General features: G+C 41.2%; 2 protein-coding genes across 5 annotated transcripts; both read left to right on the top strand.

Moving 5' to 3' along the window:
* The first annotated feature begins 42,814 nt into the window (after positions 1–42,814).
* On the top strand, positions 42,815–50,181 carry snapc5 (small nuclear RNA activating complex, polypeptide 5). Of its 3 annotated transcripts, none has more exons than XM_060923881.1 (4): positions 42,815–42,900; positions 45,416–45,531; positions 49,138–49,212; positions 49,413–50,181. In XM_060923881.1, the coding sequence occupies exons 2-4, from the start codon at positions 45,442–45,444 to the stop codon at positions 49,584–49,586; spliced, it is 339 nt and encodes a 112-aa protein (XP_060779864.1). In that variant the 5' UTR covers positions 42,815–42,900; positions 45,416–45,441; the 3' UTR covers positions 49,587–50,181. The 3 variants fall into 3 exon arrangements, with proteins under 3 accessions (XP_060779864.1, XP_060779865.1, XP_060779866.1); XM_060923882.1 differs by having other exon boundaries at positions 42,821–42,900; positions 45,404–45,531; XM_060923883.1 differs by having other exon boundaries at positions 42,828–42,917.
* Positions 50,182–57,518: 7,337 nt separating this feature from the next.
* On the top strand, positions 57,519–69,385 carry lctlb (lactase-like b). Of its 2 annotated transcripts, XM_060923879.1 has the most exons (7): positions 57,519–57,608; positions 57,705–57,800; positions 57,927–57,981; positions 58,079–58,240; positions 58,425–58,699; positions 61,525–61,651; positions 69,270–69,385. In XM_060923879.1, the coding sequence occupies exons 1-7, from the start codon at positions 57,519–57,521 to the stop codon at positions 69,383–69,385; spliced, it is 921 nt and encodes a 306-aa protein (XP_060779862.1). The 2 variants fall into 2 exon arrangements, with proteins under 2 accessions (XP_060779862.1, XP_060779863.1); XM_060923880.1 differs by lacking the exon at positions 57,705–57,800.
* The last annotated feature ends 2,704 nt before the right edge of the window (positions 69,386–72,089 follow it).

The following is a 72,089-nucleotide window of genomic DNA, read 5'->3' as shown; positions in this document are numbered from 1 at the left end:
GAGTTTGGACTCCACCAATACACAGTCAGACAGACTGTGAACAAATGGAGGAAATTCAAGACCATTGTTACGCTCCCCAGGAGTGGTCGACCAACAAAGATCACTCCAAGAGCAAGGCATCTAATAGTCGGCAAGGTCACAAAGGACTCCAGGGTAACTTCTAAGCAACTGAAGGCCTCTCTCACATTGGCTAATGTTAATGTTCATGAGTCCACCATCAGGAGAACACTGAACAACAATGGTGTGCATGGCAGGGTTGCAAGAAGAAACCCACTGCTCTCCAAAAAGAACATTGCTGCTCATCTGCAGTTTGCTAAAGATCACATGGACAAGCCAGAAGGCTATTGGAAAAATATTTTGTGGACGGATGAGACGAAAATAGATCTTTTTGGTTTAAATGAGAAGCGTTATGTTTGGAGAAAGGAAAACACTGCATTCCAGCATAAGAACCTTATCCCATCTGTGAAACATGGTGGTGGTAGTATCATGGTTTGGACTTATTTTGCTGCATCTGGGTCAGGACGGTTTGCCATCATTGATGGAACAATGAATTCTGAATTATACCAGCAAATTCTAAAGGAAACTGTCAGGACATCTACCCATGAACTGAATCTCAAGAGAAGGTGGGTCATGCAGCAAGACAACGACCCTAAGCACACAAGTCGTTCTACCAAAGAATGGTTAAAGAAGAATAAAGTTAATGTTTTGGAATGGCCAAGTCAAAGTCCTGACCTTAATCCATCCGAAATGTTGTGGAAAGACCTGAAGCGAGCGGTTCATGTGAGGAAACCCACCAACAGAAGCTGTTCTGTATGGAGGAATGGGCTAAAATTCCTCCAAGCCGGTGTGCAGGACTGATCAACAGTTACCGGAAACGTTTAGTTGCAGTTATTGCTGCACAAGGGGGTCACACCAGATACTGAAAGCAAAGGTTCACATACTTTTGCCACTCACAGATATGTAATATTGGATCATTTTCCTCAATAAATAAATGACCATGTATAATATTTTTGTCTCATTTGTTTAACAGGGTTCTCTTTATCTACTTTTTGGACTTGTGTGAAAATCTGATGTTGTTTTAGATCATATTTATGCAGAAATATAGAAAATTCTAAAGGGTTCACAAACTTTCAAGCACCACTGTAAGTGAGCGGGAATACAAAATAATTTTAAAGTAGTTCTTTATGGGACAACCTGGCGACTTGTCCAGGGTTTACCCCGCCTTTCGCCCGTAGTCAGCTGGGATAGGCTCCAGCTTGCCTGCGACCCTGTAGAACAGGATAAGCGGCAACAGATAATGGATGGATGGATGGATGCTTTGTGGGACACAGTGTGACAATACAGGGTAGTCAAAATGCATTTGTGCAAAATTTCTATCGTATGTTTATTTTTTGCTGTGGGTACCCTATAACTGGAGGAGGTGGGGGAACCAGAGTGCTGAGAAGAAACCCATACAGGTATGAGGAAATCATGCAAACTCCACACAGAAAGGCTCCAGTTGGCCACAAGGTTCAAACCCAGAACCTTCTTGCTGAGAAGCAACAGTGCTAACCACTGTACCACCATGCTACCCTAAACTCTGAATCACCAATCAATATAGTTCTGAAGGAATCTTAGAGGCAGAATGAAAGTGGTTCACAACACGTAGGCAGAACTTGTCAAACAGTGCCTCAGAAACAGCTTATCATTCTACTAATTGGGTCTTCACATTTCATTGAAATATTAGCTTTCTGACACTTTTCTACTTTGTTGTATTTCAAACCACTGGGGCATTTTTTATATCTTGCTCTGGTGTCCGCTCTGCTTGTAACCTAATAGATTCATTAACCACCTATAAAACACCACCCAATGATGGTGATTTAATGTGATTACAAGATGAGTATTGAGAAATAATAAAGCAGAATACAAATGGTTTTAAGTTTACTGAGTATGATTTTCTCAATAATTCTACAGTTAGAGTTGGCTAATGTTAGAATGTTGATGATTTGCCTCCAACACTTAGCTAATAGTTAAATTGCTAAGTTCTATGCTAATAACTTGGTGTCTAGTGAGAGAAGGGGTGGGTCTAACCAACATCGTGAAATTGGAGATATGGTGCTGCCCTTGACCGTGGATAATTTCATTTTCAAATAAAATTATCTTAAAGATGTTCTGACAGTGGTATTCTGTGAACAAAGCAATCTCATCTCGAGTATCAACTTTTTTTTTTGCAGACTTGTGTGAGATCATTTGCAAGCTACATGCGCATGTGCAAACCTTTGCGCATGTGAGTTTAAGTTTAATGCATCAACTTTTTACAGCATCAACTATTTTTGTTACACCGCTGACCCCGGCCTTCATTTGCCTTCCCCTTTAGAACTGTAAACATGCTAACCTTGTCAAAGCTGCCATGCCTCATTCACAACAAGCGGATGACTCTCGTAATGCCAACACCTGTTATAAATAGTCTTCATTGAGGCCCAGAGAGGTAAATGGGGTAGATATTGTAAACACCAATCACATTTGGAAGCATTTAAGTCTGAAAGGGAGGTTAAAACAATCCAGAAAAGGCATGGGGCTGGGGGGTGGGGAGTGGTGGGTATTTGCAGCCATAATAAAGCACAAATGTGACAGTTTATGACATCTGCACAGCCACCTTTAGATTAAATGTCAGTAACTATTAGCACATGTAAACTGCTTGCGCTAAGAGCCTTGCTCTGGCCTGTAAAACAAACAAATTCTCATTTTACAGAAAGACATAAACACTGGCTGAGTCAGCAGGCCCAGGTTATCAGCATCCAGAGGACAGGCTTGATTCGTTACTCATTAATTCAGCTTACTAACATTGATTTACAAGTAGGCTATGCCCTACACCCAGTCTGGCATAGATTTAAAGGTCTGGCATGAAAATCATGTCTTCCCCCCTGAGCAGGAAAAAACATCCAATATAAATAAAAAGAATTGTTCAGCAGCTGTCACGTCATCCCAAGACCACAACACATAGCTGTGTGAAGTCTTAATATATTTTTTCCTCTCCTGAAGATAAATTCAATTATTTTTTTCTTTGGTACTGCTTAGATGAATGTAAACCTTACAAATTTGGTTTGACTATGCTTAAAAATAAAACCTGCATTACTGTAAGCTTCCCTGGATATATGATGAGTTTTTCCCCCCAACAAGCAGAATGTGCATCTTGTTTCCCTGTGTGTGAGTAAATGGACCCATCAGCCTCATAATTAATGTTTTTCCTCTCTTGTAGATGGAGCATCATGCTTCGAAATAACATGATGAATCTCTTATATAGACTGAGAGACAGATGACAGGACCAAATCAGAGAGTCTATTGAACTATTGGCCTATTGATTGGAGCCTATAGTGGTACCCAACCTTAAAGGAGATACGCAGAACTTTTATTTTTAAATACATTTCTGAGTGGATAGTATATCTATCCTTGACTCTTGTATGCTGCATAAATGGGAATTAAAAAATATATATTTTTTGAGAGTTAAAATTGACCGCAAAGTTAGCATTCGAGCTGCCCTGCTGAGCCAGCCAGCCCTGAGTGCGTAACGTCACAGCAGGAACCGGTTTTAAAGCTGAGGCCTTTGACAGCTATAGACCAAAGCCAGACTTGGCAGGCCTCTTCGTTTGGATTTATTGGAGATTCTTTGGATTCCTCAGATAGTAGTACATCTGACTGTGATAGTCCTGAAATTGGAGTGTGTGTACATGCTACTGCTATACACATAGAACCGTATCAGTTCGAACCATCAGAAAGTAAATCTGATAGTAACACGTCAGCCACGGAGGCCCCCACCTTACGAAATAAAGCCAGAGAACAAAGCTGTCTAGAGAATTGGATGGAATTGAACTGACAGTCTCATGTGACTCTCATTAAAACAGGATAGGCGTTATAACTTATGCAACGTACATGCATGCATTTTCACTGATAAAACGTAAAAGGCTAATTAAATAATCAGATGAACTGAGACAATCACATTCTGAAGCAAATTAAATAATCCTATACCAGTAACTTAAATACACAATACAAGTTACATGTATTAATTTAAATGCAGGTAAACAACGAGTGTTGTTGTTGCTGTTATGTAACCAAATGAGAGTTGCATCTTGCCCGTCTGTGTTCTCGCTTCTTGAAGGCCGATCTTGTGGCCGATTGTTCTGAAACAATCTGACTTTCAGTTCTTTGTTTATTCGCTTCTTCCACGTGAGGACGAGATATTGCTGCTGAGGCAAGCATATCAAGCGGGAAAAAAAAGCAAATCCAGCGGAGAAATCTGATGACTGGTCCACTCATTCTCCATTTTCTCCATACTGAGTACTCCGCCATTACTGCTCGGCTCACACTCCGGGAGAACTGGTGCAACTGAACTTACTTTCCTTTTCTTGTAGTTTTCTTTTCCTTTAATTGTTGGTACTGTACTCTCTTTCAATACAGGCTTACAGTATAGCCAACGCTCCTCAACAGATCAGAGGTTTCGTACGAGTCTTCAGTAAAATGTGCCAGTGAATTTCTCGCAAAATGCGTTCAAATCTTTGCAGTTTGAACATTCTTGGGCCATGAATGCAACATAAATCCACCTTCTGTCATGTTGCTGCACCTGCCAGCAACACATCTACGTGGCATGGCGATAAATTAGCTCAAAATGGAGGACTGAAGTTGCAGTTAGCTCTGTGTTTTAGTATAGCGTAAATGGTGATGAGACTGATAGCTTTCCTACGGTGACATCACAGATGTCAAGGTCATTCACTCAGACCGCTACCTATATGAATCACTTTAATTGTAAAAATTACTATAGTAGATTGATTGTTAATACTTAAAACTATTCCTATGCCATTCTTGAGGTCTCAAGGCATTTATAAACAAAAAGTGAGGCCATGGTTCTGCATATGTCCTTTAAGTGTAACTAAATCTCTATATCTTTTATATGTGCTCCCTTCTTATTAATCTGTTACACTTTTTTACAAGCTTATACCTTAGGATTTACAGTATATCAAGTAATAAATGGAAATTTATTTTGAATGATAAATCTGATTTTATTTTATGAGGGTATGGAACCATCTCCAATGTCTCCCCGGCTGACATGAACCATTATTAAAATGGTCAGTACATATTGAAAAGGTTGTAAGAAGGTTAGGTGTAATCTTCAAAAAAGAATTTATCTATTCATCTTCAGTATGTGGTTGTTGTTTTTTTCCAGACCCTATCCTAGCAACACTGAAACAAAGCATGAAGCAGGAATAAACCCTAGATGGAATGCCAGCCCATCACAGGGCACCATGCAATTTAGACACACATAAGAGTAGCCAGTCAACCTACCAGCATGTTTTTGGAAGGGGCAGAAATGAAGAATCCAAAATAAACCCATGTGGACATGAAGAGAACAAGCAAGCAGTGGTGGCTATTCCATAGAATTAGATGGGGAAGACCCCAATCATATATATTAGCCATTCAACAAATATCAATCTTCAAGTCTTTAAGGAACATCATTTTAATGAAACCTCTTCAAAACCCATACATTTGAAATATTAATTATTCTTATGAGCGACCAGTGATTTTTAAAAATGTTGCTATTTGTTATAAGCTAATGTTCTGCTCATTTGGTCACCATTCCAGGAGCAGTGTGCTCAGTGCCTCATTGAACTCCACAGAGTTGTTATTACACTTAGTGTAAAAAAAAAAAAAAAAAGGGAACTGCAACAAGAGCTAAGAGAGGCCCATTGGGGCAAGAATCACTCTGCCCCATGCTTGCACTATGAACATTTTGTTTATAAGTGGGATAACAGCAGCAGACAGGACAGTTAATAATATTACCCTTTCTCTGTTCATCTCATACACTGTGACACTTTTGATGGGAACCACACCTGCTCTATTGAGCATAGTTAAACTTTTTTTAAATCCTTTCAAACACAAAATTAACACTGCCATTTTAGTACATAGTTTTCAGTCATTTCCCTGATTAGAAAGAATGTGACAAACAAGTTTAATCTACATTGTTATCTAACTAGCGATGTAACTAGCTAGGTTGTTAATGTAGAGTGCAATTATCAGCAACCAGAACCTATGGAACCCATATAATTGCACCAATTGCTTATAAGAATTATAACATTTGATTTCAATAAAGCTGAATTTTGTTAGGCCATTCATTTGTGGTGGGAGCACTGACTTTTAGATCAGACTACATCCTTCTGTTCTTTCATTGAAAACTGGTATATGTTTTGTAGCAGGCTTGTAGTACTCGAGTCCAGGACTCGGACTCGAGTCCAACTCGTGCCCTAATTTTAAGGACTCGTGACTTGACTTGGACTTGAGCACTGATGACTCAGACTTGGAATCGGACTCGTACATTAACTGCATTTGGACTCGTAAATTGGAGATGAGGACTTCGATTTTTTCTTTATTTTTTTAACATGCCAGAATAATTTGGCATAAGATATTTATATCTACATTAATTTTAAAACTAATTTCATGCAAGAGAACGCACATTCACCTGTTCATACGTCATGTTCAGGAACAAACTAACGTTAATGGTGCTAAAATGCCTGGAGAGAACGCCCCTAGGATTGTCCACTTTGCTTATACAAACTTCTCGTGCAGTGGGAAGAACTATATAGAAGAACTATCGAGGAGACAACGTGGACAACCTCGAACTTCAATCGTCATTTGGCAAGACTCCACCCAGAGAAGTAAGAGACACGCTATGTTCATTGCCCTGTTGATAGTGGGGCTTGCTTGCTGACCGAGGAACTAGCAAGTGTTAACCCTCTCTCATGCTATTTGCCCTGTTGATAGTGGGCGGGGCTTGCTGAGCAATGAAAAAGCTTTTTATCTGTAGCCTATTAACTGAAATGTGGCAGTCAAGCAGTAATGTTAGTCCAACACAGTAGGAGACACGGTTGCACATAAAGGCAGCAACAGCCACCGTCAAATGGTACATTTGGAGTCTTGTTTTCGGACTCATCTTGGATCAATAGTGGACTCGACTCAAAATTTTCTTTAATGACTTGGACTTGACTCAGACTTGAACACTGGGGACTCGAGACTGGACTCGGACTCGAGGTTTAGTGACTTGACTACAACACTGGCTTATAGTATAAGTATGATAGTCTCTCAGTTTTGTTTGAGATGATGTCATTATTCATGCCATCCTGCATCACCAAAATCTATGGTCACAAGCCATTCTTGCATGCAAAACACTTGAGCATTTGCTTCAAAATGTTATTAGAATGTTGTTCACATTATTAACATTAAGGAACACCCACACATTTCAGATGCTAGGTAGTACACATTTAAAGTATTAAACAGTTTGGAATAAAATAGTTGCAGTAAAATGCACAACATTAAGGGGTACAGACTGGCTCTTTCAGCAAGTGGCAGAAAAACAAGGAGGTGCTTCAGGCCTGAAGGCCGTGATACCTGATCATCAAACCACCACCAATTAGAGCATTAGGAGAAGTCATTTATTTTGCCTATGTTAAAAAAGGTGCTAAACTCTGTGAACCATTCCCTCATACCCTGCTGAAATTTCATCCAGACTGAGAGCAGCCCCACAGAGTAAGAGACAGAAGGATATTGAGGTGCCTCTGTATGTGTGTGTGTGTGTGTGTGTGTGTGAGAGAGAGAGAGAGAGAGAGCATCTCTGGCAATTTGACCTTTCACTCTCTCCCTTACTCACTCTTGCTCTTTCTCTTTTTATGCTGCTTCCACACACCTTTCTTCACCACAATGATTGGCACAGAGAAGTACCGATTCACCTTAAAATATGCTCACTGAAAGAGCATCAAGAAGCATATCGCTAGTTAAAAGTTCTAGTCTCAAACTGCTGAAGAAATGTTTTGGCCCTAAGACTTATTTTCAATTTGTCAACAATGAGTACAGAAAACACATTATATGCAGCATGCAACAGAAAACTAAAACTATGCTATATGTACTATTGACTAGAGGTCTAGAAGTCTTGTGGCTGTTTAATGGTATTACTGTATTGTGAAGAGAGAAAAAAAGACTAGCGCCATTCTTAAACAATTCCTTAACTTAACCGGATGATGAATTGTATGATTGAATGTAACTGTGTTCATTCAGTATTATTCCAGATCAGCAGAACCTAAACAGCTCTATGTTCCCTCATCCATCATCTTGTCTCAAATACAATCTGAGCAATGTGTTAGGCTCCATACAAGAACAGTGTTGAAAGTGTAACTCAACCAGCCAGTGCGTGCCTTTGTCCCAAACCACTCTGCAGAGAACACTCATCATAAGTCATAAACAGTAGAAGTCTTAGTTGAAAACAACTGCAAACATTCAGGACATTCGTGAGATGATCCAGCGTACTTTGGTTCCATCAGTCATTTCTAAGAAAGCACACAATGAAATTGTGCAAGGATCATTATATGCATATCGACACAATCACAATACGAGTTATTATACTCAAGCACAAAGTGGTAACAAGTGAACATACTTGCCTATTTGCTGCAGAGTTAAAGAGAGAGAGAGAGAGAGAGAGAGAGAGAGAGAGAGAGAGATACCAAGCCTTCTTCTCATGTACTTAGAATATATTAAAGGTCAGACAGTCCAAAGACTGGCAGGTTCTGAACATTTAGACAAACTTTGTTCTGGTATTATGGTACAGTACATATATGATTTAATATAACCCCATGCCAGAGCATGTTAGTAATTCAGGGAAGTATAATAGACCTCCAAATTATTCCAAATTGTAATGATGTACAATGGATGGCAATAAGAGCTTCAACTAGTCTGTCCACAACTGTCTTAAATCTTACGCATACTTGCAAAATGCAGTTGGAAAAGCATGTAAGCCTACAGACCACAGCAATGCTGAAAGTCACTCACAAATCTGTTTGCATGGTCCCTGTGTTTTTCACACTATTTGCTGGTCTTTGCCCTGTGCCTGCCAATGTCTTGCTTAAATAAATACTCCAGCATTACCTGGCAGTAAATCAGTTGGCGCATGAAACCTAAGGCCCAAGCCCATTTGACAATGATTGCCATCTACTGGTCATATTGTGGATAAAATAAATAAATAAATACATACATTTTTAAAAGTGGTGTCTGCTGGGGTTTACTTTATGTCATGGTTACGTACTGGCGACTTTTTGAGGTATTTTATCGTGCCTTTCTTAGCATTAAAAATGGGAGCATTACTGAACCCTAAAATGTGCAATCTGATTGCATTTAGAGCAGAACTCATTGTAAAATCTACCTTACAACCCTGTTTCTGAATTACTGCTGCTAATGAGAGTTGTTCTTCAGAAAATAACACAGCAGTAGGACAAATAGAGAATCTCAAATATTTGGTGAGCAGTTTACATAAGAAGTAAGGAAGCTGGGAAATAACTTACCAGTTGGCAAACCCCATCTTAACCTGTGTCTGCTCAGCCTGTGTTTTGGCAGTTGGGCAGACCAAGCTGGATTTTTCAGTAGGGAAGGGAGTTTTGTTTCAATTCAAACCTGATTCATCAAGGACATCTTTAGAAGGCTAAGTACAAATCATGCAAGTACTTTGGTTATTTAGAAGACGAGCTGTGAATCCTTTAAAACCAAACTTTAATTTGAAGATATAGCCCTTAAACCCGCTCCTTCATGACTGCCATTTTAATGAACATGGAATAGATTTTTTAAATAATTATAATGATTAATAATTTATTCTGATATAGAAATAGAAAAAATGGTCATCTGATACAACAAATGTTTCAGAGTTGCTGAATAGTATGTGCGAGTTTACTACAATCATCATCTTAAATTTTGTGCTAATCCCATGTGATCATATAATGTAAAGTAAAGTAATGGTGTTATATTCTATGAGATTGGCAATGTTACTCCAAAATAAGTTGTACAATCGTATGCGCCTTCTCTAGATTATACTATACCTCTTAGTTTAGACACTTTAATTCTTTCAAAATTTTTGTTTTTTAATGATTCATTACATATTGAATGGTCAGCTCTATTGTTTCAACACAAGTTGTACAAAATTTTGCACCTTCTCTTGAATATATGACCACTTTCTCACCAAATTTACTTTGTGTTGTGGTTACTTGGTGAAAGAAAAATCCCTGACAAAGTAAGATAAGCAAGAAGGGAGATAGAAAACAACTTACTAGTTGGCAAAAATGGTGTACCAGCTTAACAAGCTTAGCCTGTTCTGACACTTGGGCAGACAAAGCTGGATTTTTCAGCAGAGTATAGATTTCAGTTCAAAACTGATTCAACAAGGACTTCTTCCAGAAGGCAGAATACAATATGTAGAAGTCCTTTGGCTATTTAGAAGACAAGCTCTGAGGCCTTTAACACCAGTCTTTAATTAGAAGATTAAACTCTTTTTAAACCCACTCCTTAATGACTGCCTCTGCAGCAACCCAGACAGTTCTTATTTGTATTAGAAAAGCAGTATACATTAACTCAGCACCTGAAATACTACAAAGATTCTAAACTGTATTTATTGTCATTTACTAAAGTAAAAGGACAGTGGCAACAATCATGATTTGTCATTACCTTGTAAGAAATTAAATTATAAGGACAAGAGGTAGTATGTCATACTTTGATGCAGTCACGTTTCTATGGTAGATAAATAAGACCCTTGGTTCCAAAACTGACATGGTCCAAAACTGTAGCCAGTCCCAGGACCTGGAGCAGGATTGGCATAGTAGGCAAGTGGAAAGAGGATATTTCATATGACAGCTGTTACCTGGCTCCAAAAACAACACCTCAGAGCAAGGAGGAAATTCCTCCACCTTCGCTGCTCTCTGCTGGGACACACCAATTACTTAATACAGCACATGTAATGAGCTCATTTCACAATGTCATAAGCAGCTTTTTTTCTTCTTCTTTTTTTTACACTCCTCAGTTTTGACTTGTTGAACTCTTCTATGGCAATAAAAACCACCGTGATGATTCTATTGCTGCTAAAGGTCTCTTGCATTGAGTTTTGTCTATTATTTTAATGTACATTAATTTTCATGAACAAGAACTCAATGGGTAATTTCTTACATTATTTTATGTTTCAAAAGTTGATTGCAAATTTGCTATGAACCAGATCAAAAATGAGTTCCTGTCCAAGACTGACCATGATCTCATCTGCCAAAGAGAAGGGGCCCCAGGGCCCCATGCTTTAATTGAAGGTGACAGCATGTCTGACAGACACATCATAAGTCCAAGGAAATTGGAGATACAGATAAAAGACTGCATTCTTTGCACAGGGGTGTTCACAGGACAGGAAATAAAACTGTATTTAAGCTGATTACCCACCCAGAGGCCGAACCCTCTAAGCAGCTCCACAGCAGCCTGTCTCCAACGCAAGCACTTGCTCTGGGAAAAAGAGAGGCAGCACTATCACCCTAGCATAAGTATTAGTAATGGCCGGATGGAGATGGAGACAGACGTACAGGGGCTCTTAATTGGACCTGTGTGCTGTATCGGTGGCTGGACCAAGTGCTGCTGCTGATTGCTGTGAGCAGGTGGCAGTCCCAGGCCAGCCTGTCCATTTTCATCAGGTCCTGGAACACTGAGCACATGGCTTTCGACAAACTGCCCCCCCCCACACACACACACACCACCACCACCATTAGCAACTCACTCATTACCCACAATTCTGCCCACTTCTTGTCACCTAGCAACACAGTCTGTTTGCAACACTTCCTCTGGCAGGGCCACTATGGAGGCCTCAGTGCCCATGGATGCTTTCCAGAGCTGTCTGCTTTTATATGAAGTGGAATTGCACAGCCTCTTTACTGTAACACCCATTTGCTATGCCCTCACAGAGAAACTAGCAAACATAATAAACCTCTCTGCACATAATGAACATACTAACTATAGCACTTATTCATAGGTTAAACACAAATTCTTCACCCTAGCATGCAGAGACAAGTCACACTTCTTAGAATAAATTACAACACACAGAAGAACCACTGCAAAAGACACTTGCCGAAAAATTATTTCGGGTCAGTGAGAAGAAGGCTGTAACCTTCCTGCATCCTACTTTTCCTTGCTGCACGCATGTGCAGGTAATTTTCTGTGTGTGTGTGTGTGTGTGTAAATAATCTGCTTTTTCTCCTTGAAGCTTGTGTGCCTCCAGGCATGCCAGAACTGGAAGCCCTACTCCAAGACTTATGTGATTGTGATCTGGCTGATAACAGCATGTCAAACACATACACGGGAGTTGTTAAAGATCTTGAAAGCATTTTTATAAAATCTGGAGCCATCTTTTCTGGCAGTCTATGACTGCAAACAAAAAGAAAGAAAGAACTCTCACGACTTTGCACCACTGTTCTGACTACGACAATGAGAAAACTCTACAGGGTATGCAGTTAGTTCCAAAGCAGTAAGACACAAAGAGCCATTGCAAAAGACATTGTTTAAAAAAGACATCAGGCCATGTGACCAAACAGAAAGGACCACAAAACATTCTTCCAGTAACTGCAACAATGCAGCTGGGATGAACTAAAATGAAAACAAAAAGAACAAGCCCTGAAGGTCTGGAAGCACACCCATGTCCATATTCACTGAGGCAGAGATATTAGTCTTAATGATTTTCTAATGTCCAATTTTAAAACTATTTTCCATCTTTCATCATGGCACAAGGATTTCATTTTTTCATATTTTAAGTCAAACAAAACTGTAAGTCCTACCAGATGCAGGTGGCATGAGCTAAAGTATAGACAGTGGTACAACATTTGTACAATATACTATGAGGTACAGTATGTTGAATTTGCAGCTACTTAAACACAAGCGAATTTATAGTCTGTTGTCAGCTGATACCATTCAAGTCAAACCAGTGAGAGCAGATGAATGAACTGCTGCTTGATGAGCACTAGAAATGAAGTGAAAAAGACTCAGTTCCTTCATTTAATTTTAACATGGTTCAGGAGAACAGTATTTGGTGGCATTAAGCCCAGGAAAAGAAATGACAGGAAACAGTGGAATGACATCAGCCACTGAGCTTTTTTAATGGGCTGCAGACTTAAATGAGCTTTTCCGCACTGCGAGAAAACACAGAGCTCACCTTGAAAGTGCACTCATGAATTTTTAGAAAGAACATACTGTATTTCACCAAACGGCTGCATTTGTGGCTGGCACCAAATCAAATTTAATATCCACTGGCTCTGTGATTGAGCTATTGCTGATCTATAATGTGATATTCTCTTTCTCCTCTTCACAGAAACCCACAGCTTGTGCCCCAACTTGTTTTGTTCTTGCCAGGCCTTAAGTTTCCATGTCATGGCCTGATTTGATGCAGTCAGCAAGCCAGTGGATGACAAACAATCCCTGAAGCCTTGGCAGCAGCTTTAGTGAGAGATGGAGCGAGCCCTGTCCTGGGCCCACTAAAGGTCAGCTTTAAATCAGCTCCCCACTCTGCAGGCTTAGCAGTAATGTAATAATCTGCCCTAGATTCCTGCAGACTCCAAACCGAGCACTATCCTGAACCAGCGTGCGGGGGGTGGGGTGGGGTGGGGGTATCACACGGAACCCAAAACGGACTCGTGGCATCCCACATGCCAGCAACCCTGGAAGCCTGGAAGTCATGGCCAAGCCCACAGACAGTTTTCCAGGTTATCATTTCTCATGGGTCAGGTCTTTGCACGGCTGGAATTTCTCAGTTTGTACACGCAGAATATCAGACAAGATGTGCAATGTTCCTGCAGATCAGGGGCTGATGGTGCATCATGCCGATCAAAGGCTGTTGCTGCGAGGCTGCAGTGTTCATAACAACGCTTCAGCTTGCACTTGGGTTGTGGGTGCTAGACCTCAGTGTGGAAGTGCCTGTAAATGTAAGGTTTTGTCACTGTGTTCACACATTCCACCCAGCACCCAATGCAAACCTTCAGACCCCAGTTGCACAGTCACAATCCCTCCGCATGCTGCACGCTGTTGATGTAATTTTGAGATGACCCACACTGCTGCTTTACCCACTGTGTGTGTGTGTGTACACGCAGATGGGTGGATGGATTGATGGTAGGGGGTGCATGCTTTTAAAAGTACCATCAACATTCTTCTTCAATAAGGTCCATTCATTTAAAAATCACTCTGCACTATAGAATTTATGTTACTGTGTCCACTACAAGCTTGAATTTCACCATTTTATGACACGGCTGTAGCTTTCATCGATATAGTCTTGACTCTCGGAGCTGGAATGTACTAAAATGTTAAAAGTCAGCCAGGGTTTTATTGTGTATGTGTGGGTGGGTGGATTTGGTGGATGGGCAGGGGGTACGATTAGATAGGGGAGAGAAGTCATGGTTCAAGGAGATTTAATGAATAAGGGGGATTCAGAGAGAAGGGAAAGAGATGAAATTAGGAAAAAGGGAGTAAGATACCTGTCCAGCAGTCTACATATGTGGAATGTATGGAATGGTCCCCCCTTCTCTCAGTAAACATTTGATTTGATTAAATGATAGAATCTTGGCCTCCTTTCTGTGTTGCTTCTTGCCCTGCAGCTCTGAACCAGTCCATAATTGCTAAATGCACTTTAATCTTGTAAAATTTAAGACTCAAAAGTTGGCAGCTCTATCGATTTTTAAATTAGTAGACCATTTTCTCAATGTTATGGTTCATGGAACTTTTACAAAAACATTGTGTCAAGTTTTCTGAGTGCACTGAGAATGTTTTGGTGTAATGTTTGTACAACATTCCTGCAACATTTTTATTCGTCAGAACGTCAATTCAAATGTTTCTATAATGTTATTTAAAATTGGGAATGTGGTGTGAAAAACGTTTAAGGCGATTATGAAGCAAACCATTAATACAACACTTGTTTTTAGCACATTGCAAGAATATGCTTGCCCAGTGTTCTGGCCAGTAAACTGAGAACATAATCAGAACATTCAGCGATGTGTTTAACAAGTTGAATAGGTTAATAGGTTAACTTTATTTGATGAAATATGCACTGTGGAAGTCACTTTTGTCATATTGGTTTTATTTTTAGATCTAATCTTGGAGTAATCACATTATTCTAAATAGTTCCTCCTCACCTTACATGATTGTTTGGGTTTTTCCTCTAAAATGTTGCCGTTAAAACGGAGCTCTCTTTACAGAGAGTGTTCATTCAAACTGCTGTAAGGAAACCTAACATTAAAAAAATGACATCTGTTTGCCTTCTGACACTTGACACTTGACAAAATGTCCCGTTCTTGAACTTAATTTGTCCAGGTGTAAAATATGTTTTATAGTCCCTCTACACTCTACTTTTATAGTTCAACAAAAATGAGACTGAATATTCTTCCCCTCCAAAAATCTTTCAGCGCAATTCAGAGCCATGAAGTGTATTGTCTATGATTAAAAAGGCAGTCACACAAAACAGGGAGGAAAAAAAAAACTTGAATTTTATTTGATTTTTAGAGAGATGGAGAAAAGAGAGATGGGAGAATTGTAGACAAAGAAGGGGGAATAAAAATGTGTAGTCCCATGTTTGTGCCATTAGCTGAATAGCCCTGACACTATAGCAGCCTGTCTAACATAAAGTGCCAGCAAAGGTGAACTGGTCTGGGTCATATAAACCTTTGGGAAAGGGAGGGGTGACACAGGGCCTGAGCATGTAATAATCATAACAGTGCCAGAAAGGCAGCCTGAGAACCGCTGCAACTCCCCTTCTCTCCCCTCACTGCTCCCCTGAGATGAGCCTGGAGGAGCCGGAATGCTGCATATGGGTGGTCAATTAGCTTAAAAGTCTCAGCTGTGACAAAGCACCACTACATGGGTTGGAAAGGGGCATGGAGACTCCTTCTCTCTTTTCTTCTTCATGCTCTCTCTCTCTCTCTCTCTCTCTCTCTCCATGTATCAACAGCAGTTGAAAAACATGCATTGAAACCGCATGCCATGATCACAGTCATTCCAGAACTGAAATATAAGGACTCTCACTCCATTCCCTCCCCAGTCTAAATCAACAGGCCTTTTTACTGTGGTTACTGTGCCGAGGGCCGCACCACCGGAATGTGACCACACTCATCTTTTTAGGGAGCATGCTCTACTTTGATTAGTGTTCTCCTCCTTTTCTAGTTTGCGCTATGTAACAGTTTGCTATACCCTGAGTGATGTTATTAGAGTTGAGAGATTCTGTACAGTAGCATCGCTGATATTCTATGCTTATCTATATGGCTGCATAGAATATATATGTAGCCCTGTGATGACCTGGCGACTTGTCCAGGGTGTATCCCGCCTTTCGCCCGTAGTCAGCTGGGATAGGCTCCAGCTTGCCTGCGACCCTGTAGAAGGATAAAGCGGCTAGAGATAATGAGATGAGATGAGATGAGATGAGATGAGATGAGAATATATATGTATATTAAAACTTAAAATAAGGCATCTAAGGGAGACTGTTTTCATGTGAAGCTACTTCTGTATGGTCTTTGAAGTAAAGCCTTGTGTCTCTGCAGTTTCTCCTCATTCATTGAGAATGACAGTGAAGCTCCAGGCCTCAGCGAGTCAGTGATGACAGACACTTCGCTTCACTGACCATGCTGGCCTTCCGTGACTCCTTCAACGATGCTTGGATTCTCTAATTAATCATCTCTTTTGATGTCATAATCGCAGTCTGGGGAGAATCAAAGCAGGTGATTCATTTGCTGTGAAAATCAGAGTGCGCATCAAGGGCCTTACTGTGTTCACACTTCCTCAATCCATCGGGCCTCACTGCAGACCCAGGCTCCAGCCTTCTTCCCCTCTGATGCCTCTGTTTGAACAGTGCCAGTGTAGAGCACCTTCCCAGTTTAGCTGTGTACAGGCATTTGGAAAAGGCCTGAAAAATGAAATGGCACTGCCAAAAAAAGAGAATTTATACAAAGAACAGGGTGTGGAGAGTTGGAAATCCATGCAGATGTTTCACACGCTTTCGCACTTCATACATAACATGAACCGGACTTCATGTCCTTTCAAAATATGTATTTAAAGTACATATGCATGTTTGGAGCACATGTGGAAGAGCATATATTAAAACTATTTAAGCTTGTTTTGGCAAAAAGGGAACTTGTATTGCAAGGGATGTGTACGTGCATAAATAAGCATACTTTATTGTATACGTGCACACTCCTGTCATATCAAATGTGTGCATAGCCTGCACGTGCCTTCTACATGTTGGCAAGTAGAATGGACAGGAAAAGTTGAGGCAGGGCTCCAGAGATTCTGCACATACACTTTTCCTGTTCCTTGAAGCACAGGGATCTTCCCACCATCAAGGAGTAACATCCTGATAGCAACAGTCACATAGTTGCTGTGGGCAATTGAATTACTGATCACTAAAGTCTCTTCCAAAACCACTATGAAGCAACATCTTTCAAGTAAAAAAAAAAGAAAGAAAGAAAAGAAAGGGCGAGTATGGTAAATGAAGCTGTTATGTATCATGGTAGCCCACATTTAAAAATCTTGGTGGTGGTGAACTGAACTGAACAAGACTCTACAAGACTATTTTCCCATGCCAAAGTGTTGAAGCAGTTGGGGACACTCATTAGTAGCCTTTCCAAAGTGCTGTTTTCCATCAGTTTTTAATCTTCCACCCATTCCTCGTTCTCTCTTTTTTGTGAATTCTTTCCCTTTGTGTCATGGCATCTATATGTTTCTCTCCATTCTCCGTTTGCTTGTCCTTCATCCATTCTCAGTGAAAATTGAGTCATAACTTCCTGACTTTACTGGCCAAAGGTCAATCCTGCGGGCTCACTGCATCTCCTGTCTCCCCTCCCCTTCTCCTCCTCTTTTTTCTCCCTTTCGTGAGGCCCCTCCATCCCCACGCCCCTGCTCTGCATTCCTCAAGAATAAAGTACCTTCAAACGGTCCAGGGCCTACAGCAGAGGCAGCAAAAGCCGAGCCTCAGCTGCCGAAGTTTCTCAGCTAGCTTGAAGAGAGCTCTGACTGTGAGAAAATGCGTCCGGCACCACCCGGGCCCCTGTGATGACAGGGAGAAGGCAACTGTGGGGCTCCATGGGGACAGAGATTGATATCTGTGGCACATGAGTCCCCTGTGCCAGGTCGTATGCTAAGCCCTCCACAAGAAGCTCAAACACAATAAAGGACAGATATGTATTTATCCACACTTTTAGGTACTAACCCTCTCTTGGAAAATGGCAGCTGCAGAGATGGAGCTCTGGTCCTGCGCTGACTGCTCTCTGACCTCATAGTGACAGTGTAGGCTCCCCCTGCCTCCATGGAGAGCTCCGGTTGCTCTGACCGCTCTGGCACACACACATGCACATTCACACTAATCCCTCAGTGGGGCTTAGATATGGGGAGTGAAGATTGTGACACTGGAAGTGGGGGGAGGTTGGCCAGGTTAGTGTTATCAGAGTATCCCCTCATATCATGCAGGCGTCATTCAAACCCCCTGCTAGATCTGAAGGCCCCTAAGACTTAAACCCAGTGACCTCACCTAAGTCCATCAGTAACTTTCTCTCTTTTCACAGAACACCTTAGCAAAGTGTACTGAGACTACAACCACATACAAGCTGGTGACAGTGGATTCATTTTGCCTAAATTTACATAATTATCATCTTAAATGATTGTAGGATGTGATAAAAGATGAAAAAGTAGAACATCGCACAGATTCACTTGCAGCAAGTTCTATCTATTATGCAAGAGCACTTTTGGTGGTGTAGAATGACATTAACAATGGCACAGGCTCAAACAAATTTTAATTCAAGTCAAGAGGGTGTCGCACTTGATCTATGATATAGGCTATTATCTAGTGAATTTTAGAGTAAACCTGTAGAATTGACATGCCTTGAATGAACTTAAACAAACTAAGTTTGTAAAAATGTTTATTTTAAAAAAATTAGTTGGCCTATACTTCAAATGCACAAATTTTCACAGCTTTATTGTAATCAGTTATAATTTTATAAGCAATCAATACAATTCAGATCATTTCTGGTTGCTAATAGTTGTACTCCAATGATACGTTAACAGCCTGGCTAGTTATGTAGCTGTCTAAATAACAGTGTAGATTAAACTTTCTAATCAGAGAAGGGACTGAAAACTATAGGAAGTGTTCATATTGATGGATACTTACTCAAACATACTTTCAAAAGAAATTCAACTGTGTTTGATCTGAACTGGCCGGTATGGTGGTGTAGTGGAAAGCACTGTCACCTCACAGCAAGAAGATTCTGGGTTTGAGCCCAGTGGCTGACGGGAGCCTTTCTGTGTGGAGTTTGCATGTTTTCCCCATATCTGCATGGGTTTTCTCCGGATGCTCCAGTTTCCCCCACAGTCCAAAGACATGCAGGTTAGGTTAATTGGTGGCTCTAAATTGACCGTAGGTGTGAATGGTTGTTTGTCTCTAAGGCTACGTTTACATTACGTCGAATCAGCGGATCATCAGATTAATGTTCTTAAAACGATTCGCGTTTACACTAAAACCGTTAGCCGTGCACACAGCAACGCCAATACGCGGATACGCTCGGCTCCGCAGGCATCCTGCGCTCCAAATCACTCCGCCCTGAACAGCAAGTGCCCTCTGGAGGGTGCGCACTCTGGCCCTGCGCAGCTCACACAGCGCGCGAGTGAAGTGCACAAGCCACGATTCGGGACTGAGCCACTGTGTGTGTGATCCCAGCGCACATCACTTACTACTTGCAAGTGGAAGGATGGCAAGCCTAAAGACAATCATAACTACACAATGGGCAGTATTTGCATCAGTATTTGCAGTATTTTCATACTTTTATACTCTTTAATGAAAGGTGATACAAGGCGGAAGTCCGCGCCGTTTTTCAGCAGTCGCGTCACATGACCAACGCCAGCGAATCAGGAAGGTGGATGTCACAGTGACGTTGTCCAATGAGACGCCAGCTAGAGCTCAGCACAGCGTATCCGCGTATTTTGAATGTTTACACAGCACCGGATCAGACACGATCTGGATTGAATACGTGGACGCTGGCGGATTCCCGTTTCCAGGCATTTCCAGGCGGTTTAATGTAAACGGACAGTGCATCCGCGAAGAAAACGAGACAGATACGGTCTAGTGTAAACGTAGCCTATGTGTCAGCCCTGCGATGATCTGGTGATTTGTCAAGGGTGTACCCTGCCTCTCGCCCATAGTCAGCTGGGATAGGCTCCAGCTTGCCCGCGACCCTGCACAGGATAAGCAGTTATGGATAATGGATGGATTGATCTGAACTGTATGTGCAGCAGGTACTGATACTAATAATTGACTTTTATAGCACCATTTCTGTGAATTCAATAGTGCTGGAGTCATCCTTTCTTATAGCTGAATTATGAAGGAAACAGCTCAACATAGCCGAGTCGAAGGCATACAAAGGCGCCTCTGGCAGCCGCCATTCTACTCATGCTCAGATATTCACACCTATGGGCAATTTAGAGTAGCCAGTTAACTTAACTACATGTCTTTGGACAGTGGGGGAAACCAGAGCACCCGAAGGAAACCCACACAGACATGGGGAGAACATGCAAACTCCAACCTCCAGGTGTGATTCCCACTGCCATTTTCACAGTATGCAAAAGGAACAGAGGTAATAACATTAACTGTCGTGCCTGCTGCTACTCCACCACTTATAAACAAAACGTTCATGGAGCAAACGTGGGGCAAAGAGATTGTTGCCCCAGTGGGCCTATTTTAGGGCTTATTGTAGTTTCCATTTTTGACCACTAGGTGTTATAATAACTCTATGATCATGCTGCCACATTTTTTTTTTAAATTAGTTTAAAATCACTGGTCATTCAAAAGGGGCAATTCAGTGAAATTTAAAATGTACAGGGTTGTGAATAAGGCCTTTATGAAGATTAACATTTGTTGAATGGCTGATATACGTATATGGTTGGGATCTGTCCCTCCTTTCCTTATGGACAAGCCATCACTACTATTAAGTAGGATACTGCACATACTCAGATAACAAGCAAAGGTAAATGAGAGAGAAAATAATAGAGCTGCCGTTTAGGTATTTACTATAAGATGGATTCAGACATAAAACTACAATAAGCAAGAAAACTATTCATGTAAATAAGCTCATAAAAATACAAATGCTAAATTTTTTTCCTGTTCATTATTTCCCCTCATCTAACACCTTTATCAAGATTCAACTCTTGATCTAAGATATCCTTCCACTTTAAATACTGATCAGACATCTCAAATATACCTCCAATATGGAATGTCAGACATTATCTGGGCAAAAGGTGGGTATGCCCCCCTGCCTGTGGCCTCTAGTCCAGTTTATGTGGTGTGATTAGCAGTGTACACATCTGGATGGGTTTAGTCAAAGAATCCTATAAAAGAACCCTAATGGGCACTCCCATACATTTCTGTAAGACTCTTAAGATCTGGTTCACATCAATGAGTTCCATCTGCAGTGTATTTGCTTTTTGTCTAAATAAGCTATTTTCTTCATTTTGACCTCTCCTTGTGTGTTACAGTGGATGAGGGCATGGGGTGGCCAGCCATTCGGGTGCTGATCTTGTGCATCTTCACTGATACTTCCTTGATGAGTCCAGGAAAGCAACTGGAAGAGGCTGTATCCAAGAGTAATGAAGGCAGATAGCATGATATCTCAATCATAACGGCATGAGTATATGAACATTGTCATTAATCCTAGGCCTTTAAAACAAAACATGCATGTTTAATACAAATAAATTGCACAAAGTCTTCATAAATAATTCCTTCAAAACATTTCTTGCTTATCTACTGGTTTTAAAATTTAGTCAGGTTTACGAGGAAAGCAAAACAAGAGGCTGTAAATTTGTATGCAATGCCCTCTAATGGTCCTTCTGAAGACCACATGTTTAAAAATGATCATTCATACAGATTTCAATGAACAAATTAACACACTAAAATAAATAGACAAGTCATCTTCCCTAGCATGCCTTCACAGGCAGTGAACTGGTTTATGTTTCAGACAGGCCACTCACAACATGGACTACATTAGTAACAGATTTGGCTCCCTGCAGTTATGGAACCAACACCTGCTAGTTCAAACATCTCCATATGCTTGTGAGGAAAGTGCAGACAGGTGTAGAGGGAAGGAATTGGAGGGCAGACTATTCTTATTTTGTTCTTATTCTCTCAGCTTTAAGAAATACCACAATGTAATACATAACCTATTGTACGTAGGCTTAAATTCATATCAAACATGACCAACATAACCAACAAACATTAACGCTTACCTGTTTCATGATTTTAATTGAAATATTAAAATAAATTAAAATAATAGTTAATATCAGTGTAAAACAATTAAATGGATTTTACACCAAAGCACTGTTGAATTCTTGACTCTATTTGGCCAGATGGTGTTGATTAATTTTCCATAACAACAGCTCTGACAATATTTCTGGCTGTAATTCAAATCACGGGCTTCTATTAATGTGTTTCTATACTAATTGCTAATTGACAGAGACTTTTATGTGACGGTGTCATATAATCTCAGCCTAGATGCTGTTATTTAATAGAAAAAAAATGCTATCCTTCAATAAATGAAAACAAAAATTTCAGCAAAGTGCTGTGTTATGAGACATAAAACACTTCACATTGGGACACGTCACACCATGCCATCCTTGACTATTTTCCTATGATGAAATTAATGAACAATCATTTCTAAATCAAATGTGCATTTTCACTTCAAATTTTCATATGAATCCATCCAAATAATCATTAGTTCCAGCTGTTTGAGTAAATTAGGCTCAGCTTCATTAGAAATAATTGGCATGTGGCAGCCAAATTGTTTATAAATGTCAATATGTTCTTGATAATTAATTATCGAGTTTCATATGCTGCTGAGTAGTTTGAGACCAATTTTATTTGTGTGTAATGAAAAGGTTTTAGCTAGTGTGACACAAGTTAACTGCTAAAAGACCACAAACATAAGGTGAAATCTACAGAAAACTAGTTTCAAAAGAACAAAAATAAATAAGTTTTGCCATGACCCTCTCAAACCTGCTCTGAAGAAGATGACTAAGTGTTAGTGATTTACTAGTAACATCCATCCATTCATTATCCATATCCACTTATCCTGCACAGGGTCGCAGGCAAGCTGGAGCCCATCCCAGCTGACTAGGGGCGAGAGGCGGGGTACACCCTGGACAAGTCACCAGATCATGGCAGTACTAGTAACATCTTTATATAAAATATTTTCCCAGTTTTGAAAAAAAAAAAATCAATCTTCCCTCAATGACTTTAATCTTCAAAATTAACATAAGAACTGAAAGAAATTGTGTTGACTGTTTTACAACCCCAAATCAGAAAAAGTTGGGACAGTATGTTGAAATTGAAATGAAAACTGAAAACAGTGATTTGTAAATAATCTTTGACCTGTATTGCATTCAAATAATATAACAGTATATTATTTGATGTTTTACCTCATGAATTTTAGGGGGGGGGTTCGAAATAAAAGTTTATTTAAATTTTGATCCTTGCAACACATTTCCAAATTAGTTGGGACAGTAAAGCATTTACCACTTTATAATGTTGCCATTCCCTCTGACAGTAGTTCAATGTTTAGGGACTAAAGACACCAAGTGACTAAGCATTTCAGGTGTTATTTTGTCCCATTCTTCCTGCAAACAGGTCTTAAGATGTGCGACAGTACAGCGTCATCATTGTCATATTTTTCATTTCAAAATTCACCACACATTCTCTATTGGGGACAGACGGGACAGGCACCCTCCTTTTCCACAGCCATGTCTTTGCAATGTGTGCAGAATGTGGTTTTGCATTGTCTTGTTGAAATATCCCTGGAAAAGATGTCGTCTTGAAGGCAGCATATATTGCTCCAAAATCTCAATGTACTTATCTGTATTAATGCTTCCATCACAGAAGTGTAAGTTACCTTTCCCAAGGGCACTGACAACCCCATACCATGGTAACAGTCTGGATGATCCTTTTCATCTTTTGTCTGGAGCACATGGTGTCCACTTCTTACAAAAAAAAAACTGGAATACTGATTAACCTGATCACAATACACGTTTCCATTGTGTGATGGTCCATCCCAGATGCCTCTGAGCCCAGAGAAGTCGGTGGCACTTCTGGACACGATTAACATAAGGCTTCCTTTTTGCATAGTAAATTTAACTGCCATTTGTGGATGTAACTCCATATTGTAGTGTTTGCCAAAGGTTTTCCAAAGTAATCCTTAGCCCATGTGGTTATATCAGCTATAGATAAATGATGGCTCTTGATACAGTGCTGTCTGAGGGATTGGAGATCACAGGTGTTCAGTTTAGGATTGCGTCCTTTTCCTTTATGCACCGAAATGCCTCCAGATTCCTTGTATCATTTAATGATATTATGCACCGTAGAGGGTGAAATATCCAAATCCTTTCATATTTTTCTTTGAAGAACACTGTTTTAAACATTTCAGTAATTTTCCTCATGTATTTGTTGACAAACTGGTGCTCCTTGGCCCAGCTTTGTTCCTCAAAGACTAGGCCTTTCCTGGATACTGATTTTGTACCAAATCATGACTCAAAATCAATCACCTGTTTCAAATCACATCATTATTTCACCTCATTACTAACCCTAAATTGCCCCGTCCCAACTTTTTTTTGAATGTGTCGCAGTCCTGAAATGCAGGAATGTATGTATATTAACAAAGGAAATGAAGTTGACCAGACAAAACATGAAATATCTTGGGTTGGTACTGTCTGCAATGAAATACAAGTCAAAGTTAATTTAGAAATCACTGCTTTATCATCATCATCATCATCATCATCTTCCATACCATCCCAACTTTTTCTGATTTGGGGTTGTATTTTAAACCTCTTTCATCAATATGCTGGCCTATTTTCACTTTGGTTAATGGTTTCCGAGATTACACACAATCACGGGCGCAGATAGAGGGGGGGACGGGTGGGATTCGTCCCACCCAGATTTAAATTCACCTCGTTCGGTCCCCCCCACTTATAGGGAGGAAAAAACGTCTATGCTGTCTTTCTTTGCATAAGGCAAACCTCACGGAAAAATCAAAAGACTAATTACCATTCGGTTTCTTGAGGTGCACAGCAGTACATACATAGTTGCAACAACTCACATAAAACAAAACAAAGACTGATATTCGGTTGGTTGAGCTGCGCAGACTGCACAGGTTGCGAGCTCGAGCTTGGTTGCTATGGTTACCCACAAGTTTGACAGGCATATCGGGGTTGGTTTGCAGCTTTGTCCCCCCCAGTTCAAAAAAACGTATCTGCGCCCCTGCACACAATGCCATTCAACTATGTTTTTAGAAACAAAACTTGTCCATTATCCTTTTTGTTTGAGACCATTATATATATAAAATAAATATATATATATATATATATATATATATATATATATATATATATATATATATATATATATATATATATATATATATATATATATATATATATAATATATATATATCTGAACTACAGAAAGGGAACATGGTGAATAAAGGGGCGCCCAGGAAGTACAACTCACTCTCCATACCAGAGGCACTCGAAACTGCCAAACAGCGACTAACAGCTCTGGCCACCCGGTTGAGGAGATACACCAAGGAAGGAGAGGCCAGGAGAATAAACAAGCTGTTCTCCACTGAACCAGCCAAGGTGTACTCCAGGGGTCACCAAACTACGGCCCGCCACCCCCCTTTGACCGGCCCCCCATCCCCTCTACCCCCCATCACTTGAACCGGCCCTATGAGACAATCCCCAAAAGTGGTCATGGCCTATTTTTTTAAATTGCTTTTTGGCAAATAATAACATGTCTGCATCTTGTATTTTGTTGATTTTATCAATTAAAATTGATATTTAGTTATAAAATGAACTATTCATATTTTCCGAATTTTCGTCATATGCTCGCGATCAAGCAGTGACAGGCAGCGCATGCGCAAAGAACTGTCAGTGTTCAGGACAGCAAAATGGCTAGCGGTCAGCGAAAAGCTGACAGAGAGTGCAGACTTTTTAAACAACAGTGGACCACCGATTATTTTTTCGTTCAGTGTAAGGACCGTGCAGTTTCTCTTGTATGTAAAGAAAGTGTGCCGGTTTTCAAAGAATATAATCTGCGTCGTCACTATGAAACCCGCCACAAAGCAGGGTTCGAATTATAAATTTGACCCTATGGGGTTCTCTATTTAATAAAAAAAAAAAGCAATGCATACTCGCTCTCCTGGACCAGCGCACTTTTGCGCACTGCAGTGCACAGCTTTCACACACAGGCGCGCGCATGCACGCACACACGGTGTTGCATATTATATATATATATATATATATATATATATATATATATATATATATATATATATATATATATATATATATATATATATATTAGTATATATAATTATATATAGTATATATAATTATATATATTGTTAAACAAAGGAAGATCGTTGTGAGATAGAGGACAAGTCTTCTTCGGACTTAACTTCACATTCGATTTCGCAGGCTGCAAATTTCAGTTTGCGCGCATAGTGGTGTGGTGGTGAAGTACAGCTGTACATGTTGCGGTTTAATAACACGTTCAATACAAAGTTATGGCTGCATGGTGATCGGAAATGAAATGAGTTTTATTTATATTTATATGGTGATATAGGCTATTCAAGCTTATTATGGTGATATATGACGTATTTGAGAGACTTCCACAGAAAATTAAGTTTGCTTCTTTCATGGGAGCCTGAGGGAATGGGAGCTCAGCTCCCATTGGCTCCCACGTAATTCGAACTATGCCACAAAGAGTATGCTAGTTTGCGAGGGCAAACAAGAGAAGACAGGATTCGGAGGATGAAATGCGGACTGGCTGCACAACAGAATGTATTCCTTCACCAAACCCAGATCAACCAGGCTGCTGTCCGAGCTAGCTATAAGGTAGCTCACCTACTAGCTACCCATGGAAAGCCGTTTACTGATGGGGACTTTGTTAAAGTATGCATGCTTGCTGTGGCCGAGGAGGTGTGTCCCGACAAGGATGCGCTCAATGCGGCGAATCTCTCCGCACCTACTATGACCAGGCGAACCAAAGATTAGGGGGACAACGTGTATGACCAGCTGAATGAGAAAGCGTCAGAATTCGAGTTTTTTGCTTTGGCCATGGATGAGAGCAATGACGTGCAGGACACAGCACAACTGCTGTGATCTATTGCTCATATTATAATTTCACTGTTTTTTAAAATGTATTTATTTTATAGGCCTATTTATTTGACCTTTATTAAGTGCTGCATACAATTATTATTAATATTATTAATAATATCAACAGGCTTACCTACAATTTATAATTTTCCACTCACCTTTGCCAGTGTCAATCACCTCAACTAGGCAGATGTTTCTTACCTTGACAGCTTTGATATTTTTATTAGAAAATAAATAAATGGAATATCAGTGGTATTTCAAATTAAAACAAAGTGTGAAGACTTGATTACTATTTTTGCAAACCACTAGTAAAGATAAACAAATATGTGCCAGGAATCAAGTGTTGATATAGTAGTGTGGATATAGTAGTGGGGATGGCCGTGCCAGGCTAGTAATCTCTACTACACAATGAGGCCTGCTGGTGGTCATATTTGTCTGGGTTATACAATTCTATGTGATATAGCTGACCCGACCCCGGCCCCCATCACAGTCAGGAACGACAATGTGGCCCCCAGAGAAAAAAGTTTGGTGACCCCTGGTGTACTCTCAATGGCAGGGGAACAACAACCGGTCAGACCCACCAAGAGCTGAGGTGGAAAAATACTGGAAAGACATATGGGAAAGAAAGGCATCACACAACACCGATGCCCAATGGTTAGTGGACCTAAGAGCTGACCACAGCAACCTCCCAGAACAAGAACCAGTAACCATCTCAATGGCAGACGTCCAAGAAAGAGTGTCAAAGATGAAGAGCTGGACAGCACCAGGCCCCGATATGATCCATACGTACTGGCTGAAGAAGCTAACTGCACTCCATGAACGCATAGCAGCACAGATGAACCAGCTGCTGAGGGATGGAACCCACCCAGAATGGCTAACCCAAGGCAGGACAGTCCTAATCATGAAGGACCCCCTGAAGGGACCCATCCCATCCAACTACCGGCCAATTACCTGTCTCTGCACAACATGGAAGGCCCTGTCAGGCATCATTGCGGCAAAAATGAGTAAGCATGTGGCTCAATACATGAGCGAGGCACAGAAAGGAATTGGCAGTAACACCAGAGGAGCCAAGCACCAGCTACTGGCCGATAGAACAGTCGCCCGAGACTGTAAGAAGAGACAGACCAACCTGTGCACTGCCTGGATTGACTACAAGAAAGCCTACGACTCAATGCCACACACATGGATACTGGAATGTCTGGAACTGTATAAGATCAACAGGAACCTAAGGACCTTCATACAGAACTCAATGGAAATGTGGAAGACAACCCTAGAGGCCAACTCAAAACCCATTGCCCAAGTCAACATCAAGTGCGGCATATACCAAGGAGATGCGCTATCACCACTGCTGTTCTGCATAGGCCTGAACCCCCTCAGTCAGATCATCACGAAGAGCGGCTACGGGTACCGATTCCGTAGTGGGGCAACAATCAGCCACCTGCTCTACATGGATGACATCAAGCTGTATGCCAGGAACGAGCGAGAAATAGACTCGCTGATCCACACCACCCGGATCTACAGTGATGACATAGGGATGTCATTCGGATTGGACAAGTGTGGCCGGATGGTCTCAAAGAGAGGCAAGATGATCCGGACTGAAGGGATTGACCTACCAGAGGGCAACATAGGTGATATCCAAGACAGCTACAAGTACCTTGGCATCCCACAGGCTAATGGAAACCATGAAGAGGCCACAAGGAAGTCAACCACAGCCAAATACCTCCAGAGAGTAAGGCAGGTCCTGAAAAGTCAGCTGAATGGTAAAAACAAGGTCCGAGCCATCAACATGTACGCACTACCAGTCATCAGATACCCCGCTGGTATCATAAACTGGCCAAAGGAGGAGATAGAAGCCACAGATATCAAGACTAGAAAGCTCCTCACCATGCATGGAGGGTTCCACCCCAAGTCCAGCACCCTGAGACTATACACTAAGCGGAAAGAGGGAGGCCGAGGGCTAGTGAGCGTCAAGACCACGGTCCAGGATGAAACATCGAAAATCCGAGAATACATCAGAAAGATGGCCCCAAAGGATGAACTGCTAAGTGAATGTCTCAGGCAGCAGAACCCTGATGAGAGTGCAGAGGAGGAGGAGGAACAGACAACCTGGAAAGAAAAACCCCTACATGGCATGTACCACCGTCAGATAGAGGAAGTGGCTGATATCAAGAAATCCTACCAGTGGCTGGATAATGCAGGACTGACAGACAGCACAGAGGCACTAATCATGGCAGCACAAGAACAGGCCATAAGCACAAGAGCCATAGAGGCCAGGATCTACCAGAGTAGATCAGACCCAAGATGCAGACTGTGCAAAGAAGCCCCTGAAACAGTCCAGCACATAGTAGCAGGGTGTAAGATGCTAGCTGGATCAGCGTACATGGAGAGGCACAACCAAGTGGCTGGGATAGTATACAGGAACATCTGCAATCAGTATGGAATAGAAATACCCAAGTCCCAATGGGCCATACCACAGAAGGTGGCTGAGAACAACAGGGCCAAGATTCTGTGGGACTTCAGCTTCCAGACTGACAAACAGATCCTGGCTAACCAACCGGACATAGTGGTGGTGGACAAAGAGCAGAAGAGGGTGGTGGTGATAGATGTGGCGATCCCAGCTGACGCCAACATCAGGAAGAAGGAACATGAGAAACTTGAGAAGTATCAAGGGTTGAAAGAGCAGCTGGAACGGATGTGGAAGGTCAAGGGTTGCGTGGTCCCCGTGGTAGTGGGGGCACTTGGGGCAGTAACCCCCAAACTGGGAGAGTGGCTCCAGCAAATCCCAGGAACAACATCTGAAGCCTCAGTCCAGAAGAGCGCAGTCCTAGGAACATCGAAGATACTGCGCAGAACCCTCAAACTCCCAGGCCTCTGGTAGAGGACCCGAGCTTGAGGATGACATGGATACCACCCCCCCGCCGGGGGTGAGAAGGAGATTTATATATATATATATATATATATATATATATATATATATATATATATATATATATATATATATATATATATATATATATATATATATATATATATATATTTTTTTTTTTTCTCTCCTATTAAATGCTATTGCCACTGCACAAGTGTCAGGGTGCAGGCACTTACAGATGCAAGTGCAGGGGAGAGCAGGTGTATCGCAAACTGTAAACAAAGCCAAATCGGGAAACTGGAGATGTAGTCAGGGATGAGCTAGGGTCAGTCGATCGGCGAACAGAATATCAGAGATCAGGTGAGAGAATGAAGTCAGAAACAAACATAAACGGAGTCTAATAACAGGAAGTCAGGCAGAAAGTCAAACAGCTAGGTAAGGTCAGGTACTTGGACACAGAACAATACTTCGTGTTGACCAAGTGTGAGAGCTGAGCTTATATAGGGGAAGTGATTGCAGGTAAATGAGACACAGGTGTTGTAGTTAATACTCTGGTGACGAGGGGTGCTGTGGCATTTGGGAAGTGCAGTCCGGAGCAGCCACGTTTGGAGGCTGCTCTGAACTCAAGTTTTCAGCACTGTTACTGACAAGACCCCCCGAGGAGCTCCCTCTGGGCACAATCTCCTTTCTTTGGTGACCTCTCTTCCTTGGTGCTGGCTTGTCTGGGTGCTCCCTTTGGAACTCTTGAGTGAGGAGGGAGTTTAAGATATCCCTGGAGCATATCTGTGAAGATACTCAGTCGTCCAGGTACATAGTAATCTGTGGTTGGTAGAAGAGAGCAACTGGACTTGCTTGAAAAGTCTTGAAGACGTTTCGCCTCTCGTCCGAAAGGCATCATCAGTTCTGTCTGTCTAATAGGGAGTATCAAGTATTTATCCTCTCATGGATCATAATAGAATCCAAATCAGAATGCTGATGGCTGCATTGAAGGTGGCTGATAGATGTCATAGACCCCACCTCTGTTCAGTGATGGTCGTTCCAGGCTGACAAAATTGAACGATCCTCTCTGGCTAAGATGTCTGCCAGTTTTCTGGAAGTTTCTACACACTTTGGGATGAGTTCCCTTCGACTAGTGCGGGAGTATGAGAGGACTTCCAGAAAACTGGCAGACATCTTAGCCAGAGAGGATCATTCAATTTTGTCAGCCTGGAACGACCATCACTGAACAGAGGTGGGGTCTATGACATCTATCAGCCACCTTCAATGCAGCCATCAGCATTCTGATTTGGATTCTATTATGATCCATGAGAGGATAAATACTTGATACTCCCTATTAGACAGACAGAACTGATGATGCCTTTCGGACGAGAGGCGAAACGTCTTCAAGACTTTTCAAGCAAGTCCAGTTGCTCTCTACCAACCACAGATATCCCTGGAGCTAACCCAGCTGCGCTCCTCCAGGCTATACCCCTCCCAGTCGACCAGGTACTCAAGTTGCCCTTGTCTGCATCGAGAGTTGAGGATCTTATTGACTTGGTATATGGAGTTGCCTTCAAGATCTAGGGAGGGAGGTTCTTGGGTGGGCGTGTCTGTGGCTAGGGGACCATGGATGGCAGGCTTTAAGTGTGATATGTGGAACGTGGGAGCCATCTTGCAGTGAAATGGGAGCTCTAGCTTGTAAGAGACCTTGTCAACTTTGTGAATTACCTTGTATGGGCCCATGTATCAGGCTTGAAGTTTTTGGCAATTATTGGTTTCCCTTAAGTCCTTTGTGGATACCGACACTTGGTCCCCTGGGGACCAAGCATAGTCTGGGGTCTCACCTCTATGCTTGTCAGCATATTGCTTGTACTTTCATTGACATGCTCAAGTCTCTGATGGACCTCCTCCCATACTTGTTCATTCCTCCTAAACCATGAGTCTACTGCCAGGATTTGAGTGGGTGCATCATCCCATGGGAATAGTGGTGGTTGATAGACTAGAATGCACTGGAAAGGGGTTAACTGAATAGCAGAGTGTTTCAACAAGTTTTGTGCATATTCAGCTCAGGAAAAAAAAAATTTTGCCCAGTCTTTCTGGTTCCTCATGCAAAATATTCAGAGGAAGCAACCCACCTCTTAGTTAGCGCACGCCACCTGGCCTTTGGACTGTGGATAATATCCTGAAGTCCAACTTACAGATACCCCTAGGCTGTCCATGAATTTAGCCCATAGCCTGGAAATGAACTGGGGACCCCAGTCAGTAACTCTTCACACTGCAAAAAATTGAAAACTGAATTTGAGGAGAAAATTACTTAATACTAGTGAAGTTATCTTGCTGCATGGACAGATATTTTTACTTGATAAGAGATCTTAGAATAAGTTGGTTGCAATCTAGAACTAAGTTTAATAATCTCAGAATTGGTGTCTTGTATTCTTCTAATAGGAAATGTTAGACTGTTTCAACTATTTAAGATATTTTCACTTGCTAAGATATTTTTTGCAGTGCACAAATGCCATAGTATCAGAAGATGTGATTGAACAAGAGCTGTGTGGTTTCAAATGCCATAGGTAGACCGGGTAACGGGATGAGCTTGAGGGCCTTGGCAAAATGGCCTATGATCACCAGGATGACTGTTTTGCCTTGGGATTGAGGTAGGTCAGTGAGAAAGTCAATGGTGATGTGTGACCAGGGTCGTTGGGGCACCAAGAGAGAACAGAGCTTACTGGCTGGTGGAGCTCAAGGTACTTTCACTTGGGTACAGGCAGAGTATGAAAAGATGAAATGGTTGATGTCTGAGACCATGTTTTCCCACCAATACTTGTTCCTCAGAAGTTGGTAGGTGCAATGACTGCTGGGGTGTCCTGTGGCTGGAGAGGAGTGAGCCCAAGTGATGAGTTTACCTCAGAGTCGTGGTGGCACATGCATGAGTCCAGGAGGACAGTTCTCAGGTGGGTTTGCAGGTTGAGATTGCCTGATTTCCTTGTCAATGTCCCAAGTGATAGCTTGTACAAAACAGTCTGGTGGTAGAATGGGAGTGGGTTCTGGTTTGTGATTCAAGGAGTTATGGATTCTGGAGAGGGTGTCAGCCTCTGTATTTCTAGAGCCAAGGCAGTAGGATATCGTGAACCTGAATCATGTGAAGAACAGGGTCCATCTGGCTTAGCAAGGATTTAGGCATTTAGCTGTCTTTAAATACTCTAAATTCTTGGGGTCAGTGAGGATGGTGAATGTGTGTGCAGCACCTTCCAACCAGTGCCTCCATTCATCTAAAGCCAATTTGATGGCTAGTAGTTCTTGGTTTCCAGTGTCATAATTTTGTTTGGTTGGGGTGAGTTTCTTGGAGTAAAAGGCAATGGGATATACAGTTAGGTCCATATATATTTGGACACTGACAAATTTTGGTTTTTTTACCTGTTTACTGAAACATATTCAAGTTATAGTTATATAATGGACATGGACATAAAGTCCAGACTTTCAGCTTTCATTTGAGGGTATCCACATTAAAATTGGATGAAGGGTTTAGGAGTTTCAGCTCCTTAACATGTGCCACCCTGTTTTTAAAGGGACCAAAAGTAATTGGACAGTTGACTCAAAGGCTCTTTCATGGGCAGGTGTGAGAAATTGCTACACTATTAGGAGTGGCAAAATCTACAGTTTGGTACATCCTGAGAAAGAAAGAAAGCACTGGTGAACTCATCTCATCTCATTATCTCTAGCCACTTTATCCTGTTCTACAGGGTCGCAGGCAAGCTGGAGCCTATCCCAGCTGACTATGGGCGAAAGGCGGGGTACACCCTGGACAAGTCACCAGGTCATCACAGGGCTGACACAGACAACCATTCACACTCACATTCACACCTACGGTCAATTTAGAGACTGGTGAACTCATCAATGCAAAAAGACCTGGACACTCACAGAAGACAACAGTAGTGGATGATCACAGAATAATGTCCATGGTGAAGAGAAACCCCTTCACAACAGCCAACCAAGTGAACAACACTCTCCAGGAGGTAGGCCTATCAATATCCAAATCTACCATAAAGAGAAGACTGCATGAAAGTAAATACAGAGGGTTCACTGCACGGTGCAAGCCACTCATAAGCCTCAAGAATAAAAAGGCTAAAAACATCTAAAAAAGCCAGCACAGTTCTGGAAGAACATTCTTTGAACAGATGAAACCAAGATCAACCTCTACCAGAATGATGGAAAGAAAAAAAGTATGGTGAAGGTGCAGTATAGCTCATGATCCAAAGCATACCACATCATCTGTAAAACACAGTGGAGGCAGTGTGATGGCTTGGGCATGCATGGCTGCCAGTGGCACTGGGTCACTAGTGTTTATTGATGATGTGACACAGGACAGAAGCAGCCGGATGAATTCTGAGGTATTCAGAGACATACTGTGTGCTCAAATCCAGCCAAACTGATTGGTTGGCATTTCATAATACAGATGGACAATAACCCAAAACATAAAGCCAAAGCAACCCAGGAGTTTATTAAAGCAAAGAAGTGGAATATTCTTGAATGGCCAAGTCAATCACCTGATCTCAACCCAATTGAGCATGCATTTGACTTGTTAAAGACTAAACTTCAGACAGAAAGGCCCACAAACAAACAGCAACTGAAAACCGCTGCAGTAAAGGCCTGGCAGAGCATTAAAAAGGAGGAAACGCAGCGTCTGGTGATGTCCATGAGTTCAAGACTTCAGGCAGTCATTGCCAACAAAGGGTTTTCAACCAAGTATTAGAAATGAACATTTTATTTACAATTATTTAATTTGTCCAATTACTTTTGAGCCCCTGAAATGAAGGGATTATGTTTAAAAAATGCTTTAGTTCCTCACATTTTTATGCAATCATTTTGTTCAACCCACTGAATTAAAGCTGAAAGTCTGAACTTCAACTGCATCTGAATTGTTTTGTTCAAAATTCATTGTGGTAATGTACAGAACCAAAATTAGCAAAATGTTGTCTCTGTCCAAATATCTATGGACCTAACTGTAGCTTAGGACCCCTCCTACTCCAGTCTCTGAAGTGTCTACCTCCACAACAAACGGCTTTGTAGGGTCTAGATGTTGCAAGATAGGGGCCGTTGTGAAGGTGGATTTGAGCCTGTTGAAGGTGGCGTGATCCTTTTCTCAGCAAGGTCATGAGAGGAGCAGCGATCGTACTGAACCTATGAATGAAGCAACAATAAAAGTTTGCAAACCCCAGAAAATGTTGTAGCTCCTTCACTGTGGTGGGAGTTGGCCATGATGTGACCACTGATACTTTACTCTGATCCATACTCACACCTTCTGAACTGATGATATCCTAGGAATGATATCTGGTGGACATGGAACTCTCACTTTTCAGCTTTGACATGCAGATAGTTCTTGAGCAATCAGGTGACCCTACATGTTCATGATGGGAGTTTTCATCGGGGGAGTAGATCAGGATGTCATCAATATAGGTGATTACGAACCTCCCCAGCATGTCTCTGAGAATGTCATTAATGAGGCACTGGAAGACACTTGGCATGCAAGAAAGGCCATGAGGCATGACCAAATATTTGAAGTGACCAGCGGTAGTGCTAAATGCTGTCTTCCATTCGTCGCCTTCTCGAATCCTGACCAAGTGTATGCGCTTCAGAGATCCAGTTTGGAGAAGATCTTGGCTGTTCTTAACTGTTCTAGGACTGAAGGTAACAAGGGAAGCAGATAGGGATATTTTACTGTGATCTGATTCAGGCCTTGATAGTCTATACATGGGCAAAGACCTTCCCCTTTCTTCTCAATGAAGAAGCTGGCTGAAGCTGGAGATGCTGATGGCCTAATGTAACCTTGTTTTAAGGCCTCTTGGACATATCTTCCATAGCAGCTTGTTCGGTTATGGACAAGGGAGATATTATATATATATATATATATATATATATATATATATATATATATATATATATATATATATATATATATATATATATATATATATATATATATGGCACAGTTGTAGGAACGGTGAGGAGGCAGGCTACTAGCTTTGCCCTTGCTGAACACTTCCTTGAGGTCTAGGTAACACAAGGGAACATTATCTAGAGAGTTGGGCAGAGCACTCTCCACAGAGAGTGAGCTGGGGGAATTTCAGGCAGTTCTGGAAGCAAGATGGGGACCACTGAAGGATTTCTTTTTGCTGCCACGATATTGGAGGATTGTGAAGTTGAAGCCACAGGAACCCCAAAATGAGGTCATGATGGGCAATGTGGGTGACAAACAGGGAAATACACTCAGTGAATTGCTCCCACCTGAATTTTGAGGGGTGACGTGTGCGATGTTACTAGCCCGTCACCTCTGGGGCCCCCGTCAATGGCTTTCACGTTGAGTGATCTTTGAAGGTCTTCCATGGACAAGTGGAATTTCTGGACAATTGTGCTACTGATGAAATCACCTTCAGTCCCTGAGTCTATGAATGCAGAGAGAACATGGGTCAAGTCTGGCAGTTTTAACAAAACAGGTACCTTGAAACAATGAGACTTGTGAATTGCTTCAGGACTCACCGGACTTGGGAGACTAGTTTCTTGGCAGGTCTGACTCTCCCGCTTCAGGATAGGCGGGCGAACTGGGTACTTTGCTATCTGATCGCCAGACTCACCACAGTAGGAACTGAGTCCCTCTCGGCGTCTCCTGTCTCTCTCTGACAGTTGTAGGCAAGCATGAGAGACCTCCATGGGAGTCAGGGGAGCCAAAATAGTAGAAGGGGTCGGAGGAGGCTGTAATGAAGGTCAGTTCTTTATGAGGTGGTCCAGATGAATAGCAAGCTCTATCAAGGAGTCTAGGGAGAGATGTTCATCATGGCATGCCAGTTCGGTGAGCACTTCTGGGTGTAGACCTTGACGAAAAGTGGCCTTAAGTGCTGGCTCGTTCCAACCACTGCCAGCGTGCAGAAGTCCAACGCATAATCAGCGACTCTCTGATCTCCCTGTCTGATTGTCAACAAATTCTCACCAACTTCAACTCCTTCAGGCTGATGATCAAGCACATGCTTGAAAAGCTCTATGAACCGGTCATAGGAGGTGGTATGTTCACTAGCTCACTGTAGAGCCTTGCCTGACAGGAGATTGATGAACTGAGCAATCTTCTGTTCTTCTGTGGTTCCCGTGAGAGTGGAGAAATACAGGGAGCATTGGAGCAGAAATCCCTTGCAGTTAGACACTTCACCTGAATACTTTTCAGGTTGTGGAACCATCTGAGCTGCACCAGCGGAAGATGAAGGGCATGTGAAAATGGCCTGTGACATGACAGCAGTGAGTTGCAACACCCTGGTGTTGAGATCACTGATCATCTGCTGGTGTTCTCAGAACAAATGCCCCTGAGCATTAAATCACAGTTTGCTTGGTTTCCTCTGCTGCATCCATTGATGGTGAAGTATCCTGTCAGGGTGCAGGCACTTACAGATGTGAACCTTTGCTTTCAGTATCTAGCGCAGGGGAGAGCAGATGCATTGCAAACTGTAAACAAAGCCAAATCGGGAAACTGGAGACATCATCAGGGATGAGCAAGGGTCAGTCAATTGGCGAACAGAATATCAGAGATCAGGCAAGAGAACAAAGTCAGAAACAAACTTAAACGGAGTCTAATAACAGGCCGCCAGGCAGAAAGCCAAATGGCCCCGCAAGGTCAGGTACTAGGACAAAGAACAATACTTCACGTTGACCAAGTGTGAGAGCTGAGCTTATATAAGGGAAGTGATTGCAGGTAAATGAGAGACAGGTGTTGGAGTTAATATTCTGGTGACAAGGAGTGCTGTGGCATTTGGGAAGTGTAGTCCGGAGCAGCCATGTTTGGAGGCTGCTCCAAACTCAGGTTTTCAGCGCTGTTACTGACAACAAGCCGTTCCCCTCTGTGACACCAGCATGATATGCAACCACTAATTTATTGTGTGAAGAACAAAAATACAGCATCAACCAACAAATTAGCACCAGAATCACTAGGGATGTCAGAAATATTTAATTATATATATATATATATATATATATATATATATATATATATATATATATATATAGTTTCAGGATTGAGGTTTCTTTTAATGAGTAGCATAAAAAGTCACATGGACTCTTTTGTTAGCTACAGCAAAATACCAGTGTAGGAATTTATCACTGAACAAGAGTATACGTCTCAAAAAAATTATTTCATTTCTTTGTCTTTTCCATTATATATGCAAACCTTTCCTGTATAACTGTATAAAACTGCATAAAAGACATGACCAGGTGCCTATATCAGTGATTCTTAGGGAATCATGGAACTTTGTTTGTTTGTTTGTTTGTTTGTTTGTTTGTTTGTTTGTTTTTACATTGGTGGAAATCACAACTAACCTTTATCAAAGTTATTATATTTTATTATTAGGTTCTTATACTTATTACATATTGTCACTGGTCACCGAACTGAAAGGGTTTAATCCAAACCTCAATAATAAGTAGGTTTAATAATAATAATAATAATAATAATAATAATAATAATTATTATTATTATTATTATTATTATTATTATTATTATTAAGTACTTGTTTTAATTTTTGGATTATGTTTTGTAAATGGAAACAAAAAGGTTTTATGGCTACAATAAATAGATTGTCATATTTAATAATATTGTATTTATTATATTTATATATTCATATAGTTAGATAGGGCGGCACAGTGGTGCAGTGGTTAACGCTGTCACCCCACAGCAAGAAGGTCCGGGTTCGAGCCCCGTGGCTGGCGAGGGCCTTTCTGTGCGGAGTTTGCATGTTCTCCCCGTGTCCGCGTGGGTTTCCTCCGGGTGCTCCGGTTTCCCCCACAGTCCAAAGACATGCAGGTTAGGTTAACTGGTGACTCTAAATTGACCATAGGTGTGAGTGTGAATGGTTGTCTGTGTCTATGTGTCAGCCCTGTGATGACCTGGCGACTTGTCCAGGGTGTACCCTGCCTTTCGCCCGTAGTCAGCTGGGATAGGCTCCAGCTTGCCTGCGACCCTGTAGAACAGGATAAAGCAGCTACAGATAATGAGATGAGATATAGTTAGATTATTATTCATAAAATTGACAAGATGTTTGAGAGCCCTTCCACTGTACTAATGTCTCCAGGCACATGCTAAAGTTTGGCATACCTACAGTCAATGGCGAAGCAAAAAAAAAATGGTAATCAAGTTCAAATTAAAGTTTTACAAACTCTTTCATAAGCTTTCAGTAACACTGTCTCATGACAAATTTGAAAGAGATCTGCTTCTTGCTGCAGGCTTGGTGGGAATCTCACTGTTTGGAGACTGGGGAGAGCCAGTGGACATTACCAACCCAAAGGACATAGAGGCAGCTGAGAGATATGTCCAGTTCTACATGGGCTGGTTTGCAACACCCATCTTCCACGGAGACTACCCTCAGGTCATGAAGGAATTCACAGGTGCATTTATCCATCATCTTGTTGTCAGAGCTATGGTATAAAGATGGTATAAAGGTATAATGTGAATAATTAATGTCTAATAGATGTAAATCTGGTCATTTTACAGCGGTGCTTGAAAGTTTGTGAACCGTTTAGAATTTTCTATATTTCTGCATAAATATGACCTAAAACATCATCAGATTTTCACACAAGTCCTAAAAATAGATAAAGAGAACCCAGTTAAACAAATGAGACAAAAAATATTATACTTGGTCATTTATTTACTGGAGAAAATGATCCAGTATTACATACAGTGGGGCAAAAAAGTATTTAGTCAGCCACCAATTGTGCAAGTTCTCCTACTTAAAAAGATGAGAGAGGCCTGTAATTTTCATTATAGGTACACTTCAACTATGAGAGACAGAATGGGGGGAAAGAATCCAGGAAATCACACTGTAGGATTTTTAATGAATTAATTGGTAAATTCCTCGGTAAAATAAGTATTTGGTCACCTACAAACAAGCAAGATTTCTGGCCCTCACAGACCTGTAACAACTTCTTTAAGAGGCTCCTCTGTCCTCCACTCGTTACCTGTATTAATGGCACCTGTTTGAACTCGTTATCAGTATAAAAGACACCTGTCCACAACCTCAAACAGTCACACTCCAAACTCCACTATGGCCAAGACCAAAGAGCTGTCAAAGGACACCAGAAACAAAATTGTAGACCTGCACCAGGCTGGGAAGACTGAATCTGCAATAGGTAACCAGCTTGGTGTGATAACTGTGGGAGCAATTATTAGAAAATGGAAGACATACAAGAACACTAATAATCTCCCTCGATCTGGGGCTCCACGCAAGATCTCACCCCGTGGGGTCAAAACGATCACAAGAACGGTGAGCAAAAATCTCAGAACCACATGAGGGGATCTAGTGAATGACCTGCAGAGAGCTGAGACCAAAGTAACAAAGGCTACCATCAGTAACACACTACGCTGCCAGGGACTCAAATCCTGCAGTGCCAGACGTGTCCCCCTGCTTAAGCCAGTACATGTCCAGGCCCGTCTGAAGTTTGCTAGAGAGCATTTGGATGATCCAGAAGAGGATTGGGAGAATGTCATATGGTCAGATGAAACCAAAATAGAACTTTGTGGTAAAAACTCAACCTGTCGTGTTTGGAGGAGAAAGAATGCTGAGTTGCATCCAAAGAACACCATATCTACTGTGAAGCATGGGGGTGGAAACATCATGCTTTGGGGCTGTTTTTCTGCAAAGGGACCAGGACGACTGATCCGTGTAAAGGAAAGAATGAATGGGGCCATGTATCATGAGATTTTGAGTGAAAACCTCCTTCCATCAGCAAGGGCATTGAAGATGAAACATGGCTGGGTCTTTCAGCATGACAATGATCCCAAACACACCGCCCGGGCAATGAAGTAGTGGCTTCATAAGAAGCATTTCAAGGTCCTGGAGTGGCCTAGCCAGTCTCCAGATCTCAACCCCATAGAAAATCTTTGGAGGGAGTTGAAAGTCCGTGTTGCCCAGTGACAGCCCCAAAACATCACTGCTCTAGAGGAGATCTGCATGGAGGAATGGGCCAAAATACCAGCAACAGTGTGTGAAAACCTTGTGAAGACTTGCAGAAAACGTTTGACCTCTGTCATTGCCAACAAAGGGTATATAACAAAGTATTGAGATGAACTTTTGTTATTGACCAAATACTTATTTTCCACCATAATTTGCAAATAAATTCTTTAAAAATCAGACAATATGATTTTCTGGATTTTTTTTTTCTTATTTTGTCTCTCATAGTTGAGGTATACCTATGATGAAAATTACAGGCCTCTCTCATCTTTTTAAGTGGGAGAACTTGCACAATTGGTGACTGACTAAATACTTTTTTGCCCCACTGTATCTGTGAGTGGCAAAAGTATGTGAACCTCTAGGATTAGCAGTTAATTTGAAGGTGAAATTAGAGTCGGGTGTTTTCAATCAATGGGACGACAATCAGGTGTGAGTGGGCACCCTGTTTTATTTAAAGAACAGGGATCTATCAAAGTCTGATCTTCACAACACATGTTTGTGGAAGTGTATCATGGCACAAAAAAAGGAGATTTCTGAGGACCTCAGAAAAAGCGTTGTTGATGCTCATCAGGCGGGAAAAGGTTACAAAACCATCTCTAAAGAGTTTGGACTCCACCAATCCACAGTCAGACAGATTGTGTACAAATGGAGGAAATTCAAGACCATTGTTACCCTCCCCAGGAGTGGTCGACCAACAAAGATCACTCCAAGAGCAAGGCATGTAATAGTCAGCAAGGTCACAAAGGACCCCAGGGTAACTTCTAAGCAACTGAAGGCCTCTCTCACATTGGCTAATGTTAACATTCACGAGTCCACCATCAGGAGAACACTGAACAACAATGGTGTGCATGGCAGGGTTGCAAGGAGAAAATCACTGCTCTCCAAAAAGAACATTGTTGCTCATCTGCAGTTTGCTAAAGATCATGTGGACAAGCCAGAAGGCTACTGGAAAAATGTTTTGTGGACAGATGAGACCAAAATAGAACTTTTTGGTTTAAATGAGAAGTGTTATGTTTGGAGAAAGGAAAACACTGCATTCCAGCATAAGAACCTTATCCCATTTGTGAAACATGGTGGTGGTAGTATCATGGTTTTGGCCTGTTTTGTTGCATCTGGGCCAGGACAGCTTGCCATCATTGATGGAACAATGAATTCTGAATTATACCAGCGAATTCTAAAGGAAACTGTCAGGACATCTGTCCATGAACTGAATCTCAAGAGAAGGTGGGTCATGCAGCAAGACAACAACCCTAAGCACACAAGTCGTTCTACCAAAGAATGGTTAAAGAAGAATAAAGTTAATGTTTTGGAATGGCCAAGTCAAAGTCCTGACCTTAATCCAATCGAAATGTTGTGGAAGGACCTGAAGCGAGCAGTTCATGTGAGGAAACCCACCAACATCCCAGAGTTGAAGCTGTTCTGTATGGAGGAATGGGCTAAAATTCCTCCAAGCCTGTGTGCAGGACTGATCAACAGTTACCGGAAACGTTTAGTTGCAGTTATTGCTGCACAAGGGGGTCACACCAGATACTGAAAGCAAAGGTTCACATGCTTTTGCCACTCACAGATATGTAACATTGGATCATTTTCCTCAATGAATAAATGACCAAGTAGAATATTCTTTGTCTCATTTGTTTCACTGGGTTCTCTTTATCTACTTGTGTGAAAATCTGATGATGTTTTAGGTCATATCACCTCAATGATTTCAATTAGAATGCAAACCTTTATAGATTAAAAACAAAAAACATTAGCTGTGTTCAGGTAAGAAGAGTTATCAGCAAGGGTTGGGAACAACTCTACAGTGTTGCTTTGGGGTTTTTGTTTGTTTGTTCCTAAATAAAAGTCGCTTTGCAAATGGTGCACATCTAGTTTTTTCCTCTTTCCGGCTAAAACGGTTTAAAACAGTATCTCCGGAAGCCCCCCCCCCCATTATCTCGCGTGAACTCTGCGCGCGTGCCCGTGAGCGAACGTTGCACGTGACTGTTCTCGGCTCGGGAAAGATTACATGGACGAGCACAGAGCCTCCTCTCACCATTATGCCTGTTCTACACGCTGAAATAACATAGAGTAAGTGGCGTCTGAGAGTATGTGACACATTAGGCCTTAGATAGCTCACATTAGATTGCCCAGTCAGTGTGTGCATCCTGTGTTTGTTTTGTCGGTTTGTTTAAATGTTAGCTAGCGTGCTAAATGTCAGTTAGCCTGCAGCTAGCATAAGCATGGGGCTCCTTTAGCTTGCTGTTTGTTGTTGGGTTGTTTTACAATCAGGGTACGCAAGCTAAAAATCACATTTAACGCTTATTATCTTCAATATCAAAAGGCTTGACTAAATAAACTTGGTTGTTTATTGTAGCCCTGTGATAGCTCTATTTACCATGCAAAAAAATGTGGTGATAACGTTATTTTTGGTGAATGTATGGCAATATATGTCATATTTAGCAAAATTACTCGTGTCATTTAGAAAAAGTGCTTTTTGACCACAGGTAGCTCCAAAAGGGATGCACTTAAATCATTCTTTATACCATAAAACACATATTTGGTTCCATATCATTGGAAACATAGTTAAGCTTTAATGTTGAATGCCAGTAAGTTTTCAGACTATTTTGATCAAATTAGTATGCAATTGTGTCAAAAAAAAGTCCTCTCCGAGACAGCTAATTTTTCAATATAAAATAACATATCTAAAATTATTATTTTCATCCCAAAATGTGGTCAAGATATTGGGACATAAATATTAGAGACAACTAACACAAAGCTTACAGCCTTATATTTAAAAGCACTATGGAAGTAGTGGATTCTGAATTGTCAAAAAAAAAAGTCCTCTCCGAGAATCACTTCATTTGTTTCTCCCATCTTATAGCAGATTACACAAAACTACCATAAACACACGGGTCAAAAAATGACCTGAAATCTGTTCTTTAACTTGTCCTTCACTTAAAAACTGGTACAAGAACCAGTTTGAATCAATTTGAATTTTGGACCCCTGTGACACAAACTTTGTACCCTGATTGTAAAACAACCCTGTTAGCTCTCTGGCTAACCTTCCTGAGTTTACCACCTGATACAGATTGTTCTCATGAGTTTCGCACATATTCATAACCAACGCGTTCCTTGCCAACTGAGGTGAAATCTGAACAGGATGCTGAGGGCAAGATATGGAAGTTTGATTTATTTATTTATTTAGGTGCTGTTGTGATGGAGTAACAGCTGTTAATAACTGCACAGCTCACACAACACACGCACCAGAGGAACACACAAGAGACTGCATTATCATCTTGTTTCACATATGAAAAAATGTAAATCGTAATAGGTCATATATCTGATAATCACAGGTCACTTACTGCATCTGCATATTTTCTCATAGGCTACGTTCACACTGCAGGCTGAAGTGACTCAAATCCGATCTTTTCGCCCATATGTGACCTGTATCCGATCTTTTATTGACAATATGAACGACACAGATCCGATTTTTTCAAATCCGACCCAGGCCGTTTGGATATGTGGTCCTAATTCCGATTCCTATCCGCTCTTTTCATATGCGACTTCAGTCTGAACCGCCAGGTCGCATTCATCCGACTTGCACGTCATCAACAAGCCACAAACGTCACTATTCTGCGCTGAAGTAGGCGGCGGGTCTCTCAAAAAAAAGTTACAACAACATGGTGCATAATCACGGGCGCAGATAGAGGGTGGGATTCGTCCCACCCAGATTTAAATTCACCTTGTTCGGTCCCCCCCACTTATAGGGAGGAAAAAACGTCTATGCTGTCTTTCTTTGCATAAGGCAAACCTCACGGAAAAATCAAAAGACTAATTACCATTCGGTTTATTGAGGTGCACAGCAGTGTATACATAGTTGCAACAACTCACATAAAACAAAGACTGATATTCGGTTGGTTGAGCTGCGCAGACTGCACAGGTTGCGAGCTCGAGCTTGGTTGCTATGGTAACCCACAACAAGTTTGACAGGCATATCGGGGTTGGTTTGCTGGCAGCTTTGTCCCCCCCAGTTCAAAAAACGTATCTGCGCCCCTGCGCATGACATCAATGCGAGGGACGCTTTGGGCTGTGAAGGTTCTGAATCTTCTCAATGGAAGGACGCAGAGGTTAGGGAGCTGATTTCCATTTGGGGGGATACAGCTATTCAAGCTTGATTGGATGGGTCATACCGCAACCGGGCGGTTTTACTTCCGTAAACACTGGCCATGCTCACTGCTTGTGACGTCGTCGTATCCTGCAATGCGCATGCGGAACACTTTTAGGTCGCTTTTCGTTCATACTGAGGATCACATACAAGTCGCATATATTTGTTAATGTGAACGACCTCACAAAAAAATCGGATTTCACAAAAAAATCGGAATTGAGCATTAAGCCTTGCAGTGTGAACGTAGCGTTAGTGTCCAACAAACCCTGATCTCCTGTTCATTTAAAATATACTGCTTTTTTTAAACAATTAATTGCTCAGAGAATGTTCATCCAATCAGGTATTATGCTGATATGTTCCCTCATTAAATAAGGCTTTTTTTTTTTTTTTAATCATAGTAAGGGTGCAGTTTTGTGCTTATTGTAGTCTGATGTGCAGGAATGCTATAAATCTTCTCCTCCATCATGCTGAGTCGCTTGCATGAGCTCAAGAAAGAAGAGGAGACTCTTCTGAAGATCAAAGTCATGCTGCAAGATCAGCTTAACAGGCTAAAGGTAAGGCTTAGTTGCATGCACTCACTTCTACATTTTGTGTCCTAAAATGACAAAAATGGTTTAACTATCCATCCATCCATCACCCATAACCACTTATCCTGTTTTACAGGGTTGCAGGCAAGCTGGAGCCTATCCCAGCTGACTGTGGGCGAGAGGCTGGGTACACTCTGGACAAGTCGCCAGATCATCGCAGGGCTGACACAAACAACCATTCACGCTCACATTCACACCTACGGTCAATTTAGAGCCACCAATTAACCTAACCTGCATGTCTTTGGACTGTGGGGGAAACCGGAGCACCCAGAGCAAACCCACGCAGACACAGGGAGAACATGCAAACTCCACACAGAAAGGCCCTCGCCGGCTGCTAGGCTTGAACCCAGGACCTTCTTGCTGTGAGGCGACAGTGCTAACCACTACACCACCATCCCGCCCCAGTTTAACCATTGTTTTTAAAAAATCGTTAGGTCATGTTCACAGCATACTTGTTTCTGATTAGCAAGCAAATGTGCATGTGTTCTTTTATATTGGGATGTGGTGAAAATCTATGTGTCTAACACTGTGTAAGGATACTTGATTTTAATCACACCAACCAGTGGAAGCAACATAAAATGGAGGCATTACTTGCCTGTTTTGTCTCCACTTGTCCCCTTAGAACAGGGCTGTGAAACTAGGGGTTGAGGTAAATAATTTTAGTCAAGTCTATTGACCAAAAAAAAAAATCAGGTTAACAGACCAAAAGCACATCAACTTAAATGTCTTAATTCATCAGCATTTATTTAAGATGCATATAAAAACAAACATGTTGTGATTGCATAAGTATTCACCCCTGTTGCTGGGAAATTGCTAAATTAGTTCTTTTGGACAGACACATGGTTACAGTGTCAAATGTACACCTTGCCAATGAAGAATTTATCATTAGTACATTTTAGCTAGGAGCTCATTTTATAATGCTATTTTCTCCCTAGTGTAATAGTTTTTTTTTAATTGTTCAAATCAATTTTGGTCCACATGATTTTCAGTTTAGAACACATTCTTAATTAATTTGGTTGGCTGGATTAGGTTCTTTATTGGGGCATGTTTGGCTCATTGGCCTTGTTTGTCACTCCTGTCTTCGAAGGAAGGGTCACTGCAAATCAATACGAAGTTATTTTGACTGAGCATCTTTCTCCTAGGGCGGCACAGTGGTGTAGTGGTTAGCATTGTCGCCTCACGGGTTCGAGGCCAGCGAGGGCCTTTCTGTGTGTAGTTTGCATGTTCTCCCCGTGTCTGTGTGGGTTTCCTCCAGGTGCTCCGGTTTTCCCCACAGTCCAAAGACATGCAGGTTAGGTTAACTGGTGGCTCTAAATTGACCGTAGGTGTGAATGGTTGTCTGTGTCTATGTGTCAGCCCTGTGATGACCTGGCGACTTGTCCAGGGTGTACCCCGCCTCTCACCCGTAGCCCGCTGGGATAGGCTCCAGCTTGCCTGCGACCCTGCACAGGATAAGCAGTTATGGATGGATGGATCGATTTTTCTTTCTCCTATTATAAAGCATTTTTATCCTGTTGGGAGTGCTCTCTTCCAGGATGACCATTTCCACATTCACTGGGCAATAAAGCTCACTGAATGACTTGAGTATGAAAATGGACCAAATTTATCATCTAATCATATGCTAAGGTCTTATTGAACTGTTGTTACCATTCAGTCATGTTCGTCGCTTATCCAGACCTTTGTGTAAACAAGGAATTTTATATAACCGGACCCTTACGATTTTAGTTGAATGCACCTACTAAATACGCTGCCTGGCCAAAAATAAGTATGCCATACATCTTAATTGAAATAAGCAAATACTTAAGAGCTTTCGATTAGATAATTACTGCCGTGATTAATCTGTTTCAGCTATCAACAGGGTTTTTGGGGGGGGGGTTTAAACCCTAACTGATGCATTGAGTAGCTTCTCATTTCTTAAACAACCATATCAGAAGATGTGTCCCGTGGTTGTAGAAAAGATGACATTGTGTTTAATTATTGGCCTGCATCAAGCAAGCAAAACGACGGAGATTGCTGAAATGACTGGAATTGCGTTAAGAACTGTCCAACACATTATTAAAACCTGGAAGGACAGTGGTGAATATAGTCAACTTCACAGAAGAAATGTGGTCAGAAAAAAATATTGACTGAGCATGATCAGCGATCACTTAAACACTTGGTAACACTGAATCATCAAAGAAGTCGACAGCAGAGCTCACAGCTGCGTTTCATAGTGAAAGTAAGAGCATTTCCACACTCTCAATGCAACGAGAACTCAGGATTGGTACTAAACAGCTGTGTGACCATAAGAAAACCACTTGTTGGTGAAACTAAGCTTAAGAAAAGGCTTCAGTTTGCTAGGGAATATAAAGATTGGACTCTAGAACAAAGGAAAAAAAGGTCATGTGGTCTGAGTAATCCAGATTTACACTGTTCCAGAGTGATGGAGGAGTCAGGGTGAGAAGGGACGTGAATGAAGCAGTGTGTCCATCATGCATAGTGGCCACTGTACGAGCCTGTAGAGGCAGTGTTATGATCTGGGGCTGCTTCAGTTGGTCAGGTTGAGGCTCAGCAACATTATGTGCCAATAAAATGAAGTCAGCAGACTACCTGAATGCAATGAATGACCAGGTTATTCCCCCCCCCATGGCACGGGGATATTCCATGATGACAATGCCAGGGTTCATCGGGCTCAAGTCATGAAAGTGAGGTTCAAGGAACATGAAGAATCATTCTCACACATGAATTGGCCAAAATAATGTCCTGACCTTAACACCACTGAAAGTCTTTGGGATGTGCTGGAGAAGACTTTCCAGAGTGGTTTGAGACTCCGGTCATCAATACAAAATCTCAGTGAAAAATGAATGCAACACTGGATGGAAATACCCTACCGTTCAAAAGTTTGGGGTCACTTTGAAATGTCCTTATTTTTGAAAGAAAAGCACTGTTCTTTTCAATGAAGATCACTTTAAACTAATCAGAAATCCACTCTATACATTGCTAATGTGGTAAATGACTATTCTAGCTGCAAATGTCTGGTTTTTGGTGCAATATCTCCATAGGTGTATAGAGGCCCATTTCCAGCAACTCTCACTCCAGTGTTCTAATGGTACAATGTGTTTGCTCATTGCCTCAGAAGGCTAATGGATGATTAGAAAACCCTTGTACAATCATGTTAGCACAGCTGAAAACAGTTGAGCTCTTTAGAGAAGCTATAAAACTGACCTTCCTTTGAGCAGATTGAGTTTCTGGAGCATCACATTTGTGGGGTCGATTAAATGCTCAAAATGGCCAGAAAACTGTCTTGACTATATTTTCTATTCATTTTACAACTTATGGTGGTAAATAAAAGTGTGACTCTTCATGGAAAACACAAAATTGTCTGGGTGACCCCAAACTTTTGAACGGTAGTGTAAATGTTGTGACATTGCATATGGTTGTCGAAACCGTGCCACAGCAATGTGCAATGTAATCAAAGCTAAAGACGGTTCAGCCAAATATTAGTGTGAACATTTTTTTTTTTTTGTATTAGGTAGTGTACTATTCTATTACAGAACATTCACTCTGTAGTCTGAAATTTCTTGTTTTCACTAGTTTGAAGAGGGAGCCCTGAAGTCCATGATCAGTGCTCAGTCTGAGGACAGCCCAGCTGATCCTGCTCCTCCTGAGGTAAACAATTAGTTAACAAGCATAAACAAGTACTTGAGTAGATTAACTTGTTACCAATATTTGACTGATTCTGTATTTTGGAAATGTGGAACATTTTCTCTGTGTAGCATCTCCATCTCTTTACTGAATGAACTACGGTACTGCATAAATTACTAGTTCTAATTGAAGACTACTTTTGTATTTTAACCATTTCCATGCAGACTGAGGTCAACCCAGACAATGAAAGTGAGATCAATCAGACTAAGCTAACACTAGGTGCTCCCACTGACTATGAAATGGAAGAGGAAGAGGAGGAGGATGACGACGACGATGAAGAGGATGATCTTGACATGGTGCTTGAGGAGGAGGAGGAGGAAGATGACGACAACTACTGAGTTTACATTCAATTAGCACAAGTGAACTGTCTGACTATCAGTTAGGTATGTAATGAGCAAAATAGCATGCCAAAAGATGTGTTAATAGGTTGTTCTGTTTCTCTTTTTGTTTAAAGATGATGCTATAATTTATTAACTATAGATAAGACAACTTGATCAAACCACAAAATGATGTGTAGCAACTAGCAAGCATAGAAGCTCAGACATCTTTTCTGGTACTGTATATGAGGCGAAGCCTACACTGTTGTCACTTTTGTAAATGTAAGCCTGCTCCATTATTGTATTTCATTAATTCTATTGAAAAATAACATGTAGCTGATGTTTCAGATGACTGTACATCCAGGTTGAATGTACTTCTATAAATGTGTGGACTTCATAGCATTTGTATTTGAGTTGAGAGCTGCCAGAGATACTTTTAAAATGTAATTTGAGAGACCGAGTGAATGCATGTGTGTATGAAATGCATGTGCATGGGTCATTTCTTGATGAGCCAGTACTGTACAGTGATGTCTTTTTGTACTCCATGAGGAATATTGTATATGTTTAGTACAGTGGTTTAAATTACTTAAGCACAATACAGAAATTGGAATCTGTCTGTCTGTTTTACGTTTTCATTTTCATGCTGGATGTTGATTTGACACAATAACCAAAGTTGAATGAATGAGTTGACATGATTGATTGTATTATGTTTGTGCAAAGGAGAAAGGTATCACAATTGTACATGCTACAGCAGATACACGTGGGCTATTGAAGAAACTGCCTTTATTTTGTCACATGCACACTCAAGCACAGTGAAATTCATCCTCTGCATTTAACCCATCTGAAATAGTGAACACATGCATGCATGCACACACACATACCCAAAGCAGTGGGTAGCTATGCTACAGTGCCTGGGGAGCATTTGGGGGTTAGGTGCGTTGCTCAAGGCCGCCCCATGTTAACCTAACTGCATGTCTTTGAACTGTGGGGGGAAACCGGAGCACTTGGAGGAACCCCATGCAGCCATGGGGAGAACATGCAAACTCCACACGGAAAGGTTGGCTGCTGGGCATGAACTCAGAACCTTCTTGCTGTGAGGCAACAGTGCTAACCACTGTGCTGCCTGTGAATAGTCTGGAAGTTTAAAAAAGAAAAAGAGGGCTGAATGCTCTTTTAGCACATGACTTAAGACATTTTACTTCAGTCACAATGTACTCTTCAAACTCGACCCTGACCTGCAACACTGTTGGGATTGTGGCAAAAAATTGATCATTCCACTGTTTTAAATACAATTATAATCAATGTCTCTTCTGAAGCATTATGCTGAAGTATTTATATATTATAAATATATAAATACTTCAGCATACATTAAGATAACAATGTCGGACTCTCTTTGGCATGAAATAAGATTTTTTTATTTTTTATTTTATTTTATTAGAATCCGTTAACAGAACATTTTGCCAGGCAATATAATACTTTTGAGGAGTTACATTCAATACCAATGATTGGTAGTCAACCGTAATGTCTGCAAACAGGGAACACTATTGTATTTATAAAAATGTGATATATTGTATGCTCTAGAAATTTGTTGAGTGGAAATTCAGTTGAGATGGCTGCTCGCGTTTTGTTTATTCAATTCACACAAAACAGTTCTTTTTAATAATTTAAATGTTAAACATGGCGGCACGGTGGTGTAGTGGTTAGCGCTGTCGCCTCACAGCAAGAAGGTCCGGGTTCGAGCCCCGTGGCCGGCGAGGGCCTTTCTGTGCGGAGTTTGCATGTTCTCCCCATGTCTGCGTGGGTTTCCTCCGGGTGCTCCGGTTTCCCCCACAGTCCAAAGACATGCAGGTTAGGTTAAATGGTGACTCTAAATTGACCGTAGGTGTGAATGCGAGTGTGAATGGTTGTCTGTGTCTATGTGTCAGCCCTGTGATGACCTGGCGACTTGTCCAGGGTGTACCCCGCCTTTCGCCCGTAGTCAGCTGGGATAGGCTCCAGCTTGCCTGCGACCCTGTAGAACAGGATAAAGCGGCTAGAGATAATGAGATGAGATGTTAAACATATTGGTATATATACCTCTTTATAATGGAAATGTGCATAAATTAATGTTACTGAAAGTCATTCCAAAATACTGAAAAATGTTTTCAAGAATACTGAAATTGAAAATTTGGGGTGGGCATCTCTGCACTGTGTAAACCTACCACCCGATATCAATTCAGCATTTTTTAAATAACACACAAAAAAATACAGTTGTCTTATTCTGTTCATTCTATATTATCAGAATCCAAGTACATTAATTTGTTGAATGATATACAGTTAGGGCTCAGTGCTTAGCACTGTCACCTCACAGCAAGAAGGTTCTGGGTTTGAAACTCATGGCCAACTATCTGTGTAAAGTTTGCATGTTCTCCCTGAGCCTGTATGGGTTTCCTCCCACAGTCCACAGAGGTCAGCTGGCTACTCTAAATTGCCCATAGTGAATGTGAGTGTGAATGGTGGTTTGTCTCTGTGTTAGCCTTGCCGTAGCCGGGCAACTTGTCCAGGGTGTACCCTGCCTCTCATCCAAAGTCATTTGGGATTGGCTCCAGCTTTCTCCATGACCCTGACAGGTAAGCATAATGAATGGATGGACATATGTCTTTGGAATATCTAGAATAACACATTCTGTATCAGTATGTTGTAACAGTCAGAACTTTGTAGCTAAGTTTTCTGACAAGTTGCAATTTTTATTATTTACTTCAAGTGCAAAAAAGAAAAATCATGCTTGTGAGGAAACAACTACTTACTGTATAGTTCCTATAATTTAAGTTGTTGCTAGAGCTAATTTGTTTCCTAAACCTACTACAACATAAATAAAATGCATGACACTTTTTTAATTAATTAAAATTTGTAATGGTATGCAAATTGCTGTGGTATAAAGGGGAAAAAACACTTTGGAACATGTTACCATCTCAGGAATCTGTGTGTTATTCCTTATATTTTATTATCTGAATGTAAAGATACGGGCTCATTTACAGCCATTATCACAGTAAACACACGTATCAGCCGCACTCACGTTACATTTGCTTACACAGTGAAACCCCAGTTTGTAAGAGATCTGCTCACCATTGCAAAATGAAATCACAGTCCATTGATCTTCAATAGGAAGGTATTTGGCTTTACAATGTGGTCATGCGACCTTCACACTAAAGGATTGGGTTTTGAATGCTTCCAGATTGGCAAACAGGCAGTGTGGAGATCTGGAGCTTATTGTGATCTCTGTGGATCTATGCAAATCCTGTAAAAGGTATGTACTGAAACAGTGGATTTAAGTCTAAATGGTGTTTGATTATGAAAATAGGAGGAAACTGCATGTTTACATGAGAGATGTAACATGATGCTGTGACGCTGCAATTATTATTTGAACATTAATCCCTGAGATATCTGAGATCTGAACAATCAAGTCTAATAGTGTTAACAGGTTTTGATAAGTGTTGTGTTGATCAGTTGCTGCTGGGTTTAAGTGATGGAGTGTTTACTGGGTGTAATTATTGCATTTTCTATGTTGGCACTTCTAATTTTGTGGTCAGTAGTGTTTAGTGCTACTGAAAGAGACTGCAGAGTACTGGAGCTGTGTGTAGGAAAATCATGCTGTCGTGCTGCCATGTGCTTGTGTTGGTGCTGTGTCTGTCTGCGGCTGAGGACTTCGACTGGACAAAGAACAACCACGGCTCCTTCTATTATGGCACTTTTCCAACTGGTATGAGTTTATCACATTGAACACTTGCTATTATTAGGTAAAGGGTGGCTGATGAACCTTGTGATAAACACATTGGTGTCCTTCAAAACAAATACAGTGTCTTGCAAAAGTATTTATCCTCCGTGGTGTTTGTCCTGTTTTGTTGCATTACAATTTGGAATTAAAATGGATTTTTGGGGGGTTAGCACAATTTGATTTACACAACATGCCTACCACTTTAAAGGTGCAAATCGTTTTTTATTGTGACACAAACAATATTTAAGATGAAAAAACAGAAATCTGGAATGGGCATTGGTATTCACCCCCTTTCGTATGAAACCCCTAAATAAGAGCTGCTCCAACCAATTCACTTCATAAATCACACAATTAGTTGACTAAGATCCACCTGTGTGTAATCAAAGTGTCACATGATCTGTCACATGATGTCTGTATAAATCAACCTGTTCTGGAAGGACCCTGACTCTGCAACACTACTAAGCAAGCAACATGAAAACCAAGGAGCCTCCAAACAGGTCAGAGACAAAGTTGTGGAGAAGTATAGATCAGGGTTGGGTTATAAAAAATATCCCAAACTTGGAATATCCCAGGGAGCACCATTAAATCCATTATAGCAAAATGGAAAGAATATGGCACCACTACAAACCTGACAAGAGAAAGCCGCCCACCAAAACTCACAAACTTGCCTCCGGGCAAGGAGGGCATTAATCCGAGATGCAACAAAGAGAGCAAAGATCCATTGCGGAGATGGGAGTATCTGTCCATAGGACCACTTTAAGCCATCCACTCCACAGAGTGGGGCTTTATGGAAGAATAGCCAGGAAAAAAGCCATTGCTTAAAGAACAAAATAAGAAAACACGTTTGGTGTTTGCCCAACTGCATGTGGCAGACTCCCCAAACACATGGAAGAAGATTCTCTGGTCAAATTAGACTAAAATTGAACTTTTTGGCCATCATGGGAAATGCCATGTGTGGCGCAAACCCAACACTTCCCATCACCCTGAGATCACCATTCCTACAGTGAAGCATAGTGGTGGCAGCATCATGCTGTGGGGATGTTTTTCATCTGCAGGGACAGGAAAGCTGGTCAGGATTGAAGGAAAAATGGATGGTACTAAATACAAGGCAATTCTGAAGAAATACCTGTTTGAGTTGGCCAGAGGTTTGAGACTGGGACAAAAAAAAATAAAAATCTGTATATATATAAAATGGGCGGCACGGTGGTGTAGTGGTTAGCGCTGTCGCCTCACAGCAAGAAGGTCCTGGGTTCGAGCCCCGGGGCCGGCGAGGGCCTTTCTGTGTGGAGTTTGCATGTTCTCCCCGTGTCCGCGTGGGTTTCCTCCGGGTGCTCCGGTTTCCCCCACAGTCCAAAGACATGCAGGTTAGGTTAACTGGTGACTCTAAATTGACCGTAGGTGTGAATGTGAGTGTGAATGGTTGTCTGTGTCTATGTGTCAGCCCTGTGATGACCTGGCGACTTGTCCAGGGTGTACCCTGCCTTTCGCCCGTAGTCAGCTGGGATAGGCTCCAGCTTGCCTGCGACCCTGTAGAAGGATAAAGCGGCTAGAGATAATGAGATGAGATGAGATATATATAAAATATAAATATATATTGCACCTTTAAAGTGGTAGGCATGTTGTGTAAATCAAATTACCTCCCAAAATCCATTTTAATTCCAGCTTGTAATGTGACAAAACAGGACAAACACCAAGGGGGATGAATACTTTTGCAAGACACTGTAGGTGACAGCTAGGTTTAAGTAGTTTAGTAGTAGTGTTCTTAGCCATGACATTATTACTAAACAGATGGGAAACGTCAACTGGTTTTACTTTAATTTACTTTAAACTGAACACAAAATATATCCAAATAAAGACTTGGTCCCTCTTTTTAAGAAAGGGGACTGGAGAGAGTGTGCTCCAATTATAGGGGAATCACACTTCTCAGCCTCCCCGGGATGGTTTACTCCAGGGTACTGGAGAGGAGAATTCGACCAATAGTCGAACCTCGGATCCAGGAGGAACAATGCGGTTTTCGTCCTGGTCGCGGAACACTGGACCAGCTCTATACCCTTCATAGGGTGCTCGAGGGTTCATGGGAGTTTGCCCAACCAGTCCACATGTGCTTTGTGGATCTGGAGAAGGCATTCGACCGTGTCCCCCGTGGTATTCTGTGGGGGGTGCTTCGGGAGTATGGGGTTCGGGGCTCTTTGCTAAGGGCTGTCCGGTCCCTGTACGAACGGAGCAGGAGTCTGATTCACATTGCCGGCAGTAAGTCAGACCTGTTCCCAGTGCATGTTGGGCTCCGGCAGGGCTGCCCTTTGTCACCGGTTCTGTTCATAATTTTTATGGACAGAATTTCTAGGTACAGCCAGGGGCCGGAAGGAATCCTGTTTGGGAACCACAGGATTTCATCTCTGCTTTTTGCGGATGATGTTGTCCTGTTGGCTTCTTCAAACCAGGACCTTCAGCATGCACTGGGGCGGTTTGCAGTCGAGTGTGAAGCGGCTGGGATGAGAATCAGCACCTCCAAGTCCGAGGCCATGGTTCTCGACCGGAAAAGGGTGGCTTGCCCTCTCCAGGTTGGTGGAGAAGTCCTGCCTCAAGTGGAGGAGTTTAAGTATCTCGGGATCTTGTTCACGAGTGAGGGAAGGATGGAGCGTGAGATCGACAGGCGGATCGGTGCAGCCTCCGCAGTGATGCGGTCGCTTTACCGGTCCGTCGTGGTGAAGAAGGAGCTGAGCCAAAAGGCGAAGCTCTCAATTTACCGGTCGATCTACGTTCCGACTCTCACCTATGGTCATGAGCTTTGGGTAATGACAGAAAGAACAAGATCGCGGATACAAGCGGCTGAAATGAGTTTCCTTCGCAGGGTGGCTGGGCGCTCCCTTAGAGATAGGGTGAGAAGCACAGTCACTCGGGAGGAGCTCGGAGTAGAGCCGCTGTTCCTCCACATCGAGAGGAACCAGCTGAGGTGGCTCGGGCATCTTTTTCGGATGCCTCCTGGACGCCTCCCTGGGGAGGTGTTCCAGGCATGTCCCCCCGGGAGGAGGCCCCGGGCAAGACCCAGGACACGCTGGAGGGACTATGTCTCTCGGCTGGCCTGGGAACGCCTCGGTGTTCTTCCTGAGGAGCTGGCCGAGGTGTCTGGGGAAAGGGAAGTTTGGGCTTCCATGCTTAGACTGCTGCCTCCGCGACCCGGTCCCGGATAAGCGGAAGAAGACGAGACGAGACGAGAAAGACTTGAATTTACACACAAGGGGAAATAAAACCTGCCTGTCTTTCAACATAGAGGCGAACTAGCCAGCTGAATTTAAAGTGAAAATTATACTTCTTTTTTTGCCACTGTTATTAAAAAGATAATGAAATATTATGATTTATTTGATCTCAATGATATACTTCATATTTTTTATTTCCATCCTGATTTTTGGAAGCAAGAGTCTGTATATCTATAGCTTTATTGATGAATCTGCTAAATTATGGTTATTCTAGCCTGAGCTAATCCTTTTGGCAGGATTTTCGTGGGGTGCCGGCAGTTCAGCCTACCAGACAGAAGGAGCCTGGGACAAAGATGGCAAAGGACTGAGTATTTGGGATGTGTTCTGTCATAAGAAGGGAAAAATCTTTAATGATACAGGAGACTCCTCATGTGAAGGCTACTATAAAGTTAAGGTAATCGCAAATGAAGTGTTTAATGTATTTTACCACTTCACTCAAAGATATTGACCATCAATGTGCTTTAGCCACTCACTAGAAAAAAAAGCTTGTGTTCTGTGTGTAGGAAGATGTATCCCTGATAAAGGAACTCAATCTGAAGCACTATCTCTTCTCCATCTCTTGGCCTCGGGTCATTCCCACTGGGATCAGGTGTAAGAGGATGATGCTTCCTAATAAAGATTATATATGAAATATGGTTATGTTGAATATGGTATAGTCCTGATTATAATGTCTGTATGTGTGTAGCTGAGTATGTGAATGAAAAAGGACTCAAGTACTACGATACCCTCATTGACCAGCTGCTGGAAAATAAAATCACTCCTATTGTGACCCTGTATCATTGGGACCTTCCACAGGTGTGCATTCACAGTAAAAGTTTCATATCAACGTGTGCCTTATTGGTTTAGTCATATAAACAAAACAATCCTCTGTCAACAGCTGTTTCTGTTATTCCATTTTAACAGGTTTTGCAGGAGAAATTTGGAGGCTGGCAGAACATCAGTATGGTGAATTACTTTAATGACTTTGCCAGTCTTTGCTTTGAAAGATTCGGAAAGCGTGTGAAACACTGGATCACTTTTAATAACCCTTGGGTATTGCCTTTTGGTTTTTAATTACCTTACTTGTAATTATCTTACCTACTTGTTGAATTTTGTAGTTTAGTGAAAAAATTATTGTTTGCATGCTAGTCAGTGGCAGTCGAAGGCTATGAAACAGGAGAACATGCTCCAGGCCTGAAGCTCAAAGGCACAGGGGCATACAGGGCCGCTCACCACATCATCAAGGTTAGAGAACATATATATATAAACTACTTTAAAATTTGATGATGATTGCATATTATTTAGTTAATTAATTAATTAATTTTTAACGAGCTTGCAATAGTTAGTAATGCTTTTAACGAATGTCTCCAGGCACATGCTAAAGTTTGGCATACCTATGACAGTCAATGGCGAAGCAAACAAAATGGTAATCAAGTTCAAATTAAAGTTTTACAAACTCTTTCATAAACTTTCAGTAACACTGTCTCATGACAAATTTGAAAGAGACCTGCTTCTTGCTGTAGGTTTGGTGGGAATCTCACTGTCTGGAGACTGGGGAGAGCCAGTGGACATTACCAACCCAAAGGACATAGAGGCAGCTGAGAGATATGTCCAGTTCTACATGGGCTGGTTTGCTACACCCATCTTCCATGGAGACTACCCTCAGGTCATGAAGGAATTCATAGGTACATTTATCCATCATCTTGCTGTCAGAGCTATGGTATAAAGATGGTATAAAGGTATAATGTGAATCATTAATGTCTAATAGATGTAAATCTGGTCATTTTAAATGACCTCAATGATTTCAATTAGAACACAAACCTTTATAGATTAAAAAAAAAACATTAGCTGTGTTCAACATGTGTTCAGGTAAGAAGAGTTCTCAGCAAGGGTTGGGAACATCTCGACTTCCCACCTTCTCCTCTCAGGAGAAGGGTTACATTAAAGGCACATGTGACTTTCTGGGAGTAGGGCACTACACCACACGCTACATCACCCAGAAGACAGGCCCCACAGGCCACGGTAGCTCCTACTATACAGACCGAGACCTGGCTGAGTTGGTGGACCCACGATGGCCTGATCCGGGATCAGAATGGCTCTACTCTGTGCCTTGGGGCTTCCGGCGTCTGCTCAACTTCATCAAGGTGCATCACGGTTTAGAACTGTCCTCTTGCTAAATGGTTAGCCAGCCTGCCAAATTCCTTGTCCTATTCTTGCCATCCCAGCTTAATTCATCTGCAGATACTAAATGTTTACCATTTACTTATTCTGATACAGTGGCATGCAAAAGTTTGGGCATCCTTACTGAAAATGTTTGTTACTGTGAATAGTTAAGTGAGCAGAAGATGAACTGATCACCAAAAGGCATAAAGGTAAAGAGGACACATTTCTTTTCAGTGTTTTCTGCAAGATTTGTGTATTATTTTTGTTTTATACAATTGGAGAGTGGGTGGCACGGTGGTGTAGTGGTTAGCGCTGTCGCCTCACAGCAAGAAGGTCCGGGTTCGAGCCCCGTGGCCGGCGAGGGCCTTTCTGTGCGGAGTTTGCATGTTCTCCCCGTGTCCGCGTGGGTTTCCCCCGGGTGCTCCGGTTTCCCCCACAGTCCAAAGACATGCAGGTTAGGTTAACTGGTGACTCTAAATTGACCGTAGGTGTGAATGTGAGTGTGAATGGTTGTCTGTGTCTATGTGTCAGCCCTGTGATGATCTGGTGACTTGTCCAGGGTGTACCCCGCCTTTCGCCCGTAGTCAGCTGGGATAGGCTCCAGCTTGCCTGCGACCCTGTAGAAGGATAAAGCGGCTAGAGATAATGAGATGAGATGAGGCAATTGGAGAGTGAAAAAAGAAAAGGAACACCATGCAAAAGTTTGGGCACCCCAATACATTTGAGTTCTCAGGTAACTTTTGCCAAGGTTCCAGACCTTAATTAGCTTATTGAGCTGTGGCTTGTTCAAATTCTTCGTTAGGAAAGGTCAGATGATGCAGATTTCAAAGCTGTATAAATTCTCTGACTCCTCAAACTTGTCCCTAAAATCAACAGCCATGGGCTCCTCTAAGCAACTCCCTCGCATTCTGAATAATAAAATAATTGATGCTCACAAAGCAGGAGAAGGCTACAAGAACGTAGCAAAGTGGTTTCAGGTAGCTGTTTCCTCAGATTGTAATGTTATCAAGAAATGGCAGTTAACAGAAACAGTGGAGATCAAGGTGAGGTCTGGAAGATGAAGAAAACTTTCTGAAAGAACTGCTTGTTGGATTGCTAGAAAGGCAAATAAAAACCCCTGTTTGACTGCAAAAGACCTTCAGAAAGATTTAGCAGACCCTGGAGTGGTGGTGCACTGTTCTACTATGCAGTGACACCTGAACAAATATGGAAGAGTCATCAGAAGAAAACCGTTCCTGCATCCTAGCCACAAAATTCAGCATCTGAAGTTTGCAAATGAACATCTAAATAAGCCTGATGCATTTTGGAAACAAGTCCTGTGGACTGATGAAATCAAAATAGAACTTTTTGGCCACAATGTGCAAAGGTATGTTTGGAGAAAAAAGGGTGCCAAATTCCAGGAAAAGAACACCTCTCCAACTCTGAAGCATGGGTGTGGATCAATCATGCTTTGGGGTTGTGTTGCAGCCAGAGGCACAGGGCACATTTCATTGGTCGAGGGAAGTATGGATTTGAATAAATATCAGCAAATTCTGGAAGCAAACATCTCACCATCTGTAAAAAAGTTAAAGTTAAAAAGAGGATGAGTCCTACAATAAGACGATGATCCAAAACGCACCTCAAAATCTACAATGGAATACCTCAAGAGGCACAAGCTGAAGGTTTTGCCCTGGCCCTCACAGTCCCCTGACGTAAACATCATAGAAAATCTGTGGATAGATCTCAAAAGAGCAGTGCATGCAAGACAGCCCAAGAAACTTGTAGAACTGGAAGCCTTTTGCAAGGACGAATGTGTGAAAATCCCCCAGGTAAGAACTGAAATATTATAAGCTGGCTACAAAAAGTGTTTACAAGCTGTGATACTTGCCAAAGGGGGTGTTACTAGGTACCAACCATGCAGGGTGCCTAAACTTTTGCTTCGGGCCTTTTTCCTTTTTTGTCATTTTGAAAATGTAAAAGATGAAAATGTTTTTGCTTAAAATATAAAGGGAATGAGTCATCTTTAACTTTATGCCTTTTGGAGATTATTTCATCTTCAGCTTGCTTAACTGTTCACAGTAACAGCAATTTTGACCAGGGGTGCCCAAACTTTTGCATACCACTGTATATTCTTTAAACAGACTATATGAAAGGGGAAAAAACACACAAAATCAACACAAAGTTGATTATTTCCTTATAACAGCACATTTCAAAGTGTTTTTTCCCTTGTTTTTAATACCGCAGTAATTTGCTGGCACTAGAAAATTTTAATTTATTGAAAGTTGAACATTTTTATCCATTTTAGTTATATTTAAAGTTATATTTTATCACTTACATTATAATATCTATAAACAGTTGTTCCTTCACCAACCTCTCTTTTAACTCCCTATGAGTTAAGACCAAAAAAAAAAAAGCAGCTGGTCGTGTCACCAAGAAAGCATAAAAACCTCTCTCTTACTGTCGTAAAGTGCTGACAATGGAGACTTTCAAAAATGCCTAAATTTAGTTCTCACAGAAAGCTTCACTATCACAACAATTACACCTAATTTTTTAAAATCCATATTTATGGAGCGTGTGCCACACAAGTTTGTGTGTAAGCTGTTTTTGTAGAAACAATAACATTTTAGAAGAAACGTCGTAATATAAATCTATAATTGGCCTTACAGTCAAAACTAATATCGGCGCTACTGTGAGAGACAATTAAATCAACTCATTTTGACCAAACAGATTCCACAATTCAGCAATATAGTACTTGGTAAAAATTTATTATTACTATAAAAGGAACAATCACAGACATATTTTTCATGACTTTGATTTACTTCCGTAGTCTCAGTATGGGAACCCCACAATCTACATCACTGAAAATGGAGTGTCTGAGAAAATGATGTGCACTGAGTTGTGTGACAACTGGAGGATCCAGTATTATAGGGATTACATCAATGAGATGCTGAAAGGCAAGTGATTGAGCTAATTATTGTATCAAAACTATTTTATTAGACATTGAAACATGACATACTCCTCAAACCAAATAATCTTGGCTTCCTTTTGGTTCCTACAGCCATCAGAGATGGCGTGAATGTGAAAGGCTACACTGCATGGTCTCTGCTGGATAAGTTTGAGTGGGATGAAGGCTACTCTGAGAGATTTGGCCTGTATTATGTAGACTTTAAGAATAAGAATAAAACCCGTTACCCCAAGGCCTCAGTTCAGTACTATAAACGCATCATCAGCTCCAATGGATTCCCTAATCTTAGAGAGGTACCAGCTGTTTCCTCTGTCCTCCTTCTATTAATCAATTAATACTCAATAACCACTGGCATTATGATCTGAGAAGGATTGACATGGTTGAGAAGTTAACACTGCAAAGGCATTTTATTACAAATATACTTTCGTGTATAATAAGACAGAAGAACTTATACAAAAATGAATAGAGTTTGTAGCTCTAATCCATTTCTTCACAGAGTAGTCATTTTTGAGCCTCTAATGCAAAATGTCTTGAAGAGACGACAAGGCACACACAGTACTCTGATAAAATGTGTGTTTCATATGGCCATTGGCAGGTTGAGAACTGGAAGAGGAAGGCTGCAGAGATGTGTTCATCTAGCAACCGGCTCCTGGCTGCAGGTTAGTACATCTACAGGTCTTGATTACTAATCAAGAGAAGGATTAGTTGGGGGCAAAATGCATTACCTATTTGGAGAGAGCAGTGAAAACGAAATCAGAAAAATGACAGTTGTTCCTTTCAAGTTTTATTTGATACAAAACCTCATCTGTCTACTTCTGGATCTGTACCACTTCATTTTGCAAAGCCTACATAATAACCACAATCTGTCATCACTTATCTTTCATTCAGGTATTTTATGTCAGATGGGGATTGGTATCTGAGCCAACAAGACAGTCAGATTGGCAGAGGCTTTGATGGGACAGAAAGTTTCATAAGACTAAACTCACGAACAGTGTTTTATTTTGTTTGCCCCTCCAGCTAATAGAGACACCAAAAAATATGTAGGATTTTTTCACGCCGTGGTGAAGTAGGAACTAGTGCATAGGTCAGATTAAATGTGCTGTTTTTGGTTTGGCAAGCTTTTCACTTTGTCCTGGAAATCCTGGAAGAAAAAAAAAAGACTCTGTGTGGTCTGCCTCAATGAAGCCAGGGTTTCAGCCAGCAGAGACTCGGGAAGCCAGAAAGTCTCACATTTCATTTTCAGGCCAGCATCAAAAACCACATAATATTTACTTATGCAAGCATTTTTCTAAGTTAGACAACAATGTTATGTTTCATTAAAACTGCTACTCAGGACTGGTACTTGCTGTGGAGAGGTCAATAATCAAATCAAAACTGGCAGAGTAAATCTGATCACAAGTGACATATATTTAACCCCCCCCCAAACAACACCTATTGCCATTGCTGGCACTCCATTAGTGTGGGATTTACAATAGCTGTTTTTCTATATATCTGCCAAAAGCTGTTTGGGCCAACATAGCATTATCAAACTTCAGAAAGCCAGTTAGTTATTCGCACTCAAGCCAAAATCATAATCATTATAATCATCACATAAACATGCAAAACAAGCATATCTCCAGTGACAGCATTACAGATTCATGTCAATATAATAAATTAATAACTGTTGCATCATCTAATAGCCGCACCTTATGAGTTATTTCATTTAGTATAGCAAAAGAGCAGCTGTCAAAGGAAGTCGATGAAATTGCCAAGGCGATGCAACTGGCAGTTTAATGGGTCTCTGTGTTTCCTTGGAACAGTAGATGAATCATCAAAATGAACCGAATTGCATGTTCTGTTAGTTGAATAATGGGCTAAAATTGACAAGACATACTTTAACACACTGGTGAAATCCTTACCTGACAGAATAATAATAAGAAGAAGAAGAGGAAGGGGAGATGCAACTTCCACACACATTCACCACCTATGTGCACCATAGCAACTTTTTAAAAAATGTGTTGCAAGAATCAAAATTGAAAAGTGTTTATTTTAAAAAATATATAAATAAAATTAAGGGGATAAAATGTCAAAGATTGTGCTGGTGTATTGTTTTGAGTGCAATACAGGTCAAAGATTATTTACAAATCATTGTTTTCTGTTTTAATGTCAATTTCAACATACTACCCCAACTTTTTCTGATTTGGGGTGTACACAGACACATTATAGTATGGTTTTCAGCAGTGTTAAAAGGTACAATTATCAATTTTTGATAGTAGTTGTATGAAGGTAGCTGATTTGAAATTCAAACTCTAAAATACATACAGTGGTGCTTGAAAGTTTGAGAACCCTTTAGAATTTTCTACATTTCTGCATAAATATGATCTAAAACATCATCAGATATTCACACAAGTCCTAAAAGTAGATCAAGAGAACCCAGTTAAACAAATGAGACAAAAATATTATACTTGGTCATTTATTTATTGAGAAAAATGATCCAATATTACATATCTGTGAGTGGCAAAAGTATGTGAACCTCTAGAATTAGCAATTAATTTGAAGGTGAACTTAGAGTCAAGTGTTTTCAATCAATGGGATGACAATCAGGTGGGAGTGGGCACCCTGTTTTATTTAAAGAACAGGGATTTATCAAAGTCTGATCTTCACAACACACATTTGTGGAAGTGTATCATGGCATGAACAAAGGAGATTTCTGAGGAACTCAGAAAAAGTGTTGTTGATGTTCATCAGGCTGGAAAAGGTTACAAAACCATCTCGAAAGAGTTTGGACTCCACCAATCCACAGTCAGATTGTGAACAAATGGAGGAAATTCAAGACCATTGTTACCCTCCCCAGGAGTGGTCGACCAACAAAGATCACTCCAAGAGCAAGGCGTGTACATCCCCGATTCCAAAAAAGTTGGGACAAAGTACAAATTGTAAATAAAAATGGAATGCAATGATGTGGAAGTTTCAAAATTCCATATTTTATTCAGAATAGAACATAGACGACATATCAAATGTTTAAACTGAGAAAATGCATCATTTAAAGAGAAAAATTAGGTGATTTTTAAATTTCATGACAACAACACATCTCAAAAAAGTTGGGACAAGGCCATGTTTACCACTGTGAGACATCCCCTTTTCTCTTTACAACAGTCTGTAAACGTCTGGGGACTGAGGAGACAAGTTGCTCAAGTTTAGGGGTAGGAATGTTAACCCATTCTTGTCTAATGTAGGATTCTAGTTGCTCAACTGTCTTAGGTCTTTTTTGTCGTATCTTCCGTTTTATGATGCACCAAATGTTTTCTATGGGTGAAAGATCTGGACTGCAGGCTGGCCAGTTCAGTACCCAGACCCTTCTTCTACGCAGCCATGATGCTGTAATTGATGCAGTATGTGGTTTGGCATTGTCATGTTGGAAAATGCAAGGTCTTCCCTGAAAGAGACGTGATCTGGATGGGAGCATATGTTGCTCTAGAACCTGGATATACCTTTCAGCATTGATGGTGTCTTTCCAGATGTGTAAGCTGCCCATGCCACACGCACTAATGCAACCCCATACCATCAGAGATGCAGGCTTCTGAACTGAGCCCTGATAACAACTTGGGTCGTCCTTCTCCTCTTTAGTCCGAATGACATGGCGTCCCTGATTTCCATAAAGAACTTCAAATTTTGATTCGTCTGACCACAGAACAGTTTTCCACTTTGCCACAGTCCATTTTAAATGAGCCTTGGCCCAGAGAAGACGTCTGCGCTTCTGGATCATGTTTAGATACGGCTTCTTCTTTGAACTATAGAGTTTTAGCTGGCGACGGCGGATGGCACAGTGAATTGTGTTCACAGATAATATTCTCTGGAAATATTCCTGAGCCCATTTTGTGATTTCCAGTACAGAAGCATGCCTGTATGTGATGCAGTGCCGTCTAAGGGTCCGAAGATCACGGGCACCCAGTATGGTTTTCCGGCCTTGACCCTTACGCACAAAGATTCTTCCAGATTCTCTGAATCTTTTGATATTATGCACTGTAGATGATATGTTCAAACTCTTTGCAATTTTACACTGTCGAACTCCTTTCTGATATTGCTCCACTATTTGTCAGCGCAGAATTAGGGGGATTGGTGATCCTCTTCCCATCTTTACTTCTGAGAGCCGCTGCCACTCCAAGATGCTCTTTTTATACCCAGTCATGTTAATGACCTATTGCCAATTGACCTAATGAGTTGCAATTTGGTCCTCCAGCCGTTCCTTTTTTGTACCTTTAACTTTTCCAGCCTCTTATTGCTCCTGTCCCAACTTTTTTGAGATGTGTTGCTGTCATGAAATTTCAAATGAGCCAATATTTGGCATGAAATTTCAAAATGTCTCACTTTCGACATTTGATATGTTGTCTATGTTCTATTGTGAATACAATATCAGTTTTTGAGATTTGTAAATTATTGCATTCCGTTTTTATTTACAATTTGTACTTTGTCCCAACTTTTTTGGAATCGTGGTTGTAATAGTTGGCGAGGTCACAAAGAACCCCAGGGTAACTTCTAAGCAACTGAACGCCTCTCTTACATTGGCTAATGTTAATGTTCATGAGTCCACCATCAGGAGAACACTGAACAACAATGGTGTGCATGGCAGGGTTGCAAGGAGAAAGCCACTGCTCTCCAAAAAGAACATTGCTGCTCATCTGCAGTTTGCTAAAGATTACATGGACAAGCCAGAATGCGATTGAAGGAATGTTTTATGGACGGATGAGACCAAAATAGAACTTTTTGGTTTAAATGAGAAGCGTTATGTTTGGAGAAAGGAAAACACTGCATTCCAGCATAAGAACCTTATCCCATCTGTGAAACATGGTAGCGGTAGTATCATGGTTTGGGCCTGTTTTGCTGCATCTGGGCCAGGACGGCTTGCCATCATTGATGGAACAATGAATTCTGAATTATACCAGCGAATTCTAAAGGAAAATGTCAGGACATCTGTCCATGAACTGAATCTCAAGAGAAGGTGGGTCATGCAGCAAGACAACGACCCTAAGCACACAAGTCGTTCTACCAAAGAATGGTTAAAGAAGAATAAAGTTAATGTTTTGGAATGGCCAAGTCAAAGTCCTGACCTTAATCCAATCGAAATGTTGTGGAAGGACCTGAAGTGAGCAGTTCATGTGAGGAAACCCACCAACATCCCAGAGTTGAAGCTGTTCTGTATGGAGGAATGGGCTAAAATTCCTCCAAGCCGGTGTGCAGGACTGATCAACAGTTACCGGAAACGTTTAGTTGTAGTTATTGCTGCACAAGGGGGTCACACCAGATACTGAAAGCAAAGGTTCACATACTTTTGCCACTCACAGATATGTATTATTGGATCATTTTCCTCAATAAATAAATGACCAAGTATAATATTTTTGTCTCATTTGTTTAACTGGCTTTTCTTGATCGACTTTTAGGACTTGTGTGAAAATCTGATGAGGTTTAAGATCATATTTATGCAGAAATATAGAAAATTCTCAAGGGTTCACAAACTTTCAAGCACCACTGTATGGACACTGCCTAGGTAGGAACACTTGAATTCTAGTGCAAGAGGGAAACTGAGGGGCAAATTAAGAGGTTTTCCCATAAGCATATACAGGACCAGTCAAAAGTTTGGACAAACCTAATTCAAAGGTGTTTCTTTATTTTTATTCATTAAAACACACTTCATGTCTTTAAGCAATGATGGATGTTGTTTCTCTTTACTTCGTTGAGCGGTTCTTGACATAATATGGATTACTGTAGTTGTGTAATAGAGCTATTTACTGTATTTTTATTATTTACTATTTGATCTCAGACACATTAAGAAGGCAAGAAATTGCACTAATTAACTTTTGATGAGACACACATGTTAATTGGAAAGCATTCCAGGTGACTACCTCATGAAGCTGGTTAAGATAATGCCAGTAGTGCGCAAAGCGTCGTCAAGGTAAATGCTGGCTACTTTAAATAATCTAAAATATGAAACATGTTGTTTTTTAACACTTTTTTGTATACTACATAATTCCATATATGTTCCATATATTACTTCATAGTTTTGATGTCTTTAGTATTGTTCTACAATGTAGAAAATAGTCAAAATACAGAAAAACCTGTGAATGAGTAGGGGTGTCCAAACTTTTGACCGGTCCTTTATACTCACCGAGCATAGTTTTATTAGGGACACCTGCTCATTCATGCAGTTATCCATCCAATAACTTTAGAGTTTACACAGAGAGGTGAAAAAAAAAACCTAAAAATATCCAATAAGCAGCAGTTCTGTGGAAATGCCTTGTTCATGAAGGAGATTAGAGGACAATGACCAGACTGGTCTGAGCTGACAGGAAAGCTATGGTAACTTAAATAAGTACTCTGTACAACCGTGGTGAGCAGAAACGCATCTCAGAATGCACAACATGTTGAAACTTGAGGCAGATAGGTTCCAACAGCAGAACAGGACTCTGAGACTACAGTGGGCACGGACTCAGATACTAGACAACTGAAGATTGGAAAAATGTTGCCTGGACTTTGTCCAAGCTGCAACTGTCTAGGATATCCGCAATAATGAAATACACTAACCAGTCCATCTATTACCAACAACCATGCTATGGTCAAAGTCACCGAGATTCAAAGTCAAATTTTCTCTCCATTCTGTTTGACGTGAACATTATCTGAAGCTTTTGATCTGATTTTGTACAATATACTTCTGTGACATGATTGGCTATTTGGATATCTGCATGAATGAACATCCATTTCTGAATAAAGTGGTCGGTGAGTGTTTTAACAGCTGCCATAGAAGAGAACTTCTCCAAATATAAAACTTTACAAAGTTTCTTTTCTTCACTGCTTTTCATAAATTGAAATTGTGCAATTCAGTGGGTCTTCAAACCTGGCGTTTAAACCCCTTACATTAAAAGATGGCTCTTTAGTCATGGTAAAAGTATTTGCACATGACTATAACTATGGATCAATGGATTAAAATTCATTAAGAACTAATGGTTAGAGAAATAGCTTTGGGACCAAAAGGTTGCTGGTTCGATTCCCTAGACTAGCAGGATTGGCTTAAGTGCTCTTGAGCAAGGCACCTAACCCCCAACTGCTCCAGCAAGAGTGGTGGCGTACCTTGTGTCTGATTAGCCAAAGAAAAACTGATGATGTGATTATCAGTTGGGGCATTGAACCTGACCAACTGAACTGACTGAAGACTGATACTTTGTGAGTGAGCAGCTATGCTTACACTGTTGTTATAACCTCATTGTGTGGAATAATTTCTCTGCTAATTCAAACTTCTTATGCCATGAAAGGGTTCAACTGCTCTGACTCCAGCCTAAGTGCATTTCTCTCTTTTTCATTAGAGGAACAGATGAGTACGGCTGCCAATATTCTTAGACTTATTCATGGTAAGCCATCAGACATCATACACATGAACAGAAATGTCAGATGTCCAACATCTGATTAAAGTATCAACCCTTCATAGCATCATATAGATGAGTTGAATGTTTAAAAAAAAATCAAGCAAAGCACTATGAGCTATTCTGGGCGAGTGGTACAACAATACATTGCTTTGCTTGCATGATGCTGTCATGCAAGCTTGTGATAACAGCATTTTAATTGTGCCTGTGTTTCAGATCCCTTGACCAGCCACATGGAGATGGTAACAGAGATAGTTGTGCCCACTGTGTGCACCCTCTGCATTCTCATCTCTGCACTTTTTCTTATGTTTCTCCTTCGCAGACACACCTAGCACCTACGTTCTCAGACACTTGTAGTACAAAAAAAGAGAAAACATATATACAGTGTCTATGGCTATTCTCAAGCTAAATATAATACTTTTTAAGATCAAATTTGGAGCAATGATACACCACATATAAATGTTTTTGCAAGTGTGGTGACATTGGAAAACCCTTCACATGATGCAAGTGATTTTCTAATTTATCACGTTTGGAAACTAGAGCTGATACCACTGTCACTGTCTTATACATACGGTATCTCAATCACAAGTAAAGTTCTAGTACTTTATTGTTTGTTTCCTACTGAAGTGAAAAGGGAAACAATAGCATTGAAGCATCTAAAAGATTCCAATTACACTGAAAAGACACAAACACTTTTACTGTCTAAAAGTAAATGCTACAACCCCGATTCCAAAAAAGTTGGGACAAAGTACAAATTGTAAATAAAAACAGAATGCAATAATTTACAAATCTCAAAAACGGATATTGTATTCACAATAGAACATAGACAACATATCAAATGTCGAAAGTGAGACATTTTGAAATTTCATGCCAAATATTGGCTCATTTGAAATTTCATGACAGCAACACATCTCAAAAAAGTTGGGACAGGGGCAATAAGAGGCTGGAAAAGTTAAAGGTACAAAAAAGGAACAGCTGGAGGACCAAATTGCAACTCATTAGGTCAATTGGCAATAGGTCATTAACATGACTGGGTATAAAAAGAGCATCTTGGAGTGGCAGCGGCTCTCAGAAGTAAAGATGGGAAGAGGATCACCAATCCCCCTAATTCTGCGCTGACAAATAGTGGAGCAATATCAGAAAGGAGTTCGACAGTGTAAAATTGCAAAGAGTTTGAACATATCATCTACAGTGCATAATATCATCAAAAGATTCAGAGAACCTGGACGAATCTCTGTGCGTAAGGGTCAAGGCCGGAAAACCATACTGGGTGCCCGTGATCTTCGGACCCTTAGACGGCACTGCATCACATACAGGCATGCTTCTGTATTGGAAATCACAAAATGGACTCAGGAATATTTCCAGAGAACATTATCTGTGAACACAATTCACCGTGCCATCCGCCGTTGCCAGCTAAAACTCTATAGTTCAAAGAAGAAGCCGTATCTAAACATGATCCAGAAGCGCAGACGTCTTCTCTGGGCCAAGGCTCATTTAAAATGGGCTGTGGCAAAGTGGAAAACTGTTCTGTGGTCAGACGAATCAAAATTTGAAGTTCTTTATGGAAATCAGGGACGCCGTGCCATTCGGACTAAAGAGGAGAAGGACGACCCAAGTTGTTATCAGCGCTCAGTTCAGAATCCTGCATCTCTGATGGTATGGGGTTGCATTAGTGTGTGTGGCATGGGCAGCTTACACATCTGGAAAGACACCATCAATGCTGAAAGGTATATCCAGGTTCTAGAGCAACATGTGCTCCCATCTAGATGACGTCTCTTTCAGGGAAGACCTTGCATTTTCCAACATGACAATGCCAAACCACATACTGCATCAATTACAGCATCATGGGTGCGTAGAAGAAGGGTCCGGGTACTGAACTGGCCAGCCTGCAGTCCAGATCTTTCACCCATAGAAAACATTTGGCGCATCATAAAACGGAAGATACGACAAAAAAGACCTAAGACAGTTGAGCAACTAGAATCCTACATTAGACAAGAATGGGTTAACATTCCTATCCCTAAACTTGAGCAACTTGTCTCCTCAGTCCCCAGATGTTTACAGACTGTTGTAAAGAGAAAAGGGGATGTCTCACAGTGGTAAGCATGGCCTTGTCCCAACTTTTTTTAGATGTGTTGTTGTCGTGAAATTTAAAAATCGCCTAATTTTTCTCTTTAAATGATACATTTTCTCAGTTTAAACATTTATGTCATCTATGTTCTATTCTGAATAAAATATGGAATTTTGAAACTTCCATATCATTGCATTCCGTTTTTATTTACAATTTGTACTTTGTCCCAACTTTTTTGGAATCGGGGTTGTATTTATTGGTTTGAAAAGAAATTAAATTAATATATATATATATATATATATATATATATATATATATATATATATATATATATATAATATTAGCATGAAATGAGCAATCAATAGGATCATGGGCAATTTATCCATGTCAGTCTCCCAAGTTTCATTTCCAGAGGTAAAGTCAATTTGACAAACCGAAGCCTCATTGACACTTTTGACTTGTCTGAACACTGATGCTCTTCCATCGATGCTGAAATAATTGCTGAATAATTTAACAAATACTGTTCTGTAGCTAAATTTCCGATTTTTTTATAAGCATTCAAACATTACAACCTTGTCTGGTGCCGCCTCTACAGTGTCAATATCAGCACATGTGCACTGCAGATAGTTTGCCAGCTGGTAGTTAGATTGACGTAACCAACAACTTGATCAAAGCATAATTTTCACTGCATGAGAAAAGAAAACTTAGCTAAGAAACTAGAAATACAAAACAGCTTTAACAACTGACTATTTTTACAGCCTCATTGGATAAACTGTCTCCTTAGGGCAGCACAGTGGTGTAGTGGTTAGCAAGGTCGTCCCACAGCAAGAAGGTCCTGGGTTTGAGCCCAGTGGCCGACTGGGGCCTTTCTGTGTGGAGTTTGCATGTTCTCCCCATGTCTGCGTGGGTTTCCTCCGGGTGCTCCGGTTTCCCCCACAGTACAAAGACATGCAGATTAGGTTAACATG

The sequence above is a fragment of the Neoarius graeffei genome, chromosome 6 (assembly GCF_027579695.1).
Source record: "Neoarius graeffei isolate fNeoGra1 chromosome 6, fNeoGra1.pri, whole genome shotgun sequence".
NCBI classification, from domain to species: Eukaryota; Metazoa; Chordata; class Actinopteri; order Siluriformes; family Ariidae; genus Neoarius; species Neoarius graeffei.
The sequence above is the reverse complement of the archived record's forward strand: the minus strand, read 5'-3'. Positions and strand labels throughout refer to the sequence as shown.

What these genes read in the sequence shown, in the direction of transcription:
- snapc5 (XM_060923881.1), top strand. Translation starts at nt 45,442, where the DNA reads ATGCTGAGTCGCTTGCATGAGCTCAAGAAAGAAGAGGAGACTCTTCTG. An exon ending in ATCAGCTTAACAGGCTAAAG is followed by an intron (nt 45,532 to 49,137) that starts GTAAGGCTTAGT and finishes TGTTTTCACTAG; the next exon opens with TTTGAAGAGGGAGCCCTGAA. An exon ending in CTGATCCTGCTCCTCCTGAG is followed by an intron (nt 49,213 to 49,412) that starts GTAAACAATTAG and finishes ATTTCCATGCAG; the next exon opens with ACTGAGGTCAACCCAGACAA.
- lctlb (XM_060923879.1), top strand. Translation starts at nt 57,519, where the DNA reads ATGGTGAATTACTTTAATGACTTTGCCAGTCTTTGCTTTGAAAGATTC. An exon ending in CCGCTCACCACATCATCAAG is followed by an intron (nt 57,801 to 57,926) that starts GTTAGAGAACAT and finishes GAATGTCTCCAG; the next exon opens with GCACATGCTAAAGTTTGGCA. An exon ending in CATCAATGAGATGCTGAAAG is followed by an intron (nt 61,652 to 69,269) that starts GCAAGTGATTGA and finishes CCTGTGTTTCAG; the next exon opens with ATCCCTTGACCAGCCACATG.